The 72,089-nt window shown below is 46.1% G+C and overlaps 1 protein-coding gene and 1 pseudogene across 7 annotated transcripts in view; both read left to right on the top strand.

Moving 5' to 3' along the window:
- LOC132206019 (butyrophilin subfamily 1 member A1-like) overlaps positions 1 to 18,379 on the top strand; it is a 259,182-nt gene extending 240,803 nt beyond the window's left edge. For all 7 annotated transcript variants that reach the window (XM_059639493.1, XM_059639492.1, XM_059639491.1 and 4 more), the window contains one exon: positions 17,543 to 18,379. In XM_059639493.1, coding sequence (XP_059495476.1) covers positions 17,543 to 18,072 — 530 coding nt within the window. In that variant the 3' untranslated portion in view covers positions 18,073 to 18,379. The remainder of the gene's footprint in view (positions 1 to 17,542) is intronic.
- Positions 18,380 to 27,750: 9,371 nt separating this feature from the next.
- Positions 27,751 to 54,995, top strand: LOC132206209 (butyrophilin subfamily 3 member A3-like; annotated as a pseudogene).
- The last annotated feature ends 17,094 nt before the right edge of the window (positions 54,996 to 72,089 follow it).

Consider the following 72,089-nt stretch of genomic DNA (forward strand, 5'->3'; position numbering starts at 1 on the left):
GACGCACACACACACACTCACAGCCACACACACACACTCACAGCCACACACACACACACTCACAGCCACACACACACACACACTCACAGCCACACACACACACACTCACAGCCACACACACACACTCACAGCCACACACACACACACTCACAGCCACACACACACACTCACAGCCACACACACACACTCAGACACACACACATTCACACAATCTCAGACACACACACACACAGTCACAGACACACACACAGTCACAGACACACACACACTCACAGACACACTCACACACAGACACACACACACAGTCAGACGCACTCTCACACACACACACAAGGACACACACACACCCACACTCACAGACACTCACACTCTCAGACACACACACACATACACTCACACTCTCACACACTCACACTCACAGACACACTGTCAGACTCTCACACACATACAGTCACACTCTCAGACTCACACACACATACAGTCACACTCTCAGACACAAACAGACACACACACTCAACACACACACAGACAGACATACACACTCTGACTCTCACACACACACAGACTCTCAGATGCACACACTCTCAGATGCACACACTCTCAGATGCACACACTCTCAGATGCACACACTCTCAGATGCACACACTCTCAGATGCACACACTCTCAGATGCACACACACTCAGATGCACACACACTCAGATGCACACACACTCAGATGCACACACACTCAGATGCACACACACTCTGACTCTCAGACACACACACACTGACTCTAGGACACACACTCACAGATGCACACACTCTCAGATGCACACACACACACACACACACAGACACAGACACACACTCACAGACACACACACTCACAGACACACTCACTCACAGACACACTCACTCACAGACACACACACACACTCAGACGCACACAATCACAGACGCACTCTCACACACACACGCAAGGACACACACACACCCACACTCACAGACACTCACACTCTCAGACACACACACACATACACTCACACTCTCACACACACTGTCAGACTCTCACACACATACAGTCACACTCTCAGACTCACACACACATACAGTCACACTCTCAGACACAAACACTCACAGACACACACACACACACTCAACACACACACACTCATAGTCACACACAGACAGACACACACACTCTGACTCTCACACACACACACTGACTCTCAGACACACACTCTCTGATGCACACACACTCTGACTCTCACACACACACACTGACTCTCAGACACACACACACTGACTCTAGGACACACACTCACAGATGCACACACTCTCAGATGCACACACACACACACACAGACACACACACACACTGACACACACTCACAGACACACACACACTGACACACAATCTCAGACACACACATACACACACAGTCAGTCACAGACACACACACTCTCAGACACACACACACAAACGCACACACATACACTCAGACACAAACACACACTCACAGACACATACACTCTCAGTCACAGACACTCACACTCACACACACACACTCGCTGACACTCACACTCAGACACACACACCCACTCACAGACTCACACTGACACACACAGTCTCAGACACTCACACACACTCTCAGACACGCACACTCTCAGATACTCAGACCCTCACTGACACATACACACACAGCGACACACACACACACACAGTCACAGACACACACACAGACGCACACAAGCACACACACTCAGACACGCACACTCACAGACACTCACACTCTCAGACACACACACACACTCACAGACACACAGACACACACACACACACTGACTCTCAGACACACACAGTCTCAGACACTCACAGACACACACACTCACAGATGCACACACTCTCAGACGCACGCACAGACTCTCAGCCACACACACACTCTCAGACACACAAGCTCTCAGACACACACCCTGACACACACTCACAGACACACACACACTCACAGACACACACACACACTCATAGTCACACACAGACACACACACTCTGACTCTCACACACTCACAGATGCACACACTCACAGACGCACACACTCACAGACGCACACACTGACTCTCACACATACACACACTGACTCTCAGACACACACACACTGACTCTCAGACACACACTGACTCTCAGACACACACTGACTCTCAGACACACACTCACAGATGCACACACTCTCAGATGCACACACTCTCAGATGCACACACTCTCAGATGCACACACTCTCAGATGCACACACACTCAGATGCACACACACTCAGATGCACACACACTCAGATGCACACACACTCAGATGCACACACACTCAGATGCACACACACTCTGACTCTCAGACACACACACACTGACTCTAGGACACACACTCACAGATGCACACACTCTCAGATGCACACACACACACACACACACAGACACAGACACACACTCACAGACACACACACTCACAGACACACTCACTCACAGACACACTCACTCACAGACACACACACACACTCAGACGCACACAATCACAGACGCACTCTCACACACACACGCAAGGACACACACACACCCACACTCACAGACACTCACACTCTCAGACACACACACACATACACTCACACTCTCACACACACTGTCAGACTCTCACACACATACAGTCACACTCTCAGACTCACACACACATACAGTCACACTCTCAGACACAAACACTCACAGACACACACACACACACTCAACACACACACACTCATAGTCACACACAGACAGACACACACACTCTGACTCTCACACACACACACTGACTCTCAGACACACACTCTCTGATGCACACACACTCTGACTCTCACACACACACACTGACTCTCAGACACACACACACTGACTCTAGGACACACACTCACAGATGCACACACTCTCAGATGCACACACACACACACACTGACACACACTCACAGACACACACACACTGACACACAATCTCAGACACACACATACACACACAGTCAGTCACAGACACACACACTCTCAGACACACACACACAAACGCACACACATACACTCAGACACAAACACACACTCACAGACACATACACTCTCAGTCACAGACACTCACACTCACACACACACACTCGCTGACACTCACACTCAGACACACACACCCACTCACAGACTCACACTGACACACACAGTCTCAGACACTCACACACACTCTCAGACACGCACACTCTCAGATACTCAGACCCTCACTGACACATACACACACAGCGACACACACACACACACAGTCACAGACACACACACACAGACGCACACAAGCACACACACTCAGACACGCACACTCACAGACACTCACACTCTCAGACACACACACACACTCACAGACACACACACACACACTGACTCTCAGACACACACAGTCTCAGACACTCACAGACACACACACTCACAGATGCACACACTCTCAGACGCACGCACAGACTCTCAGCCACACACACACTCTCAGACACACAAGCTCTCAGACACACACCCTGACACACACTCACAGACACACACACACTCACAGACACACACACACTCACAGACACACACACCGACACACACACACAGACACACTCACCATCAGACACACTCACTCACTGACACACTCACACGCACACAATCACAGACGCACTCTCACACACACACGCAAGGACACACACACACTCAGACTCACACACACATACAGTCACACTCAGACACACACATACAGTCACACTCTCAGACTCACACACACATACAGTCACACAGACACACACACACTCACAGACGCACACACTCTCAGTCACGTACATTCACACTCTCAGACAAACACACACACACTCACAGACACAAACACACACTCAACACACGCACTCACACACACACACACTCACAGACACTCAGACACACACACTCTCAGTCACACACACTCACTCACAGACACACACACACTCTCACAGACACAAACACGCACTCAACACACACACACTCACTGACTCTCAGACACAGACACACACACTCACAGACACACACAGACACACACACTCACAGACACACACACACACTCTCAGACACACACACACACACTCTCAGACACACACACACACACTCTCAGACACACACACACACACTCTCAGACACACACACACACTCTCAGACACACACACACACACTCACACACACACACACTCTCAGACACACAGACAGTCACGGACACACACAGTCACAGACACACACAGTCACAGACACACACAGTCACAGACACACACACACAGAGACATACACACACAGTCACAGACACACACACACACACACTCTCAGACACACACACAGACGCACACACACTCAGACACGCACACTCACAGACACACACTCTCAGACGCACATACACTCACACTCTCGGACACTCCCAGACACATACACTCTCAGACACACACGCTCACACTCTCAGACACTCATAGACACTCACAGACACATACACTCTCAGACACACACGCTCACACTCTCAGACACACACACACACTCACAGACACATACACTCTCAGACACACACGCTCACAGACACATACACTCTCAGACACACACGCTCACACTCTCAGACACACACACACTCACAGACACATACACTCTCAGACACACACGCTCACACTCTCAGACACACACACACTCACACACGCACACACTCTCAGACACGCACACACTCTCAGACACGCACACACTCTCAGACACGCACACACTCTCAGACACGCACACACTCAGACACACACAGTCTCAGACACACACACAGTCTCAGACACACACAGTCTCAGACACACACACAGTCTCAGACACACACACACTCAGAAACACACACACTCAGACACGCACTCATACACACACACAGTCACAGACACATACACACACACACACACACACACACACACACACACACTCTCAGACACGGACACTCTCAGACACATACACACACTCACTCTCGGACACACACACACACACACACACACACAGAGACACATACACACACAGTCACAGAGACACACACACACACACACAGTCACAGACACACACACTCTCAGACACGCACACAAGCACACACACTCAGACACACACACACACTCAGACACGCACACTCACAGACACACACACTCTCAGACACGCACAGTCTCAGAAACACACACACTCAGACACGCACTCACACACACACACAGTCACAGACACATACACACACACACACACACTCACAGACACGGACACTCTCAGACACATACACACACTCACTCTCGGACACACACACACACACACAGACACATACACACACAGTCACAGAGACACACACACTCTCAGACACGCACACAAGCACACACACTCAGACACACACACACACTCAGACACATACACTCTCAGACACACACACACTCACAGACACATACACTCTCAGACACACACACACTCTCAGACACACACACTCTCAGACACACACACTCTCAGACACACACACACTGACACGCACAGTCTCAGACACACACACACTCAGAAACACACACACTCAGAAACACACACACTCAGACACGCACACACTCAGACACGCACTCACACACACACACAGTCACAGACACATACACACACACACACACACTCACAGACACGGACACTCTCAGACACATACACACACTCACTCTCGGACACACACACACACACACAGACACATACACACACAGTCACAGAGACACACACACTCTCAGACACGCACACAAGCACACACACTCAGACACACACACACACTCAGACACATACACTCTCAGACACACACACACTCTCAGACACACACACTCTCAGACACACACACTCTCAGACGCATACACACACAGACGCACACACACACAGACGCACACACACACACTCACAGCCACACACACACACTCACAGCCACACACACACACACTCACAGCCACACACACACACACTCACAGCCACACACACACACACTCACAGCCACACACACACACTCACAGCCACACACACACACACTCACAGCCACACACACACACTCACAGCCACACACACACACTCAGACACACACACATTCACACAATCTCAGACACACACACACACAGTCACAGACACACACACAGTCACAGACACACACACACTCACAGACACACTCACACACAGACACACACACACAGTCAGACGCACTCTCACACACACACACAAGGACACACACACACCCACACTCACAGACACTCACACTCTCAGACACACACACACATACACTCACACTCTCACACACTCACACTCACAGACACACTGTCAGACTCTCACACACATACAGTCACACTCTCAGACTCACACACACATACAGTCACACTCTCAGACACAAACAGACACACACACTCAACACACACACAGACAGACATACACACTCTGACTCTCACACACACACAGACTCTCAGATGCACACACTCTCAGATGCACACACTCTCAGATGCACACACTCTCAGATGCACACACTCTCAGATGCACACACTCTCAGATGCACACACTCTCAGATGCACACACACTCAGATGCACACACACTCAGATGCACACACACTCAGATGCACACACACTCAGATGCACACACACTCTGACTCTCAGACACACACACACTGACTCTAGGACACACACTCACAGATGCACACACTCTCAGATGCACACACACACACACACACACAGACACAGACACACACTCACAGACACACACACTCACAGACACACTCACTCACAGACACACTCACTCACAGACACACACACACACTCAGACGCACACAATCACAGACGCACTCTCACACACACACGCAAGGACACACACACACCCACACTCACAGACACTCACACTCTCAGACACACACACACATACACTCACACTCTCACACACACTGTCAGACTCTCACACACATACAGTCACACTCTCAGACTCACACACACATACAGTCACACTCTCAGACACAAACACTCACAGACACACACACACACACTCAACACACACACACTCATAGTCACACACAGACAGACACACACACTCTGACTCTCACACACACACACTGACTCTCAGACACACACTCTCTGATGCACACACACTCTGACTCTCACACACACACACTGACTCTCAGACACACACACACTGACTCTAGGACACACACTCACAGATGCACACACTCTCAGATGCACACACACACACACACAGACACAGACACACACACACACTGACACACACTCACAGACACACACACACTGACACACAATCTCAGACACACACATACACACACAGTCAGTCACAGACACACACACTCTCAGACACACACACACAAACGCACACACATACACTCAGACACAAACACACACTCACAGACACATACACTCTCAGTCACAGACACTCACACTCACACACACACACTCGCTGACACTCACACTCAGACACACACACCCACTCACAGACTCACACTGACACACACAGTCTCAGACACTCACACACACTCTCAGACACGCACACTCTCAGATACTCAGACCCTCACTGACACATACACACACAGCGACACACACACACACACAGTCACAGACACACACACAGACGCACACAAGCACACACACTCAGACACGCACACTCACAGACACTCACACTCTCAGACACACACACACACTCACAGACACACAGACACACACACACACACTGACTCTCAGACACACACAGTCTCAGACACTCACAGACACACACACTCACAGATGCACACACTCTCAGACGCACGCACAGACTCTCAGCCACACACACACTCTCAGACACACAAGCTCTCAGACACACACCCTGACACACACTCACAGACACACACACACTCACAGACACACACACACACTCATAGTCACACACAGACACACACACTCTGACTCTCACACACTCACAGATGCACACACTCACAGACGCACACACTCACAGACGCACACACTGACTCTCACACATACACACACTGACTCTCAGACACACACACACTGACTCTCAGACACACACTGACTCTCAGACACACACTGACTCTCAGACACACACTCACAGATGCACACACTCTCAGATGCACACACTCTCAGATGCACACACTCTCAGATGCACACACTCTCAGATGCACACACACTCAGATGCACACACACTCAGATGCACACACACTCAGATGCACACACACTCAGATGCACACACACTCAGATGCACACACACTCTGACTCTCAGACACACACACACTGACTCTAGGACACACACTCACAGATGCACACACTCTCAGATGCACACACACACACACACACACAGACACAGACACACACTCACAGACACACACACTCACAGACACACTCACTCACAGACACACTCACTCACAGACACACACACACACTCAGACGCACACAATCACAGACGCACTCTCACACACACACGCAAGGACACACACACACCCACACTCACAGACACTCACACTCTCAGACACACACACACATACACTCACACTCTCACACACACTGTCAGACTCTCACACACATACAGTCACACTCTCAGACTCACACACACATACAGTCACACTCTCAGACACAAACACTCACAGACACACACACACACACTCAACACACACACACTCATAGTCACACACAGACAGACACACACACTCTGACTCTCACACACACACACTGACTCTCAGACACACACTCTCTGATGCACACACACTCTGACTCTCACACACACACACTGACTCTCAGACACACACACACTGACTCTAGGACACACACTCACAGATGCACACACTCTCAGATGCACACACACACACACACTGACACACACTCACAGACACACACACACTGACACACAATCTCAGACACACACATACACACACAGTCAGTCACAGACACACACACTCTCAGACACACACACACAAACGCACACACATACACTCAGACACAAACACACACTCACAGACACATACACTCTCAGTCACAGACACTCACACTCACACACACACACTCGCTGACACTCACACTCAGACACACACACCCACTCACAGACTCACACTGACACACACAGTCTCAGACACTCACACACACTCTCAGACACGCACACTCTCAGATACTCAGACCCTCACTGACACATACACACACAGCGACACACACACACACACAGTCACAGACACACACACACAGACGCACACAAGCACACACACTCAGACACGCACACTCACAGACACTCACACTCTCAGACACACACACACACTCACAGACACACACACACACACTGACTCTCAGACACACACAGTCTCAGACACTCACAGACACACACACTCACAGATGCACACACTCTCAGACGCACGCACAGACTCTCAGCCACACACACACTCTCAGACACACAAGCTCTCAGACACACACCCTGACACACACTCACAGACACACACACACTCACAGACACACACACACTCACAGACACACACACCGACACACACACACAGACACACTCACCATCAGACACACTCACTCACTGACACACTCACACGCACACAATCACAGACGCACTCTCACACACACACGCAAGGACACACACACACTCAGACTCACACACACATACAGTCACACTCAGACACACACATACAGTCACACTCTCAGACTCACACACACATACAGTCACACAGACACACACACACTCACAGACGCACACACTCTCAGTCACGTACATTCACACTCTCAGACAAACACACACACACTCACAGACACAAACACACACTCAACACACGCACTCACACACACACACACTCACAGACACTCAGACACACACACTCTCAGTCACACACACTCACTCACAGACACACACACACTCTCACAGACACAAACACGCACTCAACACACACACACTCACTGACTCTCAGACACAGACACACACACTCACAGACACACACAGACACACACACTCACAGACACACACACACACTCTCAGACACACACACACACACTCTCAGACACACACACACACACTCTCAGACACACACACACACACTCTCAGACACACACACACACACTCTCAGACACACACACACACTCTCAGACACACACACACACACTCACACACACACACACTCTCAGACACACAGACAGTCACGGACACACACAGTCACAGACACACACAGTCACAGACACACACAGTCACAGACACACACACACAGAGACATACACACACAGTCACAGACACACACACACACACACTCTCAGACACACACACAGACGCACACACACTCAGACACGCACACTCACAGACACACACTCTCAGACGCACATACACTCACACTCTCGGACACTCCCAGACACATACACTCTCAGACACACACGCTCACACTCTCAGACACTCATAGACACTCACAGACACATACACTCTCAGACACACACGCTCACACTCTCAGACACACACACACACTCACAGACACATACACTCTCAGACACACACGCTCACAGACACATACACTCTCAGACACACACGCTCACACTCTCAGACACACACACACTCACAGACACATACACTCTCAGACACACACGCTCACACTCTCAGACACACACACACTCACACACGCACACACTCTCAGACACGCACACACTCTCAGACACGCACACACTCTCAGACACGCACACACTCTCAGACACGCACACACTCAGACACACACAGTCTCAGACACACACACAGTCTCAGACACACACAGTCTCAGACACACACACAGTCTCAGACACACACACACTCAGAAACACACACACTCAGACACGCACTCATACACACACACAGTCACAGACACATACACACACACACACACACACACACACACACACACACTCTCAGACACGGACACTCTCAGACACATACACACACTCACTCTCGGACACACACACACACACACACACACACACAGAGACACATACACACACAGTCACAGAGACACACACACACACACACAGTCACAGACACACACACTCTCAGACACGCACACAAGCACACACACTCAGACACACACACACACTCAGACACGCACACTCACAGACACACACACTCTCAGACACGCACAGTCTCAGAAACACACACACTCAGACACGCACTCACACACACACACAGTCACAGACACATACACACACACACACACACTCACAGACACGGACACTCTCAGACACATACACACACTCACTCTCGGACACACACACACACACACAGACACATACACACACAGTCACAGAGACACACACACTCTCAGACACGCACACAAGCACACACACTCAGACACACACACACACTCAGACACATACACTCTCAGACACACACACACTCACAGACACATACACTCTCAGACACACACACACTCTCAGACACACACACTCTCAGACACACACACTCTCAGACACACACACACTGACACGCACAGTCTCAGACACACACACACTCAGAAACACACACACTCAGAAACACACACACTCAGACACGCACACACTCAGACACGCACTCACACACACACACAGTCACAGACACATACACACACACACACACACAGTCACAGACACATACACACACACACACACACACACACACACACACACACACACTCAGACACGGACACTCTCAGACACATACACACACTCACTCTCGGACACACACACACACACACACAGAGACACATACACACACAGTCACAGAGACACACACACTCTCAGACACACACACTCTCAGACACGCACACAAGCACACACACTCAGACACACACACACTCAGACACGCACACTCACAGACAAACTCTCAGACACACACACTCACACTCTCAGACACACACACACACACACACACACACACACTCTCAGACATGCACACTCACAGACACGCACACTCACAGACACGCACACTCACAGACACGCACACTCACACACACGCACACTCACACACACGCACTCACTCTCTCTCTCACACACACACACACACACTCTCAGACATACTCACCATCAGAGACACACACACACACTCTCAGACACACGCACACACTCTCAGACATACACACAGACAGTCACAGACACTCACTCTCAGACACCCTCACCATCAGACACTCACACACACACTCACACACAGACACACACACATACTCACAGACACTCACACTCAGACACACACATACACTCACACTCTCAGACACTCATAGATACTCACAGACACACACATACACTCACACTCAGACACAAACACACACACTCTCAGTCACACTCACTCACAGACACTCACTCACACACACACAGACACAGACACACAGACTCTCAGACACACACACACACATGCTCACAGACACTGACACTCAGACACACACACCCACTCACAGACACAAACACACACACTCTCAGTCACAGACACTCACACTCACACACACACTCGCTGACACTCACACTCAGACACAAACACACACACTCACAGACTCACACTGACACACACAGTCTCAGACACTCACACACACTCTCAGACACACACACTCTCAGATACTCAGACCCTCACTGACACATACACACACAGAGACACACACACACACACACTCAGACACACACACAGTCACAGACACACACACACAGACGCACACAAGCACACACACTCAAACACACACACACACTCTCAGATATGCACACTCACAGATGCACACACTCTCAGACGCACACACACACTGACACACACACACACTCACAGACACACACACACACTCACAGACACACACACTCTCAGCCACACAAGCTCTCAGACACACAAGCTCTCAGACACACAAGCTCTCAGACACACACACGCACTCACAGACACACACGCACTCACAGACACACACACACACTCACACTCTCAGACACTCACACTCTCAGACACACACACACACTCTCAGACACGCACTCAGACACACACACACACAGTCACAGACACACACACACACAGTCAGACACACACACTCACAGACTCACAGTCACACACACACTCAGTCACATACACACTCACAGACACTCAGACACACACTCAGTCACATACACTCAGTCACAGACACACACACGCACTCACAGACACAAACACACACTCACAGACTCTCAGACACACACACACACACTCTCAGACACACACAGACGCGCACACTCACTGACGCGCACACTCACTGACGCGCACACTCACTGACGCGCACACACACTCTCAGACGCACACACACACTGACACACACACGCACTCACAGACACACACACATTCTCAGACACACACACACACACTCAGACACACAAGCTCTCAGACACACAAACTCACAGACACACAAACTCACAGACACAAACACACATTCACAGACACTCACACTCAGACACGCACACCCACTCACAGACACATACACACACACTCTCAGACTCACACACACATACACTCACATTCAGACACACACACACGCACTCACAGACACAAGCACACACTCACAGACACACACACACACTCACAGACACACACACACACACACACACTGACTCGCACACACTCACAGACACACACACTCACAGCCACACACACTCACAGCCACACACACTCACAGCCACACACACACTCTCAGACACACACACATTCACACAATCTCAGACACACACACACACTCTCAGACACACACACACACTCTCAGACACACACACACACACTCTCAGACACACACACAGTCACAGACACACACACAGTCACAGACACACACACACTCAGACGCACACAATCACAGACGCACACAATCACAGACGCACACAATCACAGACGCACACAATCACAGACGCACTCTCACACACACACGCAAGGACACACACACACCCACACTCACAGACACTCACACTCTCAGACACACACACACATACACTCACACTCTCACACTCACACTCACAGACACACTGTCAGACACACACACTCTCAGACTCTCACACACATACAGTCACACTCTCAGACTCACACACACATACAGTCACACTCTCAGACACAAACACTCACAGACACACACACACACACACTCATAGTCACACACAGACAGACACACACACTCTGACTCTCACACACACACACTGACTCTCAGACACTCACACTCTCAGACACACACTCACAGATGCACACACTCTCAGATGCACACACACTCTGACTCTCACACACACACACTGACTCTCAGACACACACACACTGACTCTAGGACACACACTCACAGATGCACACACTCTCAGATGCACACACACACAGATGCACACACACACACACACATACACACACAGACACAGACACACACACACACACACATACACACACACAGACACAGACACACACACACTGTCAGACACACACACACAGACACACACTCACAGACACACACACACACTCCCAGACACACACAAACGCACACACACTCAGACACACACACACTCTCAGACACACACACTCAGACACACACACACACACAGAGTCACAGACACACACATTCTCTCAGACACGCACACTCTCAGACACGCACACATACACTCACACTCTCAGACACTCACAGGCACACACACTCTCACAGACACACACACAGACAGACACATACACACACAGTCACAGACACACACACACTCTCAGACACGCACTCTCACACACACACACACTGACGCACACAAGCACACACACTCAGACACACACACTCTCAGACACACACACACACTGACACGCACACTCTCAGACACACACACACTGACACGCACACTCTCAGACACACACACACTGACACGCACACTCTCAGACACACACACTCAGAAACACACACACTCAGACACGCACTCACACACACACACAGTCTCAGAAACACACACACTCAGACACGCACTCACACACACACACAGTCACAGACACATACACACACACACACTCTCAGACACGGACACTCTCAGACACATACACACACTCACTCTCGGACACACACACACACACACACACACACACAGACACATACACACACAGTCACAGAGACACACACACACAGTCACAGACACACACACTCTCAGACACGCACACAAGCACACACACTCAGACACGCACACTCAGACACGCACACTCAGACACGCACACTCAGACACGCACACTCAGACACGCACACTCAGACACGCACACTCACAGACAAACTCTCAGACACACACACTCACACTCTCAGACACAAACACACACACACACTCTCAGACACACACACTCTCAGACACGCACTCACTCTCTCTCTCACACACACACACACACTCTCAGACATACTCACCATCAGAGACACACACACACACTCTCAGACACACACACACTCACACACAGACACACACACTCTCAGACACACGCACACACTCTCAGACACACACACAGACAGTCACAGACACTCACTCTCAGACACCCTCACCATCAGACACTCACACACACAAACACACACACTCAGACACACACACACATACTCACAGACACTCACACTCAGACACACACATACACTCACACTCTCAGACACTCATAGATACTCACAGACACACACACATACACTCACACTCAGACACAAACACACACACTCTCAGTCACAGACACTCACTCTCACACACACACAGACTCTCAGACACACACACACACTCGGACACACACACACACATGCTCACAGACACTGACACTCAGACACACACACCCACTCACAGACACACACACACACACTCACACACTCACAGAGACAAACACACACACTCTCAGTCACAGACACTCACACTCACACACACACTCGCTGACACTCACACTCAGACACAAACACACACACTCACAGACTCACACTGACACACACAGTCTCAGACACTCACACACACTCTCAGATACTCAGACCCTCACTGACACATACACACACAGAGACACACACACACACACACACACACACTCAGACACACACACAGTCACAGACACACACACACAGACGCACACAAGCACACACACTCAGACACACACACACACTCACAGACAAACACACTCACACTCACAGACACACACACACACACACACTCACAGACACACACACACACTCACAGACACACACACTCACAGACACACACACACACACACACTCACAGACACACACACACACTCACAGACACACACACACACTCACAGACACACACTCACAGACAGACACACACACACTCTCAGACACACACACACTCTCAGACACACACACACTCTCAGACACACAAGCTCTCAGACACACACACGCACTCACAGACACACACGCACTCACAGACACACACGCACTCTCAGACACACACACTCTCAGACACACACACTCTCAGACACACACACACACTCTCAGACACGCACTCAGACACACACACACAGTCACAGACACACACACACACAGTCACAGACACACACACACACAGTCACAGACACACACACACACAGTCACACACACACACACAGTCAGACACACACACACAGTCAGACACACACACTCACAGACTCACAGTCACACACACACTCAGTCACAGACACACTCACAGACACTCAGACACACACACACTCAGTCACATACACTCACTCACAGACACACACACGCACTCACAGACACAAACTCACAGACTCTCAGACACACACACACACACACACAGACTCTCAGACGCACACACTCACAGACGCACACACTCACAGATGCACACACTCACAGACGCACACACGCACTCACAGACACACACACATTCTCAGACACACACACACACACTCAGACACACAAGCTCTCAGACACACACTCACACTGTCAGACACACAAGCTCTCAGACACACAAACTCACAGACACAAACACACATTCACAGACACTCACACTCAGACACGCACACCCACTCACAGACACACACACACACACACTCTCAGACTCACACACACATACACTCACACTCTCAGACACACACACACGCACTCACAGACACAAACACACACTCACAGACACACACACACTCAGACACACACACACTCACAGACACACACACACACACACACTGACTCTCAGACACACACACACACAGACTCTCAGACACACACACACACACACACACACACACTGACTCTCAGACACACACACACACACACACTGACTCTCAGACACACACACACACACACACACACACTGACTCTCAGACACACACACACACACACTGACTCTCAGACACACACACACACACACACACACACAGACTCTCAGACACTCACAGACGCACACACTCACAGCCACACACACTCTCAGACACACACACATTCACACAATCTCAGACACACCCACCCACTCACAGACACACACACAGACACTCACACTCTCAGACATACACACTCTCAGACTCACACACACACACACACACACTCACAGATACACACGCACAGACACACACACACACACAGTCTGACACATACCCACAGAGTGTCCCTAATTCCCTGTATTTTCTCTCCCAGTCTCACTGACCCTGGATGTGGAAACAGCGAATCCCTGGCTCGAGGTGTCTGAGGATCTGAAGAGTTTGAGACGGACCGAGACCCAGAGGGATCGCCCTGACACCGGGAAGAGGTTTACACACTGGGCCTGTGCCCTGGGATCAGAGGGATTCACATCGGGGAGACATTACTGGGAGGTGGAGGTGGTGGGGAATCGTAGCTGGAGACTGGGAGTAGCCTCAGAGTCTGTGGAGAGGAAGAGAGGGGTCAGTCTGATCCCGGGGAATGGATTCTGGATCATTGGGCGGAAATGGGATCAGTTTTATATAAACACCACTCAATCCCCTCTCCCTGTCGGTCAGGTCCCCGGGAGGGTGGGAGTTTATCTCAGTTATGAGTCTGGGACAGTTTCATTTTACAACGCGGACACCATGTCCCATCTCCACACCTTCACTGGGAATAAATTCACTGGGAAACTTTATCCTTTCTTCGGGAGTTGGTATTTAAACCAGTTTCTGAGAATCTGCACCGAAGGGGCGGGGCCTCCCTGACGTTACAGTGACCTGACCCTGGGGTCAGGGGTCAGAAACATACTTTGAGAACATATTGGTATAAAATGTTCATTAAAATTTACAATTTATACTTTGTACAATCAGACTGTAAATAACTTCAATATAAATAGAAATGTCAGATGGACCTGACCTCAGGGTGAGGGACTGGGTTAGGGGTGAGGGGTCAGGGTGTTACTCAATGTGTCATTCAATTTCAAGATTATATTGTTGAAAATCACAACCAAAGTGTAAATAAATCAGACAGAAATGTAAATGTCAGGATGAAAATAAAAAATAAATAAATGAATTGTGTCTCTCATTCCTTCATTTACCCCCAGCTTCAGTCCCACCCTCCATCCCTTCACCTCTTTCCCAGTCTGGATCTGGGATTTCTCTGTGTTTCCATTTCTCACTCTGCACCCAGAACATGAAAATCCTGAGGGAGAAATCCAACACTGACAGGGTGACAGAGCTGCATTTACATAGCGCTCCATTAAGCTGCCTGTGTCATTGGGGAAGGGAGTTACACAAGATCCACTCTCTCCCAGGATTTCCAGCATTCCCAGGATTTCACTCCAGTTCTCTCCACACAGATGCTGCCTGACCTGCTGAGAAATTGCAGCATTTTCTGTTTCTGGTGCGGACACTTCCCACCTTTTCTCCAAAATATATGCAGAGAGTAAACACATTCCCAACAACAGCTCATCCCTGAAAGCTTTTTCTTTCAATTTTCAGTCAATTCACAAATTGATCGATGATCAGCGAATCTTTTTTAAAACACGGTACAGGACCGCCACCGCCTGGCGGGACATGGTACTGCGGCTGTCAGTGATTCAGTGACAATTACATCCAGCAGGTGGCGGTATTACACAGTGAAATCCTGGGGTTGGTGTCAAACAGAAATAACATCAGAAAATGCTGCCAATCCCCAGCAGGTCAGTCAGCATCTGTGTACAGAGAACCAGAAGGAACAGGGTTCAATACTGGGCATGGTAGGAATCAGAAATTTAAAAAAAAACAAGAGTCCAGTGACCCTTCTTCAGGACTGAAAGTCTTTGGTCAGATTGTGGGAAAGTTAGAGATGAGTCTGAAACCCTCTTTAATTTCAGGAAGGGCTCATTCCCAGTGGGATCAGGTGGAGTTTATTCCCGCTGAAAGATCCCAATCAAATCCAAGGAGTTGAACGGGGAGCGGCTGGGGATTGTGCAGTGAAAAGGTGAAACCTTTCTCCAGTGTCTCTGATCAGCTGCACAGAGCCTGGAGCTGGTTCCTGTCAGTATAAGGGAACAGGAGGGAGAGGCAATGTGTTACATTCACCTCTCAGGGTCAGACACAGCGACTGGAAAGGGAGGCGGAAGTGAAAAGGAGGAACAGAGTGAGGGCCATGAGATGGAACATGACCCACTGGGGTTTCTGTTTAAAGGCAAATAATTCAATCCCGGAGACAGTTGTGTGTTTTCATCCCCGGGAACAGACCTTTAAAGCAGAAAGTTAATGTTCAGCCATTCCTCCATCCACATTGATTGCAGTTTGCTGCTTTGTTTAAGTCGGGGCTTTAAAGAGAATTGATGCGCTAACTTTCCCTTCCCCTGTGTAAATATTTAATTTGTACATTTTAGAGAGATGGACAAGGGAAGCGAGGATACTGTGAGGAAAAACACTTTCACACAGCGAGTAGTTCGAGCCTGGAATGTGCTCCTGGAAATGTGGTGGAGGCAGACTCAGTTGGGGATTTGGAAAGAGCATGGGATGGTGTTTTGGATGATAATGGTGTGCAGGGATATGGGGAAAAGGCAGGAGATTGGCCCTAGATCATAGACCCAGACACAATGTTGGAGATGGTGCAGGCACGATGGGCAGAATGGCCTCCCTCTGCATCAGCATCATTCTGTGACTGTGTGAAATTTGAGCCGATCTATTCACACAGACCTGTGCTGTATCCAACAAGACCATCTCCGACAGCCTCGCCTTCCTCAGGGATAGCATTGCCCATGTGATGGTCAGGGGCTGTGGGCACTTGCCTCATCTGCCTGGTCCAGGAGAAAGGCCTTTGACAGAATCTCCCACAACTGACAGAGTGGACACACTCTGTAACATGGGGTTTGGGGGGTGGGGGGGGAAGCACTTGGATAGAACTGTCCCACACAAACAGCAGTGACCCAGTTGCCATCAGTGGGTGGGAATCAGAAAGCTGTCCCAGCCAGGCAGGGCTGCCCTCTCTCCCCTGTCCTCCAGGTGTGTTGTGTAGGACCTTTTCCTGAATCCCATCACCCCCAGGATGGGGGGAATGTGAGGGGGGAAGGTCTCAGGTTGTGGAGGCACTGAGATGAATATCTCCTGCACGTCGACCCCATCGCTGTCTCCAGCTTGGATTCACTGTTAGTGTAAAGACTGGGTTAATATCTCTGACCAGTTCAAACTGCCCTCAGGAACCAACATGAATCAGATTAAGAACGAGGGCCATGTTCTTTGAAAACTGGCCTGATAGATCCTTGTTCTCTTCACTGACAGGACGGATGACTTGACAGTGCAGGGAATTTTGTTCTGAGGGCCTGGGGTGTGTGCTAAAACTGGGAAGGAACGAAGCGCTCTTAAGTTTTGCTGACATTAAGCGAGATATTGTTATCTTTGCACCATACCACGAATCACTCTATCTCTTTTCTGTATTCTGTCTCACATTGTTTGTTATCTGGCCCACAACAGTGGTGCCGCTTGTGAACGTGGACGTGGCATTTGCACGGAATTTGGCCACACAGTCACGTATGTACACGGAGTACCAGAGGGGGCAAAGCGTGCAGCCTTGCAGGGCACCAATGTTGAGGATTATTATGGAGAAGGTGCTGTTGTCCATCTTCACCAACTGCGGGGGCTCAGAGGCAACTTGCAGCAGTTGCTTATGGAGTGTTGCTGGAGCTGAACACACGCAGCCAATTGAGGAGTATTCCATTACAATCCTGACTTGTCCTTGGAGGTGGTGGACAGGTTTTGGGGCGTCAAGAGTACCCACAGCATCTGACCAACTCTTGTGTGTTCTTGTTTATGTGGCAAGTCCAGTTGAGTTTCTGGTTAATGCTAAGCCCCTGGATGTTGGTCATGGGGAATTCAGCGATGGTGTGCAATTCTGGTGAATGAAGCCAGCCGGGGGTTCTGGATCACAGCTGGGGATCATTTTAGTGATAGCGATCGTAACACTGTATATTTTAAATTTTTTATGGAAAAGGAGAAAGAGAGCCTACAAAAAAATGGTTTTGAATTGGGGTCAGGCTGATTTTATAAAAATAAGGCAGGATCTGGTGAAATTAGACCGGGAACAGCTACTTGAGGGTAAATCAACAGGAGAGCAGTGGGAGGCATTCAGAAAGGTGCTGGGGCAATACATTCCCTTTCAGGGTGAAATGTAGGAGCAACAAACCTGGCGAATCCTGGATGTTTATGAATATTCAGGACTGGATCAAAAGTAAGAGAGAGACATGTAGCAGAACCTGCTTACAGAGGTGTGCTACAGGGACCAGAGCTAGATTCCGTAACGTTTCTGATATTCGTAAATGATTGAGTTCTTTGAGAAGGTGACCAAACAGGTAGATGAGAGTAAACCGGTTGATGTGGTGTATATGGATTTCAGCAAGGCGTCCAATAAGGTTCCCCACAATAGGCTATTGTACAAAATGCGGAGGAATGGGATTGTGGGAGATATAGCAGTTTGGATCGGAAATTGGCTTGCTGAAGGAAGACAGAGGGTGGTAGTTGATGGGAAATGTTCATCCTGGAGACCAGTTACTAGTGGTGTATCGCAAGGGTCGGTGTTGGGTCCACTGCTGTTTGTCATTTTTAGAAATGACCTGGATGAGGGCGTAGAAGGATGCGTTAGTAAATTTGCAGACGACACTAAGGTCGGTGGAGTTGTGGATAGTGACGAAGGATGCCGTAGGTTGCAGAGAGACATAGATAAGCTGCAGAGTTGGACTGAGAGGTGGCAAATGGAGTTTAATGCAGACAAGTGTGAGGTGATGCACTTTGGTAGGAGTAACCAGAAGGCAAAGTACAGGGCTAATGGTAAGATTCTTAGTAGTGTAGATGAGCAGAGAGATCTCGGTGCCCATGTCCACAGATCCTTGAAAGTTGCCACCCAGGCTGACAGGGCTGTTAAGAAGGCATACAGTGTTTTAGCTTTTATTAATAGAAGGATCGAGTTCCGGAACCAAGAGGTTATGGTGAAGCTGTACAAAACTCTGGTGCGGCCGCACTTGGGGTATTGTGTACAGTTCTGGTCACCGCATTATAAGAAGGATGTGGAAGCTTTGGAAAGGGTGCAGAGGAGATTTACGAGGATGTTGCCTGGTATGGAGGGAAGGTCTTACGAGGAAAGGCTGAGGGACTTGAGGCTGTTTTCATTAGAGAGAAGAAGGTTGAGAGGTGACTTAATTGAAACATATAAAATAATCAGAGGGTTAGATGGTGTGGATAGGGAGAGCCTTTTTCCTAGGATGGTGACGGCGAGCATGAGGGGGCATAGCTTTAAATTGAGGGATGAAAGATCTAGGACAGATGTTCGAGGTAGTTTCTTTACTCAGAGAGTAGTAAGGGAATGGAACGCTTTGCCTGCAACAGTAGTAGATTCGCCAACTTTAGGTACATTTAAGTCGTCATTGGACAAGCATATGGACGTACATGGAATAGTGTAGGTTAGATGGGCTTGAGATTGGTATGACGGGTCGGCACAACATTGAGGGCCAAAGGGCCTGTACTGTGCTGTAATGTTCTATGTTCTATGTTCTATGGAGATGGGAATGTGGGCGGTTGATAAGCAAGTTTACAGAATACACAAAAATTGTGCAGGTGATTGACAACAAGGAAGTGTTAAGTTATGGGAGGGAAGATGGGCAGATCAGTGGTAGATGTTAATCCTGACAAATGTGAGGTGATGCACTTTGGCAAGAAAATGAGGTGAAGGAGTACTCAATAAATGGCAAGACACTGGAAGCTCAGAGGAACAGAGTGATCTTCGGATACTTGTCCGCAGACCTCTGACTGTGGCAGGACAGTGTAATCAGGTCATTAAGAAGGGGTCCAGGACTCTTGTCTTTATGATTGTGATAAAAATTAAAAGAACAGGGAGGTGGTGCTGGATCTGTGTGGGAATTTGGTTCGACCACAGCTGGATTACTGTGGGATCATGAGGGAAAGTGGGACTTGTCTGGAGAGCAGTATATTTTTGGCAGGATAGACTTGATAGGCCCAGGAACCTATTCTGCACTGTCTGATTTTACGATCTTTGCTGTCCATTTGATGTTACTTACAAGTTTACCCTCAAAGTTAATATTCCCCTCTTTATTCTTTAGTTAGCCATGTTTTGTTGGATTTTAAGGTTTTCCCAGTCCTCTGGCCTACAAATCATGTTTGATACATTATATGTATGTTTTCTTTCAATTTGATGTTACCCTTCACATTGCCTTCCCAGAATCCTCCTTTCTCAATTTGAGGATGAATCTCAGCCATCAGGCTGAGCATTAGTTTTTGCTGCTTTGTATATCTTCATTTTTAATTGGATCCCCTCATTGGTAATATTTGTTAGCCAACGGCAGTTTATCTTTCTCATTATTTTTGCTTAAATATCTTTCACTACTTATCTCCAGACCTTTGTCATGATCCATTTTCTTTGCCCATTTTAGGCAACTTTCTCCATCCTTCTGTGACTGTCCTTGTTAAATTGAGGACGCTGGTTTGAAAATTAGTAGCAGACTTTCTTCTTGGATTTGAAATTCTACCTCATTGTGATCACTACTTCATATTCATCTATTTCTATTGATCTATCTTGTTCAAAAGTCATGCATTCAGACAGACAGCATTAAGCTTCAACTTTCGACCATTATTTTGTATTCTGTTTCTAATTTCTGCTCAGTCATGCAATACAGAGGAGGCTTATCGAGTCACTACCAGCAAAGAAAATCTTCTGCCTACAATAATCCCATTTTCCACCACTCGGCCCATAGTGTGAATGTTATGCCATTTCAATAAATTTTAAAATGTTATGAGGCTTCCTGCATCGACTGCTACCCTCCAAGGCAGTGCATCCCAGATTCCCTCCTGACTTGTAAATACTTTGATGGGCTTCATTAATTAAAATATTAACTCATCTGTTGGAACAATAGATAGTTCTTTTCTAAGTATTATTCTTATTCTACTCCTAACTTCATTTTCATCCAGCGTTATTCAATCCTTGACACAGCATCAATTCCTTCTCTTTAAGCTTTGAAAACATTACCTTCCCGTCTTTTCTATTGACTGTATCCCAACACTCCAGTCTGGGATCAATAGTAACTTCATAACTTCTTATTCTAAAATAATTTCATTCTATTGAGCCCCTTTTGTCAAAAACACTGCTTCGCATGTTACTTTGTCAAAAGAGTTGTCAGCACTTTGAAACTTAATACATGCTTCTCTCTCACATGACTTCCCAGCACAGACTGAAAAACAAAGTCAGTCTGGAAAGGTCTACTCCTGTATCATGAGGGTTTTGGGGAAGGTTAGATAGGAAGAAACTGTCCCAGTTGGTGGAAGGATCAACATCAAAATTGAGAATCAGTCGTAGGCAAAAAAAAATGGGGAACTTGAGGGAAAATGCTTAGACACAGTGTGGGTGGTTAAGTTCTGAAATTCAGTGACTGACGGTGTGGTGGAGGCAGGTACATTCAAAGGATCGATGGGGGATGATTGGGATTGGGGGTGTCACAAGATAAACTTCTCCCGTGGAGAGCAGCACATATGTGAAATGGTCCTGCACTGTAACCATTCTGTGACCCTGTGCCTTACTGCAGATGTGGTTGCTGTAGGTCACACAGGTAATCACCAGCACTCACATACTACAGCTCCAACACATCACCTCCCTGCTGTCTCTATTGTGCTTTATTTAACTAATGAGGTTGCAAGTTTGGACATATCTCTCAACAATATTTTGAAATCATAAGAAGTAGTAAATTTGACATAATGCTCAAACCACCCACTGCTCTTGGCAGTTATTGCCCCAGTCAGTTAATACCTGGACATAAGAGGCAATGGCCTAATTGCTATTCTCACTGCACTGTTAAGCCAGAGGCCTAGATTAATGTTCAGGAAACTTGCGTTCAAATCCCGCCATGGCAGATGGTGGAAGTTGAATTCAATTTTAAAAATCTAGAATTAAACGTCTCATGATGACCATGTATCCATTGCCAATTGTCAGAAAAACCCACGTGGTTCACTAATGTCCTTTAGGGAAGGATACTGCCACCCTTACCTGGTCTGGACTACATTTGACTCCAGGCCCACAGCAATGTGGTTGACTCTTAACTGCCCTCTGGGCATTTAGGGATGGGCAATAAATGCTGCCCTTGCCAACAATGCGCACAAGCCATGAATGAATAAGAAAGTAACACATGCTCGAGGTCGTACATTTTCATACTGTTTCATTTGCAGTAACTTACCAAATCAGAATTTTAATTTTTCTATTTGAAGTAAAACTGTTTCAATAAAGAAAGAAATCACTTAGTTATTTCTCTCTGACAACACAATAACATCTCTTACTGAGTGCAGTTGGGAGCCTCTCACTGACCTCACTGTCTCTGTTCCCTTCCTAAGGAGAAACAAACACGACGCACCCAACTCAGTCATATCTGTCAGGAAATGGAAAATTAGTTTTGTTAACAACATTAGTAAAACATTCTTTATAAGGAATATGTCCAAGTTATGACAATTCTAATTTAGCTGTGTGTGTGTGTGTGTGTGTGTGTTTGTGTGTGTGTGTGTGTGTGTTTGTGTGTCTGTGTGTGTGTGCTTGTGTGTGTGTTTGTGTGTCTGTGTGTGTGTCTGTGTGTGTGTGCTTGTGTGTGTGTTTGTGTGTGTGTGTGTGAGTTTGTGTGTGAGTTTGGGCGGGGTGGTTTGTTGGTGGTTGATGATTACTGATTCAGGGCCTTCAAGCTAAGCAGTTTGAGAACGACTTGTCAAACCAGCCCCTCAGTTCTGTCAAACCTTTCCCAATGTTTCAAGAAGGACCGAGTCAGGCTGACGTCAAATCACTTGCCAGTGATATCCATCCCCAAGGATAAAGTGGAAAACAGTTGTATGACAGGTCAGGAGGACAGGAAAGCAAAGATATATATCTGATCAGAATGGGCAGTAGTTCAGTGTCAAGCCCATTTTATCTTTGCACCATGTGCTAACTTTCTAATCATTTGAGTACAGTTTATAAAAAGGCAGCAGAATGTTTCCAACAGCTGAGGAATCAATTACTGTACGGGTTGTTTTGAGGCTGTGAATTTCTCTTGCAGATGTAGTGACTGCTGTCTGACAAGCTGTTCCATCGAGCAGAAGAAGCAGAAGCTTAAACACATGTATCATTAGGTTCAAGAATAACTTCTTCCCTGCTGATATTGGACTGATGCATGGCCGTTTCCAAATAATGTTGGTGTTATTAATGTCACTGTTGCTTCATGCACCTCTTGTGCAGTGTATTCTGTTTCACTTGTCGCAGCACCCGATGATCTGTATTTCCTTGCTTACTTTGACTTCTCTGTACTGCTCGCAATCTAAGCTTTTCACTGTACTTAGGTAGATGTGACAACAGTAAATCAAAATCAATCAATCAAGATTTAATGCTGTGGAGTGACAAGTGGTTCCCAAACTCTGCCCCAATACAGGTCCCAGCGCAAAGGCTGGAATTCAAAGCGTCGCCTGGAAAATAATTCTGGTCCCACAGTGAGATGTATTCACACAAACTTCACTTTATCCATTAAATACATGCCCGGAGGTGATGCATTAATTTTATTAACATTAATGATTTTCGGTGAATTATAAATGAAAGTGAAACTTCCCCGCAGTGACACATCTGTTCGAAGGAGGGAGCAAAAGCCAAAGAGCGAATTCAGTGAAAACGAAAGTAAATGTTTTCAGGGAGGGGCTGTCGTTGTGAACGTCTTTATTTTTCACACATTTGTCCGAGAAAAGGCGGAAAATGTTCGATCAGATTGTGGGAAAGTAAGAGGTGAGTCTGAAACCCTCTTTAATTTCAGGAAGGGCTCATTCCCAGTGGGATCGTGTGGATTTTAGTCCCGCTGAAAGATCCCAATCAAATCCAAGGAGTTGAACGGGGAGCCGCTGGGGATTGTGCAGTGAAAAGGTGAAACCTTTCTCCAGTGTCTCTGATCAGCTGCACAGAGCCTGGAGCTGGTTCCTGTCAGTATAAGGGAACAGGAGGGAGAGGCAATGTGTAACATTCACTTCTCAGGGTCAGACACAGCGACTGGAAAGGGAGACGGAAGTGAAAAGGAGGAACAGAGTGAGGGCCATGAGATGGAACATGACCCACTGGGGTTTCTGTTTAAAGGCAAATAATTCAATCCCGGAGACAATTGTGACGCTTCATTTCCTGACATAAACTTTAATTGAAGAGTTTCCCTTGTGTTGAGTCCATTCTCCGATTCCATTCTTTCCCATTTCGGGTTTTCTGCCTGCACCGTCGAGAGCAGTGAGTCCAGCTGCTTGGACCCTCAGGTCCGGAATTCTCTCCCTCCCTCAATCCGTCAATTCCTCTCCACTTTCCTCCGCCTCCCTTCGGATGAAAGGGATGAAATTTAAAATTTGATGTAATTTAAAGAAAAAATAATTACACCTTTAGGAATATCAAAGAATTGCGTTAATCTGGACAGTAGAATATGTCCAGGAGGTTTGTGATACATGGCGTATTGAACAATGAAAGGTTTATACTCTGAAACAAAGATTGAAGGCACTGAATGACAGCTGTATTTTGTTTGTGTATCAGGCCTGGTTATTCTGCTGAGACCCCACAAAGATGGAAGGAGTTCACCTCATCCTGCTTTTGCTGTTTGGGATTCCATGCTCTGTGTATGGTAAGGAATATATTAACATTTGATCATTTTTGATTGGATACAACACATCAACCAGGTATCAAATTGGAACAGTACGTTATTGAGTGAATATTTGAGACCTTAACTGTTGCTTTGCTTTATTTGCTGTTTTAACACATGAGAGTTTGGCATTTCCTTGAAATGAACTCAACAGATGAACTGCAATTACAGTGTCTATTGTGTAATGTATCAGATGTTGTAGGGACTGAATGCAACAGATACCTGGCTGACATCTCCTCTTGTGTGAGAGAGACTGTTTAAGATTAAGGGCTCACCCTTTTAAGATGGCAATGAGAATGTTTTTATTTCTTAGGGACAGTTTAGAGTGTGGAATTTCCTTGCCAGAAGGTTGTGGAAGCTGAGTCTTTAAGATAGTTGAGTTAGGTACAGTTTTTGACTGACAGGTGAGCGGAGGTAATGGCGCTGACAGGAAAGGCTGAACATGACACCACATCAGGTCAGCCATGTTTTTGTCAGGAAATATGGGCTGCTTGTTTTTAAAGCTACAGAAATCAACAAAACTGAGTGATATCTTCACCCAACGCAAACTTATTGGAAATGGGTATCAACAGGGATCTGACTGCCTTCATGTATTAGACCTATCATGGCCTTGGTGATATTCCTCCCTGACAGTATCCTCACCCTCAGAAACCGCTGCCGTTTTCCCAGCTGTTCAGTGTCCAGAATATCCCACAGAGGGTATAGACACAACATGGATGACAGCTCAGTGATGATAGCCAGGACCTCCTCAGTCTCAGCCTGTACTTGGACTCTGACAGCTGTCGATATTGATAGGGAGGAGGCTGATCATTTCACTTACATTCGTGCCCACCTCTCAGGGAAATTGTGGCTGTTCCCCTGGTGGCTCAGTGGTTGGAGGTTCCTGTTGCTGCTGGGTTTGGTGACACCTCATGTCACCTCATGATCAGCATCGCCTGGAGGAATCCATTCAGTGCTGGTTCCATCTCAGATGAGTCAGCAGAAATTCTGTGGACTGTGTCAGAAGGCGCGCACAATGACAGCGACATGTTCCTGATCCAAAGAACAAAGAAAAGTACAGCGTAGGAACAAGCCCTTTGGCCCATGAAGACTGTGCCAACATCTGTACCTTCTCCAAAGCTTCCACATCCTGCTGGTAGTGCGGTGTCCAGAACTGAATATAATATTCCACATGTGGCCTTACTAAAGCTCGACACAGCTGCACCCTGGCTGTATCCCTCACGCTGATTCACAATGAATTGACTTGTGAGTTTGTCACACAATGTGGCTGGACTCTTCACCTTTGCAAGGAAGCCAAGGTTATGGTTTGCTATGGTGTTCTGAACGATGTGAGCTAATGGAAATGTATGTTGTAGATCCTCAGATGCTAATGCTTCACTGGGTGAGTTAAGTTCAGACACGCATTGACCCTCAGAAATGCCAACTAAAAGGACAGTTACTCCTGAACATCATAGACCACGTTGATGCATACACAGACTTTGGTATGAGAATGAGGCATCCTCTGCAAAGTTGATTACAGTGTAGTGTAGGCGAAGTGACACAAGAATGGCAAAGTCAGTTGAGAATCTTAATGTGCGTCTCCATGGATTTGTGTATCTGACATAGAACATAGAACGTTACAGCACAGCACAGGCCCTTCAGCCCTCGATGTTGTGCCGACCTGCCATACCGATCTGAAGCCCATCTAACCTGCACTATTCCATGTACGTCCATATGCTTATCCAATGACGACGTAAATGTACCTAAAGTTGGTGAATCTACTACTGTTGCAGGCAAAGCGTTCCAATCCCTTACTACTCTCTGAGTAAAGAAACTACCTCTAACATCTGTCCTATATCTTTCACCCCTCAATTTAAAGCTATGCCCCCTCGTGTTCGCCGTCACCATCCTAGGAAAAAGGCTCTCCCTCTCCACCCTATCTAACCCTCTGGCGTATAACCATCTTAGATTATACGGTTCATGACCACAATTATTCAATGCAGGCAATCAATATTCTGTTAGGAATTTTCAGATGGTTTACTAAGTTTAAGAATGAGCAGTGTAGAAATGGTACATTAGTAAATAAGACAAAAAAACTGATTTGAAACAAACTTTATCATGCAGCAACTGGTTAGGCTATAGAATGTACTGCCTTGAAATGTGGTGGAGGGATATTCAATTGAGATATTCAAGAGTATATTGGATAGTAATGGTACTCCGGCATATAGGGAAAAGGCAGGAGATTACACTGGTGTATTCCCTTGTGTCAGATACGGTGGACTGAATGGCTATCTTCTGTGCTGAAGGAATCTGTGACTGTGATTGGTGTGCTGTTGCTAGAAGTATTTTCTTTCTCCCCACTGGCTGCAACATGCATTTCTTGTTGTATATTTGAAAGAGGTTGATTGGTTACAGATTACTTTGCAACAGATTCAGATATACTTGAATGTAACAAGAACATATCAATTAAACAAATCTGAACAGATCACAAATTTATTTCTGTGTGATATGAAACAACATTATTTACTGTGTTCGTCATGTTACAATGGAGTCTGTGATGTTGGGGTGGGGAAAAGCTGTGTGAAGTGGGCAGAGACTGAGGAAGAGTTTTGTATTCACCTCTGGCTCCGTCAAAAGTGGACATTGGCAGGAATACGATCAGGTCTCTGACTGGGTCCACGTGGTCAGATCTAGTCTCCTTACCTTCACAGAATTATAGAATCCCTACAGTGTGAAAACAGGCCCTTCGGGCCAACAAGTCCACACCGAACCTCAGAGCATTCCACCCAAACCCATGCCTTTAGCTTACCTAATCTACACATCCCTGAACACTACAGGCAATTTAGTATGGCCAATTCTCCTAACCTGCACATCTTCGGACTGTGGGAGGAAACCGGAGCACCCGGAGGAAACCCACGCAGACGCAGGGAGAAAGTACAAATTCCACACAGACAGTTGCCTGAGGCTAGAATCGAACCTGGGTCCCCGGTGCTGTGAGGCAGCAGTGCTTATCACTGAGCCACAGAGCCACTCACTTCTAATTTTGTTTTTTATTTAATTGTGTGAGGCCATGTGCTCGGTACGCAGCTTTATTAGATGCAAGCGCAGGCCACAATCAGAGTATTGACGATATGACCTTAAGGAAAGATATTTGCAGAGAGGGAGTGCAACAAAGTTTCAGCAAAAAATATTCCTGTAATGGAAGGATTGTCCTATGAGCAAAGATCATTGGCCTGTATTTCCTGGAGTGAACTTATTCAAACATGAACAATTCCAATGTGGATTGACAAGGAAGGATGAAGCAATGTTCCTCCTGCTAGGGGTCTCGAACCAGGTGACACAGTCTCAGACATTTTCTTTAGTTAGGAAGGAGACATGGGCATCACTGGCTGAGCCAGCATTTACTGTCTGCTCCTAGTTGCCCCCTTTAGTAGGTGATGGTGGTGAGCAACCTTCTTGGACTGCTGCAGTGTATGGGCGGTCAGTAGATCCACAATGCTGTTAGAGAGGGAGGTCCAGAATGTGCTGTTCTGGCCATATCTGTGCCCAGGGAGCTCTGGTAGGGATCTGTTGCCAGAGGAAGATTGGTGGGTACACCCAAAAAGAAGGAACTGGAATTCTACCTGAGGAGCTCTTAGGCTTTGCAAGAGGTGATAGCTGTGATTTGGACCATTTACACTGAGTGACTGCCTGCCAATTTGTGAGTTTGAGCTTTGTTGTATCAGCTACTTAGTATGTAATTTATAGATTAATTGGCCACAATATACCAGCTAATTTGCGTCATTTCCGCATGTTTTGGTTAAATTAACAATGATCGTGTGAAATCTTGTTTGTTTGATTAAAAGTGTCACCTCATAACAGTGATTTTAAAGTGTAATGATTGATGTATTTGAGATTTACAGTAGTTAAATGAGACACCACCTCTGCAGGTGACTTCCGAGTGAGTGGCCCAGGCCGTCCTGTGGTAGCCGTTGTGGGTGAAGATGCTGTCCTGGAATGTTACCTTGTGCCGAAGGTATTTGCCAACAACATGGTGGTGCGCTGGTTTAAATCAGGCATTCGGTTACCGGTTCACTCATACAGAAACGGGCAAGACAACACTGCTGCTCAGCATGAGGATTACAAGAAAAGGACTGAACTGTTTAAAGATGAAGTGTCCAAAGGCAATGTTTCTCTTCGAATAAAGAACATAAGGGTGTTTGACGAGGGGAAATACCTGTGCACAGTTGATGACAAAACAGCTTGTTGAGCTAAAAGTTGGAGGTGAGTGAACACATCTACGACAAATCAGTACCGTATCAAATTGATACTTCAGTCAAAATGCAAGTTGTTTTTATGAAAGTAGTTATTTATCTAGTGAAAACGTTTACTTAGAACATTGAACAACATATTGTACATTTCATCAGGAAAACACTTGCAGTAAAAAAATTTGCAGGCTGTATTATTGCAGTAGCAGGGGATGATGTACCTGCATAAAGCTGATTTGGTGAAAGTTGAGGTAGCCAAAAGAGTTTTTTTTTCCAGTTTTAATTTCAGAAGTATACTTTATTCACAAGTTATCTATGAGTAAAGACAAGCAGTGCAAAACAGATCTGTACAGACTTTGCAGGAAGTATCCTGGAATTTTGACATTTCTCTTTAGAGCTTCAATCCATTGCTGCTCACAAAATGGCTGCTGCAAAATGGGTGAATTTGCCAAATCACCACTGCACTTCCGGCCTCCCAGCCTTCCCTTCTAACATGGGAGTGAAAAGACGTTTCCCTAACTCCTCCCTCTTCATCCCCAAGATTGATATCCAAGGGCAGTCATGACTGACCAAATCTGTTCCATTATGGACAGGACTCCTTCCCCGATGATTAGGATTTCGCTAATTCCAGGCTACATTGACAGTTAGAAGTGTTGCCTTACAGTGTAAATTTATAGAAAGTCTTGCTATATGTTTTTGTATTTCTCGCATATTTTTCTTGGACTTGAAAATTTACCTTTTTTATAGTTATCCTTTGCTGATTTCTAAAATGTTCTTGACCTTCAGTCCTCCAGTGAATCTTTGGAGCATTGAATGTATTTACTTTCAATTTGACACTGTCCATAATTACCTTAGTTCGCTGCAGATGGTCTGCTTCAACTCAATCTGTATTCATTTCTTTATAAATGCGTTTAAGACTGTGAGTGAAAAACCACAATCTCAGTATGAAACTCTGTAATGTTATAATCACTCTTTGCGAGGGAATCCTTTACAATGGGATGTTAAACTAATTGTATCTCAGTCCACCCCCACTTCAATGGTACTCTCTTCCTGGGTGTTGTCATCAGTTTCCTCATGCTCCCTAAAGCCCCTGCAAGAACCATCAAAGCTGTTGGACAGGTACATGGACTGAGGCTCATCCCTCAATGTTACCTTCTGGATGTTTAAACTGCCTCATTCCTCCTTCCACCATTCTGTTCCTCACCATGGAACAAATCAGCCTCCGGAGACAGTGTCAAACTTACATTCTTCATCCCTGATGCATTGCAGTGTTCGGAGCCTACATTCCTTGAGCTGCAGACCCTTCCTGCACATGACATTGTTGTGGATCACACTGATGTTCACCAACATCTGCAACACAGCTGTCTTGCTGTCTTCATCAAGTTGTATTTAATTAATACAAACACATCACTGAATGGTATTAACATGTCAGGCTTTAAGTTTAATGCAGTGTTTCAGTTGCAATGGCCCTAATTTAAATAACGGCCCTAACTTTAGAATAAAAGGCACTCCGAACCAATCACCAACCTGCTGACCTAATTCATGCCTCCAGCTCTCAGCTCTTGGGTCTTACTGACATTTTTTGTCTGTCTCAGGTCACTCCTTGCCTTTCGTTCAAACATCAGAACGATGCCTTGTCTGTCAGTGTGAGAAAATTGCTGATTTACCACATTTTCTTAGTGGAGTTCCCTGAAACTGTATTCTAACAACTTTGGTTCTGCATGGATCAAAATCTCCTGCGTTCAATCTGGCCACGATTTCAAAGAGCTGAATCAGCTTCTAATTTACGAGGCCCAATCAATCGCTTGCTCACTGTGTGGCTGCCTGCAGCTCGTGCCTCTGATTCTGAAGGAACCTGTGAATTAAGGATAAAGTTAACTTCAACGCCAAGTGCAAAACTTGACTCACTTTTAGAAACAGGTCAACGTTTGAGACACTTCAGATTCCCTCAAGTATCAGAGTCAGTGCACTGGAGAAGCAAGACTCAGTGAAAGTGAACTTTGAGCTCCTCACAGTGCTTATGAAAGTCAGAATACACCGCTTCAATTGTAATGCCCTCATCAAGGCTCTCTTGTTGAATTATTTTATGAGTTAATAAAGTTAAATGCTGATTGCCTTTACAGGTACAGCTGGCCTGCCTTACGTGATCCAGATTTATCAAAGTAACTGTTAATTTTCTCCCAGATTATCAGTTCTAAAAGACTTCCTGCCACAAAATGATTAAATGGACTGAACTATAAAATTCATACATCTATAAAAAGATGTACAATATTTGCACATCTCCACTTCTCTTGAGCCTCAACTACAGCTGAGCAGGACTGGAGGATAATGGCAGAACCTCAGTAATGTTGGATGTATCCTATCTGGCTACAGTGATTTATCAGTCGAAGTTCAGCCAGCCGAGTGAATAGTTGTTCTTTTATTTATTTTTATCCCATCTATGTCTCAGCTACCTCTCCTCTCTCTGTGACTTCATCAGGATCTTCTGCTTTGGCGTAACACTCAGAAAATAACTCAGCCGTGCCCGTTGTTTCCAGGCACAGATCCCTTTATTATCAAACTGCAGATGATGGAGATCTGAAACAAAGTCCTGATGAGGAGTCACCAGACTCCAAGCGTTAACTCTACTTTCTGTCTACGGATGCTGCCTTACCTGCAGAGTTTCACCAGCAATTTCTGTCTTTGTTATGGATTCCTTTGTGATCCCTTATCAGCCCAACCCCTCCTCTAACTATATCTGAGACATTTGGATTCCCTTTTGTTTTAATTTTTGGATCAGTAGATTAAAAATACATTTTGTGATGAAATTTCGTACACATCGTATGAATCATGTCACAGAAATACTCAGGACTATATTATCATTCAATAACAGTAAATGAACATCACTTGTGGGTTAAGAATTGTTTGTGAAATGTTTAAAAGAGTTTTCGATTATTGTAGCAGTGGGACGTGAGCACTGGATCCAGGTCGATGGTTACCATAAAAATGGAATTCGGCTTGTGTGTGAATCTAATGGCTGGTTCCCGCAGCCCCAGATATCGTGGACTGGTGGAAATGGACAGAACCTAACAGCAAAGTCTGAAATAAACAATCGACGTGACTCAAAAGGTCTTGTAAATGTCCAGAGCAGTGTAATTGTAACAAAAGATCCAACAAACAACTTCAAGTGCCTCACACATAACCATCTTTTGAAAGAAGAACAAAAAGCAGACATCCAGATAGCAGGTCAGTAAATGATCAAATACAGCTTTATTTTCAAAATAAACACTGCTGTTTGTCAAATCCAGAAAAGCAAATTACATAGTAGATGGAATTTACTGGTGCACTGGAGTTCGCTTTTGACTACAGTGTCACACTCTGAGGTACCTCATTGCATTTACAATTTGAGTTTACATTTACAGTATACATTTGGATTTCATGTCAAACATTTCTCTGGTGCAGACAGAAGTAGGCGATGGCCTGATGGTATTATTGCGAGGCTATTAATTCAGAAACCCAGCTCATGTTCTGGGGAACTGTATTCGAATTCCATCACAGCAGATGGTGGAATTTGAATTCAGTAACAAATTTTTAAAAATGCCTGGAATTAAAAATCTACTGATCGCCATGAAATCCTTGCCAGTTGTTGGAAAAACCCATCTGGTTCACCAATGTCTTTCTAGGAAGGGAAATCTGCCATCCTCACCTGGTCTGGCCTACATGTGACCCCAGACGCACAGCAATGTGGTTGGCTCTCAAGTGCCCTCTGAAATGGCCTAGCAAGCTACTCAGTTGTCCCAATCGCTACAAAGTCTCAAGGAAATGACACCAGATAGATCACCCAGCATCGACCTAGGCACTGGAAAAGACAACGGCAGAAAGAGCCCTGTTGATCCTGCAAGGTCCTCCTCACTAACACCTGGTGTGGGGGGGGGGGGGGGGGTGGGGGGGGGCGCGCGAGTGCCAAAGTTGGGAAGACTGCCTCACACACGAGTTAAGCAACAGCCCGATATAGTCACACTCAGAGAATCATAACTTACAGACAATGTCCCAGACACCACCATCACCATCCCTGGTTATGTCCTGTCCCACCAACAGGACAGAGGTGGTGGCACAGAGGTATACATAAGGAAAGTATTGCTCTGGGAGACCTTAATATTGACTTGGGGCCCCGTGAAGTTTCATGGTTTCAGGTTAAACATGAGCAAGGAAACTTCGTGCTGATTACCACATGCCGTCGTCCCTCAGCAGATGAATCAGCTCTCCTCCCTGTTGAACAACACTTAGAGGAAGCACTGAGGGTGTCAAGGGGACAAAATGTACTCTGGGTGGGGGATTTCAATGTCCACCACCAAGAATAGCTCGGCAGCAGTACTACTGATCAGCTGGTCGGGTCCTAAAGGACATAGCTGCTACACAGGGTCTGCGGCAGGTGGAGCGGGAACTAACAAGAGGGAAAAACATACTTGGCCTCATCCTTACCAATCTGCCAGCTACAGTTGCATCTGTCCATGATAGTATCAGTAGGAGTGACCATCGCACAGTCCTTGTGGAGACAAAGTCCCACCTTCACATTGAGAACAACCTCCATCGTGGTGTGTGGCACTATCACCGTGCTAAATGGGACAGACTTCACACGGCTCTAACAACTCAAGCCTGGGCATCCATGAGCCTCTGTGGGCCATCAACAGCAGCAGAATTGTACTCCAGCACAATCTGTAACCTCATGGCCCAGAATATCCCTCTCTCAACCATTACCATCCAGCCAGGGGATCAACCCTGGTTCAATGGAGAGTGCAGGAGGGTGTGCCAGGAGCAGCACCAGGCATTCCTGAAGATGAGATATCAACCTGGCGATGCCACCAAACAGGACTACCTGCACGCCAAACAGTGAAAGCAGCAAGTGATAGACAGAGCTAAGTGATCCCACAACCAACAGATCAGATTTAAGCTCTGCAGTCCTGCTACATCCAGATGTGAATGGAGGTGGACAATTAAACAATTCACTGGAGGAGGAGGGCCCAGAAATATCCCCAACCTCAATGATGGAAGAGCCCAGCACATCAGTGCAAAAGATAAGGCTGAAGCTTTCACAGCAATCTTCAGCCAGAATTGCTGAGTGGACGATCCATCTCAGCCTCCTCCAGTGGTTCCCAGCTTCACAGATACCAGTCTTCAGCCAATTCGATTCACTTCATGTGATATCAAGAAATGGTTGGAGACACTGGATCCAGCAAAGGCTATAGGCCTTGACAATATTCCAGCAATAGTACTGAAGACTTGTGCTGCAGGACTTGCTGCTCACCTGGCCAAGCTGTTCCAGTCCAGTTGCAACACTGTGGAAAATTGCCCAAGTTTGTCCAGTACACAAAAAGCATGACAAATCCAACCCGGCCAGTTACCGCCCCATCAGTCTCCTCTCGATCATCAGTAAGCTGATGGAAGGTGTCAGTAACAGCACGATCAAGCAGCACCAACTCAGCAATAACCTGCTCAGTGACGCCCAGTTTGGGTTCTGCCAGGGTCACTCAGCTCCTGATCCTGTTCCAGCCTTGGCTCAAACATGGACAAAAGAACTAAATTCCGGAAGTGAGGTGAGACTGACAGCCTTTGACATCAAGGTGACATTCGACTGAGTGTGGCATTGAGGAGCCCGAACAACACTGGAGTCAACGGGTATTGGGGGAAAACTCTCTGGTAGTTGGAGTCATACCTGACACACAGGAAGATGGTTGTGGTCGTTGGAGGTCAATCATCTCAGCTCCAGCTCATTTCTGCAGGAGACCCTCAGGGTGGTGTCCTAGGCCCAACCATCTTCAGCTGCCTCATCAATGACCTTCCCTCCATCCTAGGGTCAGAAGTGAGGATGTTGGCCGATGATTGCACAATGTCCCGCACCATTCGCGACTCCTCAGACACTGAAGCAGCCCGTGTTCAAGTGCAACAAGGTCTGGACAATATAAAGGCTTGGGCTGACAAGTGGCAAGTGACATTTGTGCCACACAAATGCCAGGCTATAACCATCTCCAATAAGGGACAATCTAACCACCGACCCTTGGCAATCAATGATGTTACCATCGCTAAATCCCGCACTGTCAACATTCTGGGGGTTATCATTGGCCAGGAATTCAACTGGACTCACCACATAAACACTGTGGCTACAAGAGCAGGCCTGAAGCTCGGAATACTGTGGGAGTAACTCCCCTCCTGACTACTTAAAGCCTGTCCAGTGTCTGCAGTTCACAAGTCAGGAGTGTGATGTAATAACCTCCATTTGCCCTGGATGGGTGCAGCCCCAACGACACTTAAGAAGCTTGACACCATTCAGGACAAAGCAACCTGCTTGATTGGCACCACATCCACAAGCATCCACTCCCTCTACCACCGACGCTCTGTAGCAGCAGTGTGTACTATCTACAAAATAATTCACCAAAGATCTTTGGATAGCACCTTCTAAACAAACAACCACTTCCATCTAGAAGGACAAGGGGTAGCAGACATATGGGAACACCACTACCTTCAAGCTCCAATCCTAACCACATGCCATCCTGACTTGGAAATATGTCGCCGTTCCTTCACTGCCACTGTGTCAAAATCCTGGAATTCCCTCCCTGATGGCATTATGGGTCAACTCATAGCAGGTCCACTGCAGCGGTTTCAGAAAGCAGCTCATCCGCCACCTTCTCGAGGTCAAATGCGGACAAGTAACAAACGCTGGGCCCAGCCAGCGACGCCCATATCCCAGAAACAAGTAGCAAAAAAAGGAACTTGAGGAATTTGATGTGGGATCCAACTTCTTGGATGGTAGTGCCCCTACCTCTGAGCCAGAAGATCTGATTTCAAGTCCCACCTATTTGAGAGGTGTGTAATAACAACCTGGCAAAGGTTGATTTTTAAAAAGCCTTTAATGGAAGGGCCTTACTCTGCGGTGTTTCTCCATTGAGCTTAACAATGGATGTGCCAAGCTCCCAGCAGGGACCCTGGACCTTGGAATGTGCAAATCCACATTATACAGTTCTTGACAGCTCTCTGTCCTGAAAGATAGACAAATACAAGCAGATTACGAGTAATTTTCACCCGATTAATAGTGCTCTAGGAGTAGATGATATTCGTCTTGATGCCTTTTGTCTGTTTGTCAATAAATTTCAAAAGGCACAAAAAAACTTTATGCCGTAAATTGATAATAGCACAAAGAGTGTGGTAAAATTTGAATAAGTCTGGATTCTTGCATCAAAATGATAGTTGTCAACTTGTTGACCATCAATTAACAGCCCTTTAACTGAGTAGCTTGTTCACCCATTTCAGCTGGTAGTTAAAAGTGTAGGTTTGGAGTGACAAGTAGGCCAGGCCAGGTAAAAATGGCTGATTTCCCTACTCTGAAGGACATTTGCGAAACAGATGGGTTTTTTCAATAATTGATGTTCACTTTACAGTCACCACTATAGAGACCGGCTTCAAATTTCAGGTTTTATTTGTTGAATTTAAATTTCATCAACTGCGGTGCTGGGTTTGAACCTGTATCCCCAGAACATTCTCTTGGACCCCAGTGACATTTCCACTTCATCATGCACTGGGTCCAATAGCACTGCCCATTTTTGACCCACATGTTTAAAGAGGCCAGCTTTGGCCAGTTGAGTTAGTAGCACAGTAAACAGTCATGCAAAAGCCGTGGTTGATGGGATCCAAGTGACTCAAGGAGAAGAGAGTGACATGGGCAATTTTAACTGCCCACTTATTTGTTTGAAACCTCAGCCTTCAGCATGGGGCCATAAACTCGAAATTGTGCTAAAATCAGTCATTTGAAAAGGATGATTACAGTGGAAGAGGTCAGAAGTTAAAAGTATCTGATTAACTGCCATTTACTTTGCAGATGACTTCTTCCCATCTGTCTCAGGCTGGCTGGTGTTTTTATCTGTGGTGCTCTGTCTTCTCATAATTACTTTAATCGCTGGGATCCTTTGGGATGTGAAACAACTCAGAAATATTAAAGGTACAGTCTCAAATTCAATGACAATGGAGGAGACAGATTCGGGACTTAAGGAAAATGTTAAAACTGAACCAGGGTCTTTTTGTTTGTATTTTTTGTGTTGCACCATAGATGTGATAATTCAGTCATGAAAGTTTTGGTCACAGTGGGAGGGGAGGAGATTGCTGTTTTAATGAAGCCAGCAGCATGTCTGAGAGATCCCTTTGTTTTAATTTTTTTTCATCAAATATTATTGTTTTCAAAGATAATGGGAACTGCAGATGCTGGAGAATCTGAGATAACAAAGTGTGAAGCTGGATGAACACAGCAGCCAAGCAGCATCTTGTGCTCCTAAGATGCTGCTTGGCCTGCTGTGTGCCTCCAGTTTCACACTTTGTTATCTCATTGTTTTCAATTTTTTTTCCCATATCTGCAAAAAAGATCTTTTTGTTTAATTTTCTTCTACCTCCTCGTCAATCTTCTGTACAAAGAAGCCAATTTCATTGTATAATACAACATGAAACGCAGCACAGTCTAACTCTTTACCATCTAAATAGAGCTTGGTGTGTGTTACACTGAAGAAGTGCTAATCTGGGTTTGTTTCAAATTGAAATGAATGCTATTAGTTCGTAGTAAGTGAAAGTATGTCAGTTGAATTAAGTCACATTTATTTTTAATTCCAATTTATATTTAATGGATTTCTTTCAGAACTGCGGCATGACAAGACGATTGAACAATACGGTAAGAAATGATGAAATATTTGTCCTCCAGCCAGGGGCCTAGGTATTTTGACGTGCAGATGGCACATCTAACTGCTAAATAATGCCTGTTAAGCAGTCTTACTGAAAATTACTTTGTGCACAATTTACCATATAAGCAGTACCCTTGCAAAATTTGCCATTTTTGAGGTAAATGTTGCTGAGATTCGCTGATGTTTTTACAGACTAAAATCCCGCTTGATAGATCATTGTTTGCTTCTTCCTTGTATTTAATGATGTGGTCATTCATTGAACCATAAAGGTACAATACTGAAGATTTGGTTTCAAAGATAAAAGAAAGTAATATACAAGAGATGGTAACATAGAATGAAGCAATGTATTTACATTTAACACAGTTTGAAAATTTTAGAAATGCTCAATTAAGAATACAATCTTCTTGATCCCAATAGCATCATTTTACTATCTTAGACACCACAAGAATCCTTTCTGAGTCACATCTATAGACTTGACGTAATGTTTTCTTTCAACTCCTGGTCTTTGGTAGCTGATCCTTGATTAGTAACACAATTGAACTCAAACACTCTCAGCTTCACAACACCTCCCTGGTTCTAAACGAATAATTCTGGTCTGGACCTTTCACACAAAAACCCTGACACCTTGAGTTAATCTATTTCCTATCCTCTCTAAATATCTCCCTTCTTATGAGAAATATTTCATAGATTTAACCTGGATTCTACCAAGGTATCTGCCAACAGTATGAATGACATAAGTAGACAAAGCGATGGTGTCCTGCAAAGTGCACCCAGGGAGTTAAGTAAGAAGTTAAAAAGCAAGACCTCAAGGGCAGTGATTTCTTCATTACTCCCAGTGCCACGCACCAGTGAGGGTAAAAATAGAAAGATAGACCAAGTGAATGCGTGGCTGAGAAGCTGGTGTAGGGGCAGGGTTTTCAGATCTCTTCTGGGTTAGAGGTGACCTGTACAAGAGAGACGGGTTACACTTGTACCTCTCTCCTCGGGGGGAGATTTTGTTCCTGTTACCCAGGAGGGTTTAAACTAATTTGACACAGTTTTGGGACTCTGAATAAGAGAGAGACCGTTGAGAAATCAGGGGTAAATACATTAGCCATTGAGAGCACAGTTACTATTTGGGATAGCCGGGGATACAGTAACGGAAAGGAAAGGCTTCTGGTTTAAAGTGCATTTATTTCAATGCATGAGGCCTGACTGGTAAGGCCGATGAGCTCAGAGAATTGATTGGCTGTGGGGTCTGGGATATTGCAACCAGAACAGAAACAGGGCTGGGAGAAGGGCAGGACTCTCTCCTCAATGTTCCAGGATACAAAAGCTACAGGTGTGACAGAAGTCCAAGTAAGTGAGGAAGGAGAGCTGCCATTTGATAAGGGAGGACATAACAGCAGTGCTTAGAGAAGATATTCCAAATGGGTCATCAAATGAGGTCATATGGTTAGAACTTAGAAACAAGAAGGGGATGGTCACTCTGTTGGGACTGTGTAATAGACCCCCCCCCCCCCCCGCCCAACAGCCAGTGGTTACTAGAGGAGCAAATGTGTAGAGAGATTGCAGTTACCTGTCAGAATAATAGATAATATAAGTTGGAGATATTAATTTCCCCAGTATTGACTTGACCACCCAGAGTGTAAAAGGTCCGGATGGGGTGGAATTTTTCAAATGTGTCTCAGAAAGTTTGGTAAGTGAATACGTTGAGGTCCTAACTCAGGAGGGTGCAACACTGGACCATCTCTTTGGAACAGGTTCAGGCAAGTGACTGAAGTGTTAGTCGGAGACCACTTTGCAGTGACCGTAACTCCGTCATAGTTATGGAAAAAGATAGGATGGGGTCCACAGGTTAAGGTGCTAAACTGGTGCAGGACCATTTTTGTGGCCTTTTGCAGGATCTAGCAGAGGTTGATTGGGTGAGTCTGTTTGAAGGAAAAGGAATGTGTGGCAAATGGGAGCTTTTCAAAGTGTAATATCAAGAGTCCAGGAACAGTACATTCCTGTTAAGGTGAAGGGAAAAGCTGTCAGATTTGGGGATCCATGGTGAAGAAGGATATTGAGGCTCTGGTCAGGAAATGGAAGGCATACATTCCATTTTAAGCTATCAGGCTCAAGTGAATCCCTATTTGAGTATAAAAAGTATAGGAGCACTCTTAAGAGGGAAATCAGAAGAGCAAAAAGAGGGTATGAGCTGGATCTGGCAGATATTGAGCTTACAATGGTGCAGTGGTATTGTCACTGGACTGTGGGCCAGAGACCCAGATAATGTTCTGGAGACCTGGGTTCAAATCCTGGCAGATGGTGCAATTTGAATTTAATAAATATCTGGAACTAAGAGTCTAATGATGACCACGGATCATTGCTGATTGTTCGGAAAAACCCATCTGGTTCACTCATGCTCTTTAGGGAAGGAAACTGCCGTCCTTACCTGGTCTGGCCTACATGTGACTCTAGACCAACAGCAATGTGATTGTCTCTTAACTGCCCTCTGGGCAATTAGGGAAGGGCAATAAATGGCCAGCAACACCCTCATCACCTGAATGAATAAAGGAGATAAGGGTTTAAGATAATCCCAAAAGGTTCTATAGCCATATGAAGAGTAAAAGGCTGGCGAGGGAGAGAATAGGTCCTCTTAAAGATCAGCATGGCCATCTATGTGTGGAACCACAGGAGATGGGGGAGATTTGTAATGAATATTTCCCATCCCTCAGAAAAAGACCTTATGCATTCATCCTATCTGTGCCCCTCAATAGAGTCAACACTGAGGAGAGAATCGTGGATGCTAAGGGAATAAGTGGGACGTGTTGGACCACATACATACGACCAGAGAGGAGGTGTTTGCAGCCTTAGGCGCATTAAGTTAGATAAATTCCCTGGGCCTGATCAAGTCCATCCTTGGACATTGTGGGAGGCTAGGGAAGAAATTGCAGAGATTTTTGCTTCATCTTTAGCCGTTGATGAGGTTCTGGAAGACTGGATGGTGGCTGATGTTGTTCTACTGTTAAAGAAAAGGAGCAAAGATAGTCCAGCGACCTGCAGGACAGTGAGGCTGACATCAGTGGTAGGCAAGTTATTAGAGAGGATACTGAGGGACAGGATCAACCAACATTTGGATAGTCACGCTCTGATGAGGGATAGTCAGCATGGATTTATGCCCAAGAAGTTATATCTGACAAATCTTTGAGAGTTTTTCAAAGCGGAAACCAAGAGGATAGATGATGGTAGGATAGTGGATGTTGTCAATATGGTCATTGGTAAGGCCTTTAACAAGGTTTTGCATGGCAGGCTAGTCATGAAAGTTAGGTCGCATGGTATCCAGGGAAAGCTAGCTAATTGGATTGAAAATTGCCTCGATGGTAGGAAGCAAAGGGTGACAGTTGCAGGTTGTTTCTCAGACTGGAGGCCTGTGACTAGTGGTGTGCCGCAGGGATCAGTGCTGGGACCTTTGTTATTTGTTATTTACATCAATGATTTGGATGTAAATGTATAAGGCATGACTGGTAAATTTGCTGAGGTTACAAAGTTAGGAGGTATCGTTGACAGTGAAGAAGGGTATCAAAAATACAGAGGAATCTTGATCAGACAGAGAAGTGGGCTGAGGATGGATAAATGCAATTCAATACAAATAAGTGTGGGGTGTTGCACTTTGGAAAGTCAAACCAAGTAAGACTGAAACAGTAAATTGTAAGGCCCTGAGGAGTGTTATTGAACAGAGGCATCTAGGAGTGTAAGTACGCAATTTACTGAAAGCGGCGTCACAGGTAGACAGGGTGGTGAAGAAGGCATTTAACATGCTGGTCTTCATCAGCCGAGGCACTGAGTATGGGAATTGGGACGTTATGTAACAGTTGTGTAAGTCATTGGTAAGGCTGCACTTGGGAGCATTGTGTACAGTTTTAGTCACCCTGTTATAGGACAGACAGAGTTAAACTGGAAAGTGTGCAAGCAAGACTTACAAGGATGTTGCCAGGACTAGTAGGCCTGAATTTTAGGGAGAGTTTGGTCAGGATAGGACTTGCTGTCCTATGTTCAAAGGAATGGTCGGGTGACCTTACTGAGGTGTATGAAATCATGAGGGGCATAGGTGGGATGAATGCATGTAGTCATTTTGCTGGGAGATGGGGAATTGAAAACTAGAGGGCATAGATTTAAGGTGAGAGAGGAAAGATTTAAGAAGGACCTGAGGTGCAACTTCTTCACACACAGTGTTCTGTGTATGGAATGGGCTGCTAGAGAAAGTGATTGAGGCAGGTACAATGGCAACGTTGTAAAAAAAATTTGGATAGGGACATGGATAGGAAAGTTTTAGAGGAATATGGACCAAATGCGAGCAGTTGGAACTAGCTGAGCAGGCACCGTGGTCAGCATGGCCCAGTTTGGGCTGAAGGGCCTGTATCCATGCCGGATCACTCAATGACTCTGTTACTGATCGTTACATCTGAGAGGCTTGCGAGTTATTTCAGACGGCAGTTAAGAGTTGGTGACATTGCTGTTGGCCTGGAGCTGCTTGTAGGTCAGTCTGGATAAGAACAGCAGAATTTCCTCTTTAAAGGAAGTTAGTGAAACTGATGTTTTTTGTAAGAATTGCTTCATGCCATCATGAGGTTTTTAATTCCAGGTATTTAAATATCAAATGCTACCATGTACTGTGCTAGGATTATTACTTGGATCTCAGGATTACTAGTCTAGCAGCGATACCAAATCAGCATTACCTACCACATTTAGAACCTAAATCCTGTGGTGAGGTCCTCAATCTGTGGTGAATCAATGAAAGGCAAAATAAGAAAACAAGAGTGCCCTGTGTGACTGAAGTAAAATGAAGAACTGTGGATAACTGGAAGTCTGGAGAAACTGAGCAGGTCAGGCAGCGGCTGTGAAGAGAGAAAGTTAACATTTTGAGTCGGTTACATTTTGTATGATGTGAAAGTAGCTGGGAAATAGCAGTCTTGAATATTTTAGTCAAAATGGAAATGCTCAGAGAGAGAGGAGCAGAATTTTCCTTTGCTTCTGTTTGTGCTGTGCCTTGTATCCAGTAAAAAATGATGTCCTGTGATTGAATAACCAGATAAGGTTTACTCTCTCAGGCCAGATGTGAAGAAAAGACCACATGAGCAAGACATGACGGAGCTGCCCAGGGAAGTGTAGCATCCTTAGTGTAATTAGTGTTATTATTATAAGAGAAACTGTCTCATGAATAAATGTCATTGTTTAGAAGATATATAGTAACACTGATGTATATTCGCCTGTACAAAAGTAAGGGTTACATTAAGAATGATGTTGTTGTACAGTATCATGAAAGGATGTTTCAAAACGCTTGAGAAACAAGATGTTTCCGAGGTGTGTTCATTGTTTCATTGTGAGAAATTCTGCAGCAATGTCCCACAAACAGAGTGTGATGCAATGCGTGAGCTGTGATGTTGGCTGAGGAAAAATGTTGACCAGGGACAATCCCACGGATCGTCAGAGCAGTCCCACGGGATGTTTTATGTCCAACTGATGGGGCAGACAAGGCTCGGTTTAACAAGATATACAAGATAATGAGAGGCATAGATAGAGTTGATAGCCAGAGACTATTTCCCAGGGCAGAAATGGCTAGCACGAGGGGTCATAGTTTTAAGCTGGTTGGTGGAAAGTATAGAGGGGATGTCAGAGGCAGGTTCTTTACACAGAGAGTTGTGAGAGCATGGAATGCGTTGCCAGCAGCAGTTGTGGAAGCAAGGTCATTGGGGTCATTTAAGAGACTACTGGATATGCATACGGTCACAGAAATGAGAGGGTGTATACATGAGGATCAATGGTCGGCACAACATTGTGGGCTGAAGGGCCTGTTCTGTGCTGTACTGTTCTATGTTCTATGTTCTATGTTATCTCACTTGAAAGATGACACCTCTGACTGTGTAGCAGTCCCTCAGCACTGCACTGGGAGGGTCAGTGTGGATGACATGCTGAGATGTTTGGAGGAGAATCTACAACCTCTTGCCTCAGAGGTGAAAGAGATACAACAGAATCGAGGCTAACACCTGTTTGGGTAAGATCTCAACACTCAAACCACTTCAAATACGGAGAACCTTTGTTTGAATTCACGGTGGGACATGGACATCACTGGCTGGGTCAGCATTTATTGCTAATCCTAGTAGCCCTTGAGAAGGCGGTGATGAGATGCCTTCTAAAACCGCTGTAGGCATCGTGGTATCACATTGGTATCACATGGATTGAGTATCATATTGATGTACCTACCAATAATTTAGTGTTTGTGACAACCAAATCAATGAAGTGTATTAACAGCTTGATTTCTATTTTTAGGTCGGTGGAAATCTGTCAGTGATTCAGGTACGGTATACTGTTTGTCTTGAAATGTGGGTCAGTGAGGACATGGCTGATAGTGACTGAGATTTGCTGCACGTTAAAACACAGCAGCAAACTTCTCCATGACCTTAAATTTATAGAAGGTAAAATCTGGGAGAGCAGCCTGCAGTGCATTAAGGGAGTCAAGATTGGAGCAGGACTTCCCAAACTGTGGGAACCCCCGACTGGGATCACTTAAACACCAGATGGGGTTGTATGCTCCCCACTCCTTTGAGTCCATGCCCCCACACAGGCATCAAGATCCAGGTGGTATCTGGCCCTCCCTGTTCACCTCACTGTTCACCTCGAGATGGAGTGGGGGAAGCAATGGAGGGATGGAGGGCGGGGTAGGGAGGCGTTCTAAAGGTTCTATTATTTAGGCTGTGAATCCTGAAAAAGAAGCCACAGGCCCCGTCCATTTGACTCAGACTGGGCTGAAAGGAACGGCGTTCCAGGATCTTAATGCAGTGACAGTAAAGGAACAGTGACATGGTTCCAAATCAGCATGGTGCGTGGTATGGAAAGGTGTTTCAGTGAGTCTGTTGTACCTGTATTTCTCGGTGAGACAGGTTGTAGGTTTGGAGGGAGTTATCAGAGAACACTGATGGTGCAGTGAGTTACAGTAATGCATCTTATAGCTGGGACACACTGCTGCCGTTGTCCATCAGTACGGGCTGAACTGAATGTTTAAGGTGGTGGATTGAGTTCTGAAAGGTCAGGTCGATTGGCCCTGCAAAGGGTCAAGTTTTAGTGGTGTTGTTGTTGCAGGACATCTCTACGTAATTGGCAAATATTTTATCACATTCCTTGTAGGTGTTTGACTGACGTTGGTCAGTCAGGAGCTGAGTCACTGCCAGCAGATTTCCCTGTTCTCATCGTGACAGTATTTATGTCGCTGGTCTGGTTAAGTTTCAGGCGAATGATCAACTCCCAAGATGTTGTTGGTTGGCAATCAGTGATGGTGGGAATGTTGATTGTCAGTGCAGCTGGTTAAATGCCCACTTCTGAGAGATGGTCATTGCCTGGCACTTGTGTGCCAGCGGCATTACTGATTATATAAAGCGACCTGTCTCAGCTTTCTCTGTGTCCTCACACGGGAGTAGGATGTAACATGTCACTGCTGCTGTTGGTGTGAAACTTTGAAATGGTTTTGAAAAAGATTAAAGACCGGAATGAGGAAATTCTTCCCTTACCGCCCAGACTGCAGCTTAACTTTCTCAACATTTTCAGGCTAATGCCTTCCAATTCACAGCCAGCAGTTAAAAGTTCACGTGCCATTTTCTTCTGTGGAATTATATACATGCTGATTTCCCCGGTTTCACTGGTTTCTTGTTTCTGATTTCAGATTGGAAGAATATTTCGAAGTGCAAAGGTAAGGTCCTTATGCTATCACAATGAGTATTTATGGAAGAGTAACTACAAGGGATTTTATCCCTGAGCCACCTTCTCTTGTCACTCTCCAGTAACAATGTGCATCCTTCAGGGGAACTTTCTGGGTTCCTGTTGCTGCATCAGGGTATCAAACCCCAGCAGCACCGATTGGGAAATAGCTGCTACACTGCCCACAATTTTCCGTCTATCGATGGGAATGAATGGCAGATCAAGAGCAGCATGGATGCAGTTTCCAATCTGCATGACAATTGGGCGACTCACAGGCCAGCAATGTGAACTCAGAAAACCAGCTCTGAAGTTGGAAGATTTCTGTATTTTTAACAGGTATAATTCATATAGTTCAGTGTCTGTCACTCTTATCCTTTCCATCCTGTGACTCCTGGTCTGTTCCTGATCTAATTCAGCCTGAGGACATTGCACCTGTTCCTTGGGTATGGTCCGAGGTCCAGTCATCTTTCGCTGCATTTTAATTTATTTTTGGAATGTGTACATTTATTTTCCATCCTTTATTTCCCTTGAGGAGGTGCAGTTGAGCAGGCTCCTAGAACAATGGGAGATCACGTGGTGTTGATGCACCCACAAAGCTGTCAGGGGTGTATTCCCAGAATGTTATGCCAACAATAGTGAAGGAACAGCAGTATAGTTCCCATTCAGGATGGTGTCTGAGTGTGAGGAGGGGCCTTGTAACTGTCGGGTGGTGATGACCCCATGCATCTGCTTCCATTGTCTTCCAAGGTGGTGGGGGTCAGGGGTTTATCAGGAAATTGAATGGACACATAATGCGAGTAAAGCTGCAAGGTTTGGGGATTACAATGGAGGAATAGAACTGACTGAATTGTTTTATAGAGAGCTGGGATTGACATGAAGGCTAAATCACCACTGTCTGTGCCATTGTGACTCTGAGAGGCTGCTGTAGGAGGAAGCTGAGTGAGTGCATGCAGTGTACCTCGTGTGTGGTACGCACTGCTACCAGTATGCAGACAGCAGTGTGCACCAGAGGGGGCTTATCGTCACAGGCCCAGTGACCTGTAAATGTCAGAGCAGTAACGGTTTCAAAGTCTGTGTCTCTGTAGGAAGGTGGTCACTGGACCATTCACCGCAATGAATGAGGAGCTGAGCCCAAAGGGAAGTGGTGAGATCCCAGTATCGGTGATTTGATTCGATTTATTTTTGTCACAAGTACTGAGGTACAGTGCAAAGTATTGCTTTGCAAGCTATCCGGGGGAATTATAACGTACCTAAGTACATCAGGAGAATAGAACAAAATGCCGAATACAATGTTACAGCTGCAGAGAAAGATCAATTTGAATATATGATAGGTCTGTTCATTATGTGGTTTCAAACTGTTGTATCTTCTGCCCAATGGAAGAGGGTGGAAGGGAATGGTACTCAATTTCCACAGTTCAGGATCATGCCATGCATTTTTCCAGGTATCTCTGGGCACTCCCATCGTGTGGCTCCTCACTTAGTTAAGAAGAATGCCTGCCAATGCTATGTTGAAGAGGGCCAGCCAGTATCTATGGATTTCCAGTCTGAATGATCAATGTGAGAGGTTTATAGGAATCGGGTTCGTTGCTGGATTCTCCCATGTGTCAGAGATCCTTGATTGCACGTTGGTCTTACCCAACAGGAAAGACTTTCACTCAACGTACAGCTGTTCTGAAGCTATTAGTAAATGTTTCTTCAGGCCTCAGTGAGGAGATTTCTCACAATACTTACACTCTCAGGCACTCCTGACCTTCTCAGGCCCCACTTGTGTCTTCAAGATGAATGCTGGGTGGCCAGGGCTACCTGGTGAAGACACAGTTCCTCCTATTTCTATCGAATCTATCCCAGATGATATTGAACTTCTTGTGTATCCATCAGACTCCTGAAGGCTTCTTCATCGATGCTTTGGAGTGTCAGGGCATGAGATACTGACCTTTGACCTGGAGTTGTAGCTACAGTATTTGTTTGACTGGTCCATTTGTGGCTGGTGGTCACATTGCATAAAGCTGATGGTTATTCGGTGATGGCAATGCTGTTGGATGTTAAGAGGAGATATGTAGGCAATTGCTTGGTACTTCTATATCATGAAAATAACTTGTTAGTTCAAGCCTGGATGTTGTCCAGGTCACTTGCATATGGATGCAGACTGCTTCAGTATCTGAGGAGCGGTGAATAGTGCTGAGTGTTGTACCCCAGGCAGCTAAAGATGGTTGGGTCGAGGAAGAGATGTTTCATCACATCTCTGAGCAGCTTGATTCGAAAGTATCTTCCCCGAGGAGCTGCTGTAGTGATGTCTCTTGCTGAGATTATTGATTTCCAGCAACCACATCCAACTTCCTTTGGACAGGAAATGATTCCAAACGATGAACAATCCTGCCCTTTTGATTCGAAATGGCTTCCATTTTACAAGGATTCTTTGGTGCCACACTTTGTCAAGTACAGCCTTGATCTCAGGTACAGTTGCACTCAGCTTGCCTCTGCATTTCAGCTTTTTGTTCATGTTTGGAGAAAACCTGCAATAAAGCTTAGAGCAGAGCCATCCTAACAGACTGAAACTGAGCGTCGGTGAGCAGGCTATTGCTAAATTATACCCCCTTGATAGCGCAGTCAAAAATATCTTCACTCACTGCAGTGGGCCAGGATTAGATTGAGAGTGCTGTATTTGGTGGAATTGGAAACTGACTCAGGACTGGCCTTCTGTCTTGGTGGTAAAGTCATGAGATTAAAAAGTGAGGGTGTGAAATTCTGCTGCTCACAGACTGTTGGACCTCAAAGATGTTTGGATTTCAAGATCAGTTTTTTTTCTAACAACAAAATGAGGCAGAGACTGATGAAAATACTTTGCAGATGAGTCAACAGCTGTGGTAAAGGGAAGATTAAAGCTTGAGGTTCCAGCAAATGACTTTTCATCAGAATATTTTGCATTCTCTGAGTTTTACCAGAACTGACCCTTTTATATTTCTGTAACTCCACAGCCACTAAAACTCGAATTTTCATCAACTTGAGCTTTGCTCTCTCCAGGCCTGTCAGATGAAATTTTAGAGGCAGCTTTTATCCATCACAACCTTCCCTGCAGCAATCTCTCCTCAAATCTGTTCCTATACTTCTGCTATCCCTTTAAAAGACGTCCTGTTGAAATCCTGTTTTTCCCGGTTTGCTTCCTCTCTGTAAAGTGCTTTCAGGCATCTGTCTATCAGCCAGGAGTGATACAGATTACAAGCTTTTGTTCTCCTGAACATGATTTTTGTTCCAATAACCCTGGCTTCATTTTGGATTTCAGTCATTAGTTTTGATTGATTTAACTGAACCTCTCAGATTTTTCCCTTTCTATTTCCAGTCCCTGTAAATCTGGATGCAGAAACAGCAAACCCAAAGCTTGAGGTATCCAAAGATCGGAAGAAGGTGAGATTGACCCAGACAGCATTGAGCGTCGACAACAATGAAGAGAGGTTTACAGTCTTGGAATCAGTGCTGGGATCAGAGGAATTTACTTCAGGCTCACACTACTGGGAGGTGGATGTGGTGGGGAATCAGCACTGGACTGTGGGAGTAGCCACACTATCTGTGGAGAGGAAGAAAGAAATCCAAGTGAAAGCAGAGAATGGTCTGTGGACGATTGGTAGGGCTGGGGATAAATTTCAGGCAAACGCTGAAAATACAATCGATATCCAAGCTGGTGAGGTTCCCACGAAAATTGGTGTTTATCTCAGTTATGAGACCGGGACTGTTTCATTTTACAGCGCAGATACAAAGATTTACCTGCACACTTTCACTGGATGTGGATTCACAGAGAAACTGTATCCTTTCTTCAGTACAACAGTCTGTAACACGTGGCTGAGAATCTGCCCAGTTTAACATTGTTTCTGTGAAAAGTTTCTAACCTGAAGGTTTCTACAAAGTATTTTACAGTTTAACAGGAAAAAAGGGACCTAGAATCATGCCATTTTACAAAACGCTGTCTGATTGTCTGAGCTTTTAAGTGATGTAATATGCATTTGATCAGATTCACAGAGAGGAGGTGGTTTCCCTCCATGTAAACCACTGATAGGCCAGGGATTGTCTTACTTTGGAGAAGAGGAGGAGGAGGAGAGGGGACCTAATTGAGGTATACAATTGAGGTATCCCCTGAGAAAAAGAACAGGAAATGACATCGCCAACCCAAGGAAACCTAACCAGATAAATAGAAAGCGGGACATAACACCAGCGCTTTTTCGGAGGCTCACTGATGATGTTACCTAGAATGGTGACGAAACGTCTGAAAACTAACCTTCCAGCTCAGCGAGCAAACTCACATCCAGAACCTCAACCTGAGCTACAAATCTTCTCAAAACTCGCTGAGGTATACAAGATAATGAGAGGCATAGATAGAGTTGATAGCCAGAGACTATTTCCCAGGGCAGAAATGACTAACACGAGGGGTCATAGTTTTAAGCTGTTTGGAGGAAAGTATAGAGGGGATGTCAGAGGCGGGTTCTTTACACAGGGAGTTGTGAGAGCATGGAATGCGTTGCCAGCAGCAGTTGTGGAAGCAAGGTCATTGGAGACATTTAAGAGACTGCTGGACATGCATATGGTCACAGAAATTTGAGGGTGCATACATGAGGATCAATGGTCGGGACAACATCGTGGGCTGAAGGGCCTGTTCTGTACTGTACTGTTCTATGTTCTATGTTCTAGATGGATTTGTCATCCACCTGCTCCCAGGGGAGCTGATGGCCGAGTGGTTTTATCATTAGACTGTTAATCCAGAGACCCAGATAATGTTCAATTTTTTTCTGAAAAGTCTGGAATTAAGAGTCTAATAATGACCATAAATCCATTGTCAATTGGTGTAAAAACCCATCTGGTTCACTAATGTCCTTTAGGGAAGGATAGTGCCCTCCTTACCTGGTCTGGCCGACATGTGACCCCAGACCCACAGCAATGTGGTTGACTCTGAACTGCCGTCTGGGCAATAAATGCTACCCTGGTCTACAATGTGCTCGTCCCATAAATTAATAAGTAAAATAAAAAGATTATTCTGGAATCCATGTTACCAGAGACTTCACTGTTTCAACTGAGTCTTAGGATTGGATAATGTGACCTGTGTCTCAGTCTGGAATCAGATGAGGGTCAGCGCTACAATATACTTGAACAGTAAATGAGCTGGATTTTGATGTGTAGAATGAGTACCTGATGTGGGAAGCAATGTCATACTTAGCAAAAGGTTTGAAATGAATTTGAGACAAAATAGAAACTGTTGGTAAAGCTCAGCAGGTCTGGCAGTATCTGTGGAAAGAAATCAGAGTTAATGTTTCAGGTCGAGTGACTGTTTTCCTTCAGGGTGCAGTGAGTATGTAGCTAATGGTTCATGTGCTTTACTCTACAGCTTTTGTTCTTTCGAGTTAAGTTTATGTGTACGAATGGATAAATGTGAAACAAAGTGCATCTTCAATTCCATTACACCTGAAAGGTTAGGGCAATGTTTCTTTTAGAGGTTAACATCTCCAAATGTATGATCATGAAAAAATGTGGAATTGCTTGGCTGGAGAGGCAGAGATTTAGTGGTGAAGCTGCTTGCAAAGAAATAGAGTTGAGGGAGATGTTTTTATCTGTAATTTAGAGCTAAATTATGATACAAGTTTTACAGAAATCTGATCTGAGAAGAAATTGTAGAGGAAGAATCCTCAAGAGATCAGTGTGACTATAGCCCAGGACAGGTTACATCATCATGCTCCTGGGGAGAGCTTAAGGAGATTTTCTGGTTTAAATTTCTTTTTGCTGAGGGAGGTGGTTAGTTGTCGTTTGGAACTGGGAGTGTTGCAGAAAAGAAATGGCTTCCAGCAACACAAGTACCGTCATTCGCAGTCTCTAGGTAGTTCGGTCCCAGAGAGTGTGGCTCCAAACCTTTTGAAAAGGGGTTAAAAGACAGAAGCCCAGTGCAGCTGAGTGTGGGATGAAGGAAGTTCACAAAAAGTTTTTGCTTCTGAGGCTGGACCTTGAAGAGTGAAGATTCGGACTCCCTTGTGAAGGAAACAAAATTTTGTGACACAAGGCGGTCACTAATATCTGGATGGGTTCCCGAGAAATCTACAGACCTTGTTGTGGTTGTATCTGCCATTCACAGTGCAGAATATCGGGGAGCCGAGCACGATTTGTTTGTGAACTCGGGGTTACTAAGTTAATTCTGAATGTTCAAGTGTGAGTTTTTAAAAAAGACAGACATAGCCTACTCCGTGTCCTGTTTTCCAGTTAATACTGCCTGAACTGGTGCTTATCTCCATGTTCTGCTACTTTTGTTCAACTGTACGAAGCATTTTGCTTTTCCTTGCACAGTGTGAATTGTATAATTGAATATTATGACTGCGATGGGACAATGAGCACGAATAGTCAAGCCTCATGACTCCTCCAGTGACAACATTTGTACAAATGGAAAATACCCATTTGCTTCTCCTTTGTACTTCTAATAAACATAAAAGAAACATCACCGGGCTTCATTGCTGCGCTCACATCATTTGTTTACTGTCGCTCAGTCTCAGTCAGGGACTGTATGGATAAGTGAGCCCCAGGGTTCCACAAACCATCACAAATGTGTAAATACCCAATTAAATCACCAAGATGCCCAATTTGTCGAACTGACTCTGATTCAGGTTAAAATTAATTCACACCAGGGTTTGTCCCAATAGGAAAAATAACCATTTATTGTAAACCAACTTCATGTTTTCCAAGTGACAAAAGAAAAATAGATTTCCCATTTCCTGCAATGTGGGTTACGTTGCATCCCTCTTTGTGAATGTTTGTTTCTTTTCTCCGCAATGGACCTCAGTCTTTTTCAGTCATAGAATTCTTCCTTCACAAATTTCTTGATTGTCTTTTCCACTCACAGTGAAAAAGGAAGGGAACTGTTTCTTTCCTGCAGGCTTTTGAAACTCTCTCGACGATGAGGGAGAAACTTTCTCTTTTCAGGGCTTAGGGTGTCTCACACAGCAAAGGGAGAGGGAGCTATTCCCTTGCTCGGGCTTCCGATATCTCCCTGGCTGCATTACACACAGGACCAATCAGAAAGCTGCTGTCAAGCAGCTGTTCTTTACTCAAATGAAGATTTTGAGGCAATGTAACAATCTCCCTTGTCCTAAACGAATTAGCAATGTGTAAAGCTTTCGACAGGTGCCATTAAATTTGCACATTGCTGTGCGGAGGAAATATGAGGATGGTTTGCAATGTCCAAATTCCATTCCAGTTGCACTTCAGAAGAAAAATATATAGTCTTTGCATTATGAATAAAACTTACTCTTGATTTGGAAATATATTGCCATTCCTTTATCTTGTCTGGTTCAGAATTCCTGGGGTTTGCTCCCTGGTATCTGTGTCTTCTACAGCGTATGGACTGCAATGAGTCAAGAAAACAGCACCACCTTCTCAAGGGCAGTGAGGCCAAGGGGATAAATGTGAGCTCGGGGAGCAACACCCACGTCCCATCAGTCCCTTTAGAAAGAAAAGGGCAAACTCTGGTGAGCACCAAAACTGTGATCTGGAATTAAATTTACACTGCACAATCCCACACAAGGACCCATAAAAACGCAACAAATCTCTTTTGGAAACGATAGGATTTTAGAAAGAGAAAGGGAAAGGACATTTGCTGGATTTGGATGGACACAATAAAATGTGATGAACACTCACACTTGCTGAATTTCTTGCTGATGAAGCTGAATTTCTGACAGCTGCAGATTGATGATAAATGTTCGGTTCTGATTCCAGTCAAGTTGGATTCAAATTCTTGAGAATTGGACAGAGTCAACAACTTCAGGTTTGACCAAGGAGTTCTCAATAACAGGATTCCAGGTGTCTGTAGCTTCTGAAGTATCTGCTTCATTCACTGACTGCTGGATCTGCAAAACCAAACTCTGGGCCAGATTTTTAAATGAGAAGCAATCACACATGGATTGCCATTCCACTCCTTCCTTTTAATGTAAGGGAAGATCTTCCCATTTTTAACAGGAGAGTCCCATCAGGGCACCTTCAGAAATGTAGAGCTGCATTAACATTCTGACAGGTCCTTCATAGTTCGGAATAGTTTGGGGATGATGTGAGGATCAGGTGTCAGGTTGGCAGGGGCCCATGTTGGAAAGGTGCCAGACAAGAAATGGTGCTAAAATTCTGACCATTTACTTTAATATTGAAGTAAAGCTCTTCAGGTGACAAGGTTTACATCCTGCAGCACCGTTGCAGGTTTGTGACATTTGCCACTTGTGTTCAAAGTTGACTGAGTGACAGATTCCTTCAAATTAGTGACTGACTCATACAAATGTGCGTAACTCTTTAACTGAAAGAACCAGCTCAAGGCCTTCACAGAGGCATTACAGGATATAATATGACATTTAGCCACCTCAAAGATGAGATTCCCTGCAGCTTCATTAAAGAGAGAAGTTTTACTACGTCTCTCAAACCCCATCTCAGCCACGATCTCATTAAATGGTGGAACAGGCTTGAGGGCTGAATTGCCAGCTCCTGTTCCTAGGGACAGGCAATAAATATGGGCCAGGGAGTGATGACCACGTCCCACGCGTAAGTAAATAAAATTTCTACGTGTTTCAGGAAGAAAGCTCTGTAAGCCTTCATGAAATGTATCTTCCAGCAAGTACTTGCATGAAGTGTAAATGTGACGGACCCAAACCACAATAATGATGCTTATAGAATCACCACAACACAATGGAGCTCTATGAAAGCTCAAGACATCAAACCTCATCTTTCAATTGAGGCTTTACAACCTTCGTACTCAATATTCACTCCAACAATTCCATCCCAGGAGGAGAGGGGAAGGTGACTGGAGATTGGGAGGGAAGGAGAATAGAGAGAATTGGGGACGGTGGTGAGAAGGGAGAGTGGAGGGAAATGAGGAGTTTAGAGGAGAGGAGAGGGACATGGAGAGGATGATGAGACTGGAGAAGGGGATAGAAGGGAAGGGCGATTGAGGATATTAGGGAGGATGGTGAGAGAGGAGAGTGGATGAATAGAGCACAAAGAGTGACAAAGGAGAAGGTGGGATGAGAGGGATGTTTGGCATGGGAAAGTTGAGGGAAGTGGGCGGAGGGGAGTATGGTAGGAGAGGAGAGGAATGTGGAAAGTGGGGCAAAGGCGGATGAAGTGAGATGGGAGAGAAGGAAAGGGAGGGACAGGGATTGTGAGGGAATGGAGAGGCCCGGCTGCAGCTTTCTGACCCTGGGGGAGAAGAGTTACTTTCTCTCGGCCAGACGCTCCGAGAGCAGCCGAGCACCAAGAATCTGGAAGCGAGGGAGCAGCACTCAGTGAGAGAACTCTGAAAGCTGAAAGTGAAAGGTCTCCGTGTGGGAGGGAGGTGCAAACTTCCACTTTACTCTTTACACACCTGTCCGGGAAAAGGCGGAAAATGTTCGATCAGATTGTGGGAAAGTAAGAGGTGAGTCCCAAATCCTCTTTAATTTCAGGAAGGGCTCATTCCCAGTGGGATCGGGTGGATTTTATTCCCGCTGAAAGATCCCAATCAAATCCAAGGAGTCGAACGGGGAGCCGCTGGGGATTGTGCAGTGAAAAGGTGAAACCTTTCTCCAGTGTCTCTGATTAGCTGCACAGAGCCTGGAGCTGGTTCCTGTCAATATAAGGGAACAGGAGGGAGAGGCAATGTGTAACATTCACTTCTCAGGGTCAGACACAGCGACTGGAAAGGGAGACGGAAGTGAAAAGGAGGAACAGAGTGAGGGCCATGAGATGGAACATGACCCACTGGGGTTTCTGTTTAAAGGCAAATAATTCAGTCCCGGAGACAGTTGTGTGTTTTCACCCCCGGGAACAGACCTTTAAAGCAGAAAATTAATGTTCAGCCATTCCTCCATCCAAATTGATTGCAGTTTGCTGCTTTGTTTAAGTCGGGTCTTTAAAGCGTGCTGGTGCACTAACTTTCCCTTCCCCTGTGTAAATATTTAATTTGTACATTTTAGAGAGATGGACAAGGGAAGCGAGAATACTGTGAGGAAAAACACTTTCACACAGCGAGTAGTTCGAGCTTGGAATGTGCTGCCTGGAAATGTGGTGGAGGCAGGCTCAGTTGGGGAATTGAGAGTATGGGATGGTGTTTAGGATGGTAACTGTGTGCAGGGATATGGGGAAAAGGCAGGAGATTGGCCCTAGATCATAGACCCAGACACAATGTTGGAGATGGTGCATGCACGATGGGCAGAATGGCCTCCCTCTGCATCAGCATCATTCTGTGACTGTGTGAAGTTTGAGCCGATCTATTCACACAGACCTGTGCTGTATCCAACAGACCATCTCCGAGGGCCTCCCCTTCCTCAGGGATAGCATTGCCCATGTGCGGGTCAGGGGCTGTGGGCACTTGCTTCATCTGCCTGGTCCAGGAGAAAGGCCTTTGACAGAATCTCCCGCACTGACAGATTGGACACACTCTGTAACATGGGGTTTGGTGTGTGGGGGGGAAGCTGCACCTGGATAGAACCGTCCGACACAAACTGCAGTGACCCAGTTGCCATCAGTGGGTGGGAATCAGAAAGCTGTCCCAGCCAGGCAGGGCTGCCCTCTCTCCCCTGTCCTCCAGGTGTGTTGTATAGGGCCTTTTCCTAAATCCCATCACCCCCAGGATGGGGCAATATGAGGGCAGATGGTCTCAGGTTGTGCAGGCATGGAGGTGAAAATCTCCCTGCACGTAGACCCCATCACTGTCTCCAGTTTGGATTCACTGTCAGTGTAAAGACTGACTAATATCTCTGACCAGTTCAAACTGCCCTCAGGAACCAACATGAATCTGAGGAAGAACGAGGGCCATGTTCTTTGGAAACTGGCTGAGAGATCCTTGTTCCCTTCACTGTCAGGGCAGATTGCTTAAATGTGCAGGGAATTTTATTCCGAGAGACCAGGGTGTGTGCTAAAACTGGGAATGAGTCGCTCTGGACAAAGTGAAACAGAGTGTGTGAAAGGAACACTCCCTCTTGTTTGTGGGTAAGAAGCTGGTCATTATGTGTGGTGTGGTCTCAGTGTTGTGCCCTGACAGCAGCTCCGGGCCGCTCCTCACTCCCACATCACCGCCATCACCCAGGCTGCTGTCCTTTTGACTGGGAGGACACAGATGCACTGTGTTCACTGGGATATGATGTACAAACCTATTGATAAAGCGGGGAACAATGGACCCAACATCCTCTGTTCATGCTCATGTACGGCCTCCAACATGGACTCTTAGCTTGTTAAACAGCTTTTTGTATATTACCTCATCAAATGCCTCCTGGAAATCCAAATATATTACATATTACCCCCCCCCCTTTATCTATCCTGCCTGTTACCTGTGCAAAGAATTCCTGTACATTTGACAGGCATGATTCCAGCTTGATGAAGCCATGCTGATTCTGATTGGTCACACTGTGTATTTCTAAATACTCTGATACTACGTCCTTTCTAACAGATTCTGCCAGTATCCCAAAAGCAAATGTTCAGTTAATTGATCTATAATGTGTTTTTTAGCTTTCTGCCTTTTTTGAACAAGAACATTCTTTGACAGTTTTCTGCCTCTCTGTACTTCTTCAGAATCAAAGAATTCCTGGAAGATGTGCATCCCCTGTCGTTGTGACGTATTCTTTTAATATCCTAAGATGCATCCTGTCACATCCATGGTACTTATCAGCTTCTAGTGCCATGAGTTTCCTCTCATGATCGTTACTGTATTTATTCCTTTCTTCCTTTTACCCCTTGTATATTTAGTCACTTTGGATGCTAATGATGTCTTCCTGTCTGAGGACTGATGCTAAGTTTTTCTTCAGCTTGCCTGCTTTTTCCTCGTTCTCAATTTTTTGTCCCCATCCTCATTCTCTAAGGGCCCGATGTTTGCCTTGGCCACTCCCCTCTGTTTTATATATTTAGAGAAGCTTTTGCTGTCCATCATGGTATGACTTTCAATTTCACCCGGAAAGTTTATTTTTCTCTGTCTTTATTTTGTATCAACCATTTTTAGTTGAAGTTTAAAAATTTTCCAATTATCTGGCCTGATGTTTGCTGCATTGTATGTTTTTCTTTGAATTGATGTTTAATTTCTCTTTTCCGAGAATCCTTTCTGATTGATTGATTGGTTTATTTTCACATGCACCGAAGTACAGTGAAAAGTTTTGTGTCCGAGCAGTACAGGTAGACAATATGCTTTCAATGGTGCATCTGTAGAAGTTGGTGGACGACCTTATGGACATCCCAAATTTCCTGACCCGCCTGAGGAAGAAGAGGGTTGTTGTGCATTTTTGTCCGTGGCATCTATATGGGGAGACCTGCACAGGTCATCGGTTGATAGAATGCCGAGAGTGTGGAAACAGGTCCTATGGCCCAACAAGTCCCCACCGACCCTCAGAGCATCCACCCAGAGCCATTCCCCTATAACCCACATGATCTACACATCCCTGAGCACGAAGGACAATTTAACATGGCTGATCCACCGAGCCTGCACAATTTGGGCTGTGGGAGGGAACCGCAGCACCTGGAGGAAACCCACGCAGACACAGGGAGAATGTGCAAACTCTACACAGACAGTTGTCCCAGGGTGGAGTTGAACCCGGGTCCCTGGCACTGTGAGGCAGCAGTGCTAACCACTGAGCCACTCCTCGGAACTTGATGCTTTCCGCCCTCTCAACCTCAGCTCCGTTGCTGCAGACTGGGGCATGTTCTCTTTTCTTCCTGAAGTCAATGATCAGGCAATTTCTCATTGAGACATATCTTTGCTGCACCCATGAACTATTCTCTTCAACTGCCTACCACTTTTCCTCAATTGTCTTTGCTGCTAAACTCCTTTCCCACACCAGCCTCGTGAACTTTGCCTTCATTCTTTCATAATCATCCTTTTTTAAGCTTAATACTTCTGATTCCAATGCAACTTGCTCCTTGTCAAACAGAATGCTACATTTTATGATATTATGGTCACTGTTTGCTTGGAGATATTTTACTCTGCCATCGTTTATTCAACCTGCCTCTTTACATGTCACCAGATCTTAAAAATAAACCCTGATGCCTGGTTGGATCCAGAACATATTGTCCGTCTTCCCTGAACTTACCTATCCCTTCACCTATATTCTCATCTCTACCTATCTTCTCTCCATCTTCAGTCGGCCTCCCCCCCTCTCTCCCTATTTATTCCAGTTCCCTCTCCCCATCCCCCTCTCTGATGAAGAGTCGAGGCCCGAAACGTCAGCTTTTGTGCTCCTGAGATGCTGCTTGGCCTGCTGTGTTCATCCAGCCTCACATTTTATTATCTTGGAATTCTACAGCATCTGCAGTTCCCATTATCGCTTGAGGAAACTGCCCTGAATCCTTTTTCATGCCAATCTCTGCCAATCTCACATCACATTCAAATGATGATTAAAGTCATCCATGATTAATGTACTTTGTTACATGTGCTCCGTATCTCCTAATGTTCTCTGCCCTACCGTGCAGCTACTTCTCTGAGAGCTACAGATTACCCCGTTAGAGTTTTCATCCTGTGTTTATTTCGTGCTTGTATGGATTCTACATCTTCTGATCCAAGGTCATTTCTTGCTATTGTGCTTATCCTATCCTGGAAGAACATTATTATCTCACCACCTTTTTCTTCCTGCTTACCCTTTTGAAAACTCACATACACTTGAATATTTAGTTCCCAGCTTTGATCTCCTTGTAACCGTTGTCTCCATAATGACTATAAAATCGTCGCTTTTATCCGGTATTTGTGATGTTCATTGAATTGTTCTGAATACTACGTGCGTTCCAGAGGAATTAATTTTGCCCTTTTTTCTCCCAATGGCCCTGTTTACTGCTGTTATTCTGTGTCTGTCTATTCTGCCCCTTCCTGCCCGACTCAGGGTGTTGTTATCCAAATAGGAGGCCCATAATGCTGCCATTCCCTCTTGCTTTGGAAACCTGCATTTCACCTCTCCCAAACCCTTCCTCTGTCGAATGAAGGTAAAGCTTTCTCTACAGCCCTTGTTATTCGATTCACTGAGACTTTGTTTCCAGCACGGTTCAGTGAAGCCTATTCTATCAGAACCACTCCCTCCTGTCCCAGTACTGGTCCCAGTGCCCATGAACTGGATCCCATTCCACTCCCACCAATCTTTGAGCCATGGACCCACAGGGAAATATAAATTGATTTAACTCAACAAATGGGAAATAAAATGGTGGCATCAATCCAGAGATCAGACCTAAATGGCAACTCGATATTATTGTTAGATCATGTCTATTTCTGGATGCTGATTTCCCCGTGTTCGTGTTTATGAAATCCTGATCATTCTAAATATCTCAATCTTCAACCTACTGAAGTCAAGATATTGCAAATCACATTCATGCAACCTTTTCCTCGGGATGTAATGCTCCACGTGCTGGCTTCATTCCAGTGAAAAAGCAAAACACATTCAAATGAAGGAGGGAGGTGAAAAAGGGTAAATGTACCTGATTAGCCTGACATCAATTGTTGGAAACATGATGGAATCAATGATTGAGGAAGTAATCGCAGCAGCGTTGGAAAATCATAATCTAATCAAACAGAGTCAGTGTGGCTTCATGAAATGGAAATTGTGTCTGCCTAATTCATGAGAGATTTTCAAGGAAGTCTTAACCAGCGTGGATACAGGGGAAACCATTAATGTGTTATATTTGGACTTCCAGAAGTTGTTGTACAAGGTACCATGCGGTTAAGTTTGGTTTAGCTCAGTTAATTAGACTTTTGGTTTGTAAAACAGTGTGATGCTAACATTGCGGGTGCAATCCCTGCCCTGGCTGAGGTTACCCTGAAGGACTCTCCTTCTCAACCCTTCCCCTTGCCTGAGGTGTGGGTGCCTGCAGCTTAAATCACCACCAGTAGCTCTGTCTCATGAGAAAGCAGCCGGATGGTCTGGTAAGACTGTGGCAACTGGAGGTAGTATATCGGCATGAGTAGAGAATTGGCCGATGAGCAGGAAGCAGTCAGTGGGGATAAGGGACCCTTTTTCAGGTTGGTGACCTGTGACCAGTGGCATTCCACAAGGTTCAGTGCTGGGATCACAGCAGTGTATGATCGATATCAACGACTTGGAGGCAGGAAGCAAGTTTACTGTAGCCAAGTGTGCAAATGACACGAAGAAAGATGGAAAGGCAATTTGTGAGAGGGATATAAACAGTTTATAGAGAGATGTTGGTAAGTTAAGCAAATGAGCAAAGAGCTGGCAAATGCAGTATAATGTGGGAAAATGTGACGTTGTTCATTTTGGAAGGGATAACAAGAGAACAGAGTATTGTTTCAACGGACGAAAAACTGCAGAAAGCTGCAACACAAAAGGGACTTGTGCACGAAACACGGAAAGCTAGCGTACAGATACAGCAGGTAATCAGGAAGGACCACAGTCCAAAGATGTGCATGTTGAGTGGATTGGCTATATTAAATTGACTATCATGTCCAGGGATCTGCAGGCGAGGTGTATCAGCCATGAGATGTGCAGAGTTAGGAGAATAGGGTAGTGGGTTGTGTTTGGGTCAGTGCAGACTCGATGGGTGGAATGGCCTCTTGTGCACTGTAGGGTTCTGTGATTTTTACTGGCCTTACTTAAGTTGAGGACACTGGGTTGAGAACGGAGCTGCTGGCCTTCAAACTAAATTTGAAATTTTGCCACATTATGCTCACAAGCTCATATTCATTGATTTCCATTGACACAGTCAGTTCATCTATCTTGTTTAAAATGCTGCATGCTCTCAGATGAAGAGCTCTGAACATTGACTTTCCACCATTTCTATGTATTCTGGTTTTGTTTCTGCTACACTATTAGAGCCAAGAATAATCAATAAGCCCTTCATCCCATTGAGGCTGCTTCAATAAAATAAATCACCGAACTACACTGATCTCAATTTGCAGCACTGGGCCCAAAGCCGGGAATGTTAGACATTGGAAGTGCTCATCCATGTATTTTTAAAGGTTCTGCCAATCCTCTCAGGCAGCTCATTCCAGATTCTCACATCCTGTGGGTGAAACATATTTTCCTCAGATTCCCCCTAAACCTCCTGCTCTTCTTCTTAAAATTATGTCCCTTCAATATTGACCCTTCAACTAAGGGCAACAGTCATTTCCCATCTACCCTGTCCATGCCCCTCATAATCTTACCCTCCTCAATCAGGCCCCCCTCCCACCTCAGCCTTCTCTTCTCCAAAGGAAACAACCTGAGCCTTAGGGCCACACGGTGTCTCAGTGGTTAGCACTGCAGCCTCACAGCGCCAGGGACCCGGGTTCAATTCCAGCCTCGGGTGACTGTCTGTGTGGAGTTTGCACATTCTCCCCGTGTCTATGTGGGTTTCCTCCAGGTGCTCCGGTTTCCTCCCACAGTCCAAAGATGTGCAGGCTCGGTGGATTGGCCATGCTAAATTGCCCGTAGTGTTCAGCGGTGTGTGGGTTGTAGGGGGATGGGTCTGGGTGGGATTCTCCAAGGGGCGGTATGGACTTGTTGGGCCGAAGGGCCTGTTTCAAGGTAAGCTTCTCTTTTTTTTACTTTCTGTTTGGGGGATTAGCAGGGATGGCAGTGCAGGTAGAGGACTGTTCCTCCTGCATGATGTATGAGGTGAGGGACGCCATTAGTGTCCCATCCAAATGCGTCTGCAGGAAGTGCACCCAACTCTTGCTCCTCCAAGACGGCGTTAGGGACTGGAGCGGGAGCTGGATGAACTTCGGATCATTCGGGAGGCAGAGTCAGTGATAGGCAAGAGTTAGAGGGAAGTAGTTACTCCTAAGCGTGAAGAAAGCTGGGTAACTGTTAGAAGGGGGAAGAAGCAGTCAGTGCAGGGATCCCCTGTGGTCATTCCCCTGAAAAACAAGATTCCCGCTTTGGATACTGTTGGGGGGAACGTCTTACCAGGGGCATGCAGTAGGGTGCAGGTCTCTGGCACAGAGTCTGTCCCTCTTGCACAGAAGGGAAGGGGGGATAGGAAGAGAGTGATTGTCATTGGGGTCTCAATAGTTAGACGGACTTACAGAAGGTTTGCCGGGAACGAAAGAGACTCACGGTTGGTGTGTTGCCTCCCAGGTGCCAGGGCCCGTGATGTCTCGGATCTTGTCTTTGGGGTCCTGAAGGGAGAGGGTGACGAGCCCCAAGTCATGGTCCACATAGGCACCAACGACAGATGTAGAAAGAGGGATAGGGATGTCAGGTAGGATTTCAGGGAGCTAGGGTGGAAGCTGAGAGCTAGAACAAACAGAGTGGTTATCTCTGGTTTGTTACCCGTGTAACGTGATTGCGAAGCGAAGAACAGGGAGAGATTTCAGCTGAACACGTGGCTGCGGGGATGGTGCAGGAGGGAGGGCTTCAGGGACATGGACAGTTGGGGCTCATTCCGGGGAAGGTGGGACATCTACAAACAGGACAGTCTCCACTTGAACCAGAGGGGCACTAATATCCTGGGTGGGAAACTTGCTAGTGCTGTTCCGGTGGATTTAAATTAGCTCGGAAGGGGGATGGGAAACTGAGGTGTAGTCCTAGTACACAGGAGGATGAGCGTAGGGAGGACATGGACAGGACCTCACTGTAACAGGAGAGTGCTGGTAGACAGCAAGCTGGATTGAAGGGGTTCTACTTTAACGCCAGGAGTATCCAGAATAAGGTAGGTGAGCTTGCAGCATGGGTTAGTACCTGGGACTTCGATGTTGCAGCCGTTTCGGAGACATGGATAGAGCAAGGTCAGGAATGGACATTGCAGGTTCCAGGGTTGAGATCTTTCATTAAGGTCAGGGAAGGTGGTGAAAGACGGGGAGGTGTGGCTTTGTTAGTCAAGGACAGTATAACGGCGGCTGAAAGAACCTTTGATGAGGACTCGTCTACTGAGGTGGTATGGGCTGAGGTTGCCGAGGAAGGTTTGTCGACTGAGTCAGTATGGGTGGAAGTTAGGAACAGCAAGGGAGCAGTCACCCCACTGGGGGTTTTCTACAGACCCCCAAATAGCAGTAGGGAGATCGAAGAACTCATAGGCCGGCAGATTGTTGAAAAGTGCAAACGTAGCAGGGTTATTGTTATGGGTGACTTCAACTTTCCCAATATCGATTGGAACCTCCTTAGTGCAGATGGTTTGGATGGAGCTGTTTTTGTCGGGTGTGTTCAGGAGGGCTTCCTTACTCAGTATGTGGACAGGCCGACGAGGGGGGGAGGCCATTTTGGATTTGGTGCTCAGCTATGAGCCAGGACAGGTGTCATATCTCGTGGTGGGAGAACACTTTGGCGACAGTGACCACAACAGCCTCACATTTACCATAGCCATGGAAAGGGAAAGGAGCAGTTACCAGGGGAAGATATTTAACTGGGGAAAAGGAAACTATGACGCTATCAGACAGGAGTTGGGAAGTAGAGATTGGGAGCAATTGTTCCACAGAAAGGGCACAGCAGACATGTGGAGGCTGTTTAAGGAGCAGTTGTTGCGAGTGATGCATAAATTTGTTCCTCTGAGACAGGTAAGAAGGGGTAAGATTAAGGAGCCTTGGATGACGGGTACAGAGGTGCTTCTTGTCAAAAAGAAAAAGGCAGCGTACGTAAGGTGGAGGAAACAAGGGTCTAGCACAGCTTTAGTCGATTACAGGCTTGCTCGGAAGGAGCTCAAAAGTGGACTGAGGAGGGCCAGGAGGGGGCTCAAAAAAGGCTTGGCAGGAAGGATTAGGGAGAACCCGAAGGCATTTTACTCATACGTGAGGAATAAGAGAATGATCAGGGAGAAGGTAGGGCCGATCAGGGTTAGCGTGGGAAACTTGTGTGTGGAGTCTGAGCAGATAGGGGAAGCCCGAAATGAGTTTTTTGCTTCGGTTTTCACTCAGAAAAGGGACCTTGTTGTGAATGAGAACTTTGAGGAGCAGGAAAACAGGCTTGAACAGATCGAGATTGAGGAAGTTGATGTGCTGGAAATTTTGGCAAACATTAAGATTGATAAGTCCCCAGGGCCAGATCAGATTTATCCTAGGTTCCTCCGGGAAGCGAGAAAGGAGGTTGCTAAGCCGTTGGCGAAGATCTTTGCTTCCTCACTCTCCAGGGGAGTCGTACCGGAAGATTGGAGGGAGGCAAATGTTGTTCCTCTTTTCAAGAAAGGGAATAGGGAAATCCCTGGAAATTACAGACCAGTCAGTCTTACGTCTGTGGTCAGCAAGGTTTTGGAAAGAATTCTGAGGGATAGGATTTATGGCTATTTGGAAAAGCATAGCGTGATTAAAGGGAGTCAGCATGGCTTTGTGAGGGGCAGGTCATGCCTTACAAATCTTATTGAGTTCTTTGAGGAAGTCACGAGACAGGTTGATGAAGGTCGAGCAGTGGATGTGGTGTACATGGACTTCAGCAAGGCATTTGATAAGGTTCCCCACGGCAGGCTCATTCATAAAGTCAGGAGTTATGGGATACAGCTGATTTGACTGTCTGGATTCAGAATTGGTCGGCTGACAGGAGGCAGAGTGTGGTTGTAGATGGTAAGTTTTCTGCCTGGAGGTCAGTGCTGAGTGGTGTCCCGCAGGGCTCTGTTCTTGGGCCTCTGCTCTTGTAGTTTTTATAAATGACTTGGATAAGGAGGTTGAGGGGTGGGTTAGTATGTTTGCTGATGACACAAAGGTTGGAGGTGCCGTGGATGGTATCGAGGGCTATTGCAGGCTTCAGCGAGACATTGACAGAATGCAGAGCTGGGCTGAGAAATGGCAGATGGAGTTCAACCTGGATAAATGCAAAGTGATAATGGGAACTGCAGATGCTGGAGAATCCAAGATAATGAAATGTGAGGCTGGATGAACACAGCAGGCCCAGCAGCATCTCAGGAGCACAAAAGCTGATGTTTCGCGCCTAGACCTTTCATCAGAGAGGGGGATGGGGTGAGGGTTCTGGAATAAATAGGGAGAGAGGGGGAGGCAGACCGAAGATGGAGAGAAAAGAAGATAGGTGGAGAGGAGAGTATAGGTGGGGAGGTAGGGAGGGGATAGGTCAGTCCAGGGAAGACGGACAGGTCAAAGAGGTGGGATGAGGTTAGTAGGTAGGAGATGGAGGTGTGGCTTGAGGTGGGAGGAAGTGATGGGTGAGAGGAAGAACAGGTTAGGGAGGCAGAGACAGGTTGGACTGGTTTTGGGATGCAGTGGGTGGAGGGGAAGAGCTGGGCTGGTTGTGTGGTGCAGTGGGGGGAGGGGACGAACTGTGCTGGTTTTGGGATGCGGTGGGGGAAGGGGAGATTTTGAAGCTGGTGAAGTCCACATTGATATCATTGGGCTGCAGGGTTCTCAAGCGGAATATGAGTTGCTGTTCCTGCAACCTTCGGGTGGCATCATTGTGGCACTGCAGGAGGCCCATGATGGACATGTCATCTAAAGAATGGGAGGGGGAGCGGAAATGGTTCGCGACTGGGAGGTGCAGTTGTTTATTGCGAACCGAGCGGAGGTGTTCTGCAAAGCGGTCCCCAAGCCTCCGCTTGATTTCCCCAATGTAGAGGAAGCCACACCGGGTACAGTGGATGCAGTATACCACATTGGCAGATGTGCAGGTGAACCTCTGCTTAATGTGAAAAGTCATCTTGGGGCCTGGGATAGGGGTGAGGGAGGAGGTGTGGGGGCAAGTGTAGCATTTCCTGCGGTTGCAGGGGAAGGTGCCGGGTGTGGTGGAGTTGGAGGGCAGTGTGAAGCGAACAAGGGAGTCACGGAGAGAGTGGTCTCTCCAGAAAACAGACAGGGGTGGGGATGGAAAAATGTCTTGGGTGGTGGGGTCGGATTGTAGATGGCGGAAGTGTCGGAGGATGATGCGTTGTATCCGGAGGTTGGTGGGGTGGTGTGTGAGAACGAGGGGGATCCTCTGGGGGCGGTTGTGGCGGGGGCGGGGTGTGAGGGATGTGTTGCGGGAAATGCGGGAGACACGGTCAAGGGCGTTCTCAACCACTGTGGGGGGAAAGTTGCGGTCCTTGAAGAACTCGGACATCTGGGATGAGCGGGAGTGGAATGCCTCATCGTGGGAGCAGATGCGGCGGAGGCGGAGGAATTGGGAATAGGGAATGGAATTTTTGCAGGAGGGTGGGTGGGAGGAGGTGTATGCAAAGTGATGCATTTTGGAAGGTCGAACTTAAATGCTGAATATAGGATTAAAGGCAGGATTCTCGGCAGTGTGGAGGAACAGCGGGATCTTGGTGTTCAAGTGCATAGCTCCCTCAAAGTTGCCATACAAGTGGATAAGGTTGTTACGAAAGCATATGGTGTTTTGGCTTTCATTAACAGGGGAATCGAGTTTAGGAGCCGCGATGTTATGCTGCAGCTCTATAAAACCCTGGTGAGACCACACTTGGAATATTGTGTCCAGTTCTGGTCACCCTATTATAGGAAAGATGTGGAGGCTTTGGAGAGGGTGCAAAGGAGGTTTACCAGGATGCTACCTGGACCGGAGGGCTTGTCTTATGAGGAGAGGTTGATTGAGCTCAGACTTTTCTCTCTGGAGAGAAGGAGGAAGAGAGGTGACCTGATCGAGGTGTACAAGGTAATGAGAGGCATGGATAGAGTCGATAGCCAGAGACTATTCCCCAGGGCCGGATTGACTGCCACGAGGGGTCATAGTTTTAAGGTGTAAGGAGGAAGGTACAGAGGGAGATTCTTCACCCAGAGAGTTGTGAGCGCATGGAATAGTTTACCAGTGGTTGTCGTGGAAGCGGAGTCATTAGTGACATCTAAGCAACTGCTGGACATGCACATGGACAGCAGTGAATTGAGGGGAATGTAGGTTAGGTTATTTTATTTTTGGATTAGGATTATTCCACGGCACAACATTGTGGGCCGAAGGGCCTATACTGTGCTGTACCTTTCTATGTTCTATGTCCCATATGTTCTATGTTTCCACACTGTAGGGAATCTAATCTTAACTAATCATCTATCCAATCTCTGTTCATAGCTCAACTACTCCAATCCAGGCACCATCCTGGTGAGTCTTCACTCCACCCCCTACAGAGCAATCACATTCATTCCATAGTGCAGTGACCAGAACCGTACACTGTACTGCAGTAGTGGCCTAACTGAAGCCCTGTATAACTCCAATATAATCCCCCTGCTCTAATAATCTGTGCCATGATTCATAAAGGCAAGTGCCCATATGCCTTCTTAACCATCCAATTAACCTGTCCTGCCATCTTCAGGAATCAGTCGACAATCACACCAAGATCTCTCTGTTCCTCTTAGCTTCCTTTGAAATACAATTCACAGGCCACCATTGTTTTGTCACATCTTCTAAAGAGCATCATGTCACACTTTTCAGGATTAATTTCTATTTACCACTGATGTGCCGATCTCACCAACCTGTAGACAGGGTCTTGTCACCTAAAGCTCCCTCCTCACTATTAACCACCCAACAATCTTCGTGTTATCTGGAAATTTACAGAATGTTTCTTTCACATTCTCATCTAGCTTATTTATAAAAATTACAAACAACATGGGACGAAGCGCGGATCCCTGTGGTATGTCACTGGACACTGGACTCCAGTCGCACAAACAGCATTTCACCCCATCCTCTGTCTCCAACCACTTGGACAATTTTGGATCCATTTTGCCAAATTACCTTAAATCGAAAGCACTTTTCCGTTCTTTATCAGTCTCCCATGTGAGATCCTGTCAAAGGCTTTGCTGAAATCCATATAAACCGCATCACTGCGTTACCCTCACCCAAACATTTGGTCATCTCCTCAAAAAATTCAGTCAAATTTGTTCAGCACGTCCTCCCTCTGACAAAACTCTGCTGACTATTCCTGGTCAAATCCCGCCTGTCTGAATGGAGATGACTTCTCTCCTTCAGAATTATCTCCGATAGTTTCCCAAGCACTGATGCATGACTCACTGGTCTGTGATTCCCTGGTTTATTGCGACCAGCCTTCTTGGAAAGTGGAAACACATCAGGTGTCCTCCAGTCCTCTGGCATCTCCCCTGTAGCCAGAGAGGAATTAAAAATGTGTGTCAGGGCCCCTGTAATTATCTCTCTCACTTCACACGGCAGCCTGGGATACAACTTTTCTTGTAATTCATTCACAGGAAGTGGATGTCACTGGCTGTGCCAGCATTGTTTTATTGCCCTGGGGGAAGTTATGAGTCAATCACATTGCTGTGGGTCTGGACTCACATGTGGGCCAGACCAGGTAATGATGGCAGTTTCTTTCCCTCAAGGACATTAGTGAATCAGATGGGATTTCTGACAATCAACAATGGCTTTATGGTCATTTTTAAACTTTTAATTGCAGATTTTCATTAAATTCAAAACCCATCATCTACCAGGGCAGAATTCAAACCCCAGTCCCCAGAAGATGACCAGGATCCTTCGCCTCAGCCAGACCTGGAATTTTGTCCACTTTTGAGCTCACCGAAACCTCCATTGACTCCTCACTCTCTTTGTCAAATTGCTGAAGAACCTCACAGTCCACGTTCCCAAATTCTATGCACTGTTTTTTTCTCCAAAATGAAAACCCAACTGCGATCCTCTGGTTCCTTGCACAGATTGCCCCTTTGGTCCCTAATGGGCTCTACTCTT

The sequence above is a fragment of the Stegostoma tigrinum genome, chromosome 34 (genome assembly GCF_030684315.1).
Source record: "Stegostoma tigrinum isolate sSteTig4 chromosome 34, sSteTig4.hap1, whole genome shotgun sequence".
Taxonomy (NCBI): domain Eukaryota; kingdom Metazoa; phylum Chordata; class Chondrichthyes; order Orectolobiformes; family Stegostomatidae; genus Stegostoma; species Stegostoma tigrinum.